Below are 70,287 nucleotides of genomic sequence, written 5' to 3'. Positions count from 1 at the left end.
TTAGATGTTAGCCATTTTTCTTACTGTTCCCTTGTATGTTATGTCTTTTTTCTTTGTCTCTTTCTGAGATTTTCTCTTTACCTTTGGTTTTCAGCAGCTTGACTCTGGTTTGCTTAGGTGTGATTTCCTTTCTGTTTATCCAGTTTGGGTTTCATGAAGTTTTTATTAATCTATGGGTTAATGCTTTTCATCAAAGTTGGAAATTTTGGTTTCACTTCCAGCATGGCCAAGTAAACCCCTAACAAACCCAACCCTCCCACAGATAATAACTGTAAACACTAGATAAATATTTGTAAATAGCATGGAGGCACTGGAGTGTGAAGAGAGGCAGATTCTGAAGGGGAGTTGAAAATTGGAAGAAGGGACTAGCACAGTATGAGTTTCCCATTTTTACAGCTTTTAGCCTGAGGTCAAGACAAAGTCAGGGTCATATAGTAAGTGCTCTGTCCAAACTAAAAGTAATCTTTCTGGCTTGAAGAACCAGAGGGCAGTATTTGGGACAAGTACAGCTGATGGAACTAAAGGGGATTCATGGAAAGAAGAGGGCCAGGGGAGTCCCGGATGCTGGTATAAGTTGCCAAAGTCTCTGGCTGATCCCTACACCATGTATGCAAGGGCAGATTCAAGGCAGCCAAAAGAACCAAATGAAGATTTAAGCTGCTGCCCAAGAGACAGAGCTTGAATTTGAGTCCACCCAATTAATTGCCTTTAAAATATCAACACAGAGTTATATAAAAGAATCTAGAGGGGCTTCCCAGGGCTTCCCTGGTGGCGCAGTGGTTGAGAATCCGCCTGCCAATGCAGGGGACACGGGTTCGAGCCCTGGTCCAGGAAGATCCCACATGCCACGGAGCAACTAAGCCCGTGAGCCACAATTACTGAGCCTGTGCTCTAGAGCCCGCAAGGCACAACTATGGAAGCCCACGCGCCTAGAGCCCGTGCTCCGCAACAAGAGAAGCCACCACAATTAGAAGCCCGTGCATCGCAACGAAGAGTAGCCCCCACTCGCCACAACTAGAGAAAGCCCGCGCCCAGCAACAAAGACCCAACGCAGCCATAAATAAATAAATAAATAAGAATCTAGAATCTCTTCAACATAATATTCACAAGGTTCAGGATAAAATCCAAAATCTTCAATATAAAACCAATAGGAAAATGTGACCAATCTCAACAGAAAAGAAAATCAATCATCCAAGGCCAATCCCAAAATAATCCAAACGTCAACATTAGCACTATGGAATTTTATTTTAAAGTAGCTATTATAATTATGCCAATTAAGTAAAGGAAAATTTTTTCATGATGAATTAGGAAATCTTAGTGGAGAAATGGAAACTATGAAAAAGAAGCAAATTGAAGTTCTAGAACTTAAAAATAAAATGTCTAAAATAAAAAATTGGGGAATTCCCTGGTGATCCAGCAGTTAGGACTCTGCGCTTCCACTGCAGGGAGGCTGGATTCAGTCCCTGGTCAGGGAACAAAGATCCTGCAAGCCATGCGGTGAGACCAAAAAACGGGAAAAAAAAGGAATTGAATTCAGAAGGAGTTGCAGTGTAGCCTTGGTTAGTTTGGCTTCACTTTTATACTTAACTCTAGTAGTGTCCTAGAATCTAAGCACCATGAGACTGTGCCAACTCTCTCTGCTTTGTAGTCTCAATCCCATCACCCCATACCCAGCAAATTCCCCGAGGAAGTAGGGGCTGTAGGCTTGTCAGGTTGTTCAACCTATTTATCTGTTTTTAAGAAATAAATGATAATTAGGACATAACACTTTATAAGGAACAAATCTACCTTACACATATTCTACAAACCAACTTGTTTCCAAATATAAATAGTTACCCACATTTTGTTTAGTTAAAATGTTGTTTCGGGGACTTCCCTGGCGGTCCAGTGGTTAGGACTCTGTGCTTCTGTTGCAGGGGGCACGGGTTCCATCCCTGGTCGGGGAACTAAGATCCCGCATGCTGCGAGGTGCGACCAAAAATTTAAAAAAAAAAAAAAAAAAAAAAAAAAGTTGTTTTGGTTGTAAAACCAATCTTCTGTTTCCAAAAAAAATCAAATACTTAATGTATTTGAGCTGCTTTTACAAATGGACTAATAAACCTTAAGCTAAACAATATTTTATACATGTATTTTTCATTAAGATATAATTCACATAAAATTCATCCTTCTACAGATAATCAAGCATTTTTTTAAGTGAATCATGGTTTTTTTTTAATTCCATCGGTATTTTTATTTGTTTGTTTGTTTATTTATTTTTGGCTGCGTTGGGTCTTCATTGCTGCACGCGGGCTTTCTCTAGTTGCGACAAGTGGGGGCTACTCTTCATTGCAGTGCGCGGGCTTCTCATTGCAGTGGCTTCTCTTGTTGCGGAGCACAGGCTCTAGGCGCACAGGCTTCAGTAGTTGTGGCATGTGGGCTCAGTAGTTGTGGCTCACGGGCTTAGTTGCTCCATGGCATGTGGGATCTTCCCAGACCAGGGCTCGAACCCATGTCCCCTGCATTGGCAGGCGGATTCTTAACCACTGTGCCACCAGGGAAGTCCCTCAAGCGGTTTTTAATGTATTTACAAAGTTATATTTACAACCATCAGCACAATCAAATCACAGAACATTTCATCACCCCTAAAAGAAATCCCATCCACACTAGGAGACACTCCCCATTCCCCCTCTCCACAGCCTCTGAAAACCACGAATCTACTTTCCGTTTCTATGGATTTTCCTATTCTTGACATTCCAGAATCATACAGCATGTGGCCTTTTGTGTCTGGCTTCTTCCATTTAGAATAATGTTTTCAAGGTTCATCCATCTTGTAGCACGATTCATCCATTCCTCTTTAGGGCTGAATAATGTTCCATTGTATTCATGTACTGCATTTTGTTTATCCATTCATGAGCTGATGGACATTTGGATTGTTTCCACCTTTTGACTATTATAATACTGCTTTGGACATCTGTTACCAGTTTTTGTATGAACATGCATTTTCAGTTCTCTTCAGTGTATACCTAAGAGTGGATTGCTGGCAGATATGGCAACTCTATGTTTAACTTTTTGAAGAACTGCCAAACTGTTTTTCAAAGTGCCAAGAGTTTTATAGTTTCAGATCTTACATTTAGACTTATGATTTGAGTTAATTTTTGTATGTGACATGAGGTAGGGGTCCAGCTTCATTCTTTTGCATGTGGATAGTGAGTTGTCCCACTACCATTTGTTGAAGAGACTATTCTTCCCCCGTTGAATGATCTTGGCACTCTTGTCAAAAATCGATTGACCATATTCGTATGGGTTTATTTCTGAACTTTCCATTCTATTCTATTGATTAATGTTTATCTTTATGCCAGTATCAACGGTCTTGATCTCTGTTACTTTGTAGTAACCTTTGGAATCAGGAAATGTGAGCCCTCCAACTTTGTTCTTCTTTTTCAAGATTGTTTTGGCTATTTGGGGTCCATTAAATTTCCATATGAATTTTAGGAACAGCTTGTCCGTTTCTGGGGCAAAAAAAAAAAAACCCAGCTAGGGTTTTTTTGTTTTGGTGTTTTTGTTTGTTTGGGGTTTTTGTTTTTTGTTTTTTGTTTTGGGGTTTTTGTTGTTTTTCGGGGGTTTCCTGTTTGTTTGGTTTTTTTTGGCTGCTTTAGGTCTTCGTTGCTGTGCACGGGCTTTCTCTAGTTGCGGCAAGTGGGGGCTACTCTTGGTCGCAGTGCGCGGGCTTCTCAGTGCAGTGGCTTCTCTTGTTGTGGAGCACGGGCTCTAGGCGCGCGGGCTTCAGTAGTTGCGGCACTTGGGCTCAGTAATTGTGGCTCCTGGGCTCTAGAGCACAGGCTCAGTAGTTGTAGCTCGAGGGCTTAGTTGCTCCATGGCATGTGGGATCTTCCCAGACCAGGGCTTGAACATGTGTCCCCTGCATTGGCAGGTGGATTCTTAACCACTGCGCCACCGGAGAAGTCCCCTAGCTAGAGTTTTTGATAGAGATTGCTTTGAATCTGTAGATCAATTGAGGAGTACTGGAGTACTGATATCTTAACAATATTAACTCTTCTAATCCATGAACATGTCTTTCCATTTATTTGGGTCTTAAATTTCTTTCAATGACGTTTTGAAGTTTTCATTGTATAAATTGTGCACTTCTTTTGTTACATTTATTCCTAAGCACTTTGTTCTTTTAATGAAATTGTTCATTTCTTTTTGGGTTGTTCATTGCTAGTGAATGCAAATACAATTGATTTTTGTATATTAATCTTGTTTCCTTGCTGAACTCTTTTATTAGCTCTACTAATTTTTTGTGGATTTCTCAGGATTTTCTATACACAAGATCATGTCATCTGCAAATAAAGATAGTTTTTATTTTTCCCTTCCAGTCTGAATGCCTTTATCTGCCTTTCTTCCCTAATTGCCCTGCCTAGAACCTCCAGTACAATGTTGAACAGAAGTGGCAAGAGCAGACACCCTTGTCTTGTTCCTGATCTTAGAAAGCTTTCAATCTTTCATCATTACGTATTATGTTAAGCTGTGGGTTTATGCCCTTTATCAGACTGAGGAAGTTTCCTTCTGTTCTTAGTTTGTTGAGTGTTATCATGACAGGGTGTTGAATTTTGTCAAATGCTTCTTCTGCATCTATTGAGATGATCACGTGGGTTTTGTAACCAATATTCTAAGTAGAAAGAACTCTATTTTTCAAATAAGTTAGTATCTTGTTTCTGTGGTTTACATGCATATATTAACTTTCTCTTTTATAAGAAACTTTAAGTTGATCACTTACATTAAGCATTATAAAATAAAGGCAAAGTGGGCTTCCCTGGTGGCACAGTGGATAAGAAGCTGCCTGGCAATGCAGGAGACACAGGTTCGATCCCTGTCCGGGAAGATCCCACATGCTGCGGAGCAACTAAGCCCGTGCACCACAACTACTGAGCCTGCGTGCCATAACTACTGAAGCCCGCGGGCTTAGAGCCCATGCACAGCAATGAAGAGAAGCCCCCGCTCGCCACAACTAGAGAAAGCCTGCGTACAGCAACTAAGACCCAACGCAGCCAAAAATAAATAAATTTATAAATTTATAAATTTTAAAAAAAATTAAAAAAACTTTTAATTAAAAAAAACTATTAAAAAATATAAATAAATAAAGGCAAAGCTAATTGCCTATTAGCAAACTACTCTGTATGCAACAATTGCCAATATCAGAAATACTGTTTAGTGGTTGTCAATTACATGCCCTGAAATAGGAAACAAAATTCACTTACTGTATTGTTTTTCAGATAGCCCCTGGCCTTCAGAATCAGAAATAGGGACTTGCCTGGCAGTCCAGTGGTTAAGACTCTGCACTTCCACTGCAGGGGGGCAGGTTCGATCCCTGATTGGGGAACTAAGATTCCACATGCCACATGGTGCAGCAAAAAAAAAATATATATATATATATATATATATATATACACACACACACACACACACACACATACATACAGAATCAGAAATAAGGATTTCCCATAATTAAGAACCACTGCAGTGCATCTAGTGATTAAGTCAGTTATTTTTCCCCAGCTGTGGCACCACATTATTAAAAGCATTAAGCACCTAGGAATTATGCTGTAGTTGATAAGTCAAATAATGCCTGTCTCCTTTTAAAAAGAATGTTCTGTGTTCACAATTACTTCAAAATGTGATTACTTTCAAATAATCTGATATATCATGCTCTAGCAATTACAGAAGCGTGATTTTTGACACACGGCAATTTTATAAATTAGGCAAATGTAAAATGCTAAAAGATGTGAACAACTGTTCTGTTTAAGCTTAGAGTGCTGCGAAATGTAGGTAATAGATTTCAGTTAACATAATCAGCCTATAATACAGCCTTCTAAATCATAAAGACTTCTGGAAATACAAATATAAACAAGGTAATTACTTTTCCAAATTACAAAATTTTGGCAAATCAATACAGTACTTTGTAATACAATAAAACTGTGTTGTATTTGTTGGAATCATATATCACTTTAACGATAATTCCCACCACAAAAATACTATTTAAGTATGAAATCAAATTACTAAGTCTTTTTATCAGAGTTTATAGCAGAACCAGCTGTTTTATACAGATTAATATGGCTTTTAAAATTATATACTTTCCTTCTTTTAGAGTGCATTCCTTCTTGTAAGCTGCTGAGTTAATACAGCAAAGCAATCACATGTATGTAAAATGGGCTCTGTTTCCTTCTGAGGTTGGCCCAAAACCATTCATGAAAAGGTTTAAAATTCTACTTTAAGAAGCTCAAACATGCCAATAACAAATTAATTTTGCAAATATTGTTAATTCTTCCATAAATAGGAAAACCCTCAATGATAGATGATCACATATATAGTTGTTTTTTTTTTAATTGTGAACCAACATGACCTATTTCAAGCCCAATACCCTTAGATTATTTTTCTGGTTTCGACGTACTGGCTACTACCACCTATACAATGTTGACAGAAGTGGATATTGGGCAAGCTTTTCTTGTTCCTAATTTTAAAAGGATACTTTCAATATTTCTCTTTTGAAAATTATTTTTATTATAGGATTTTGGTAAATACTCTGTATCTAGTTAAAGAAGCTCCCTGCTATTCATTATTTGCTAAGAGGTTATAGCATGAATAGATTTTGAAAATTATGGAAATTTCCTATTCATCTATTGGGGTGCTTATGGTTTTTCTTTGTAAAACTGACAATGTGATAACTTACATTAATTTTTTTAAGATTATTTTATTTTCTTTTATTTTGGCCACACCACGCGGCATGCAGGATCTTAGTTCCCCGACCAGAGATCAAACCCATGCCCCCTGCAGTGGAAGCGCAGAGGCTTAACCACTGGACCACCAGAGAAGTCCCTACATTAATTTTTTTTAATGTTAAAAACCTTGCGTTCTTGGAACAAACCCAATTTTGCTATAATGTGTTCATTTTTGTATATACTGTTGGATTTTATTGGCTAAGATTTTTTTATGATACTTACACCTGTAATTCAGAGGAAGATGGTCCTCTAGGTTTCCATTCCCCTGTTATCCTTGTTTTGTTTTGGCATTGAGCTTATACTAGCTTCATATAATATTTGGGTACTGTTCTTTTTGTTTTTCTTTTTCTATTCTCTAGAAGACTATGTATTACACTCTTGTGAAATTCCTTGAATGTTTGGCAGAAGTCACCTATAAAGCCGCTGTGAATCTTGTCATTTTTAAAAGATTTAACATACCGTTCAATTTCTTTCATTGACTGAGAGAAAAACACACAACGTTAAGAGCTGTGAGTTGAGTTTTATTCAGTGTTTTGCTGAGGACTATAGCCCAGGAGACAGCCTCTCAGATAGCTCTGAGAAACTGCTCTGAAGATGTGGGGGGAGAAGCCAGTATATATATGATTTTGGCTAAGGAGCACATGCAATCAGGCATACATCTCAGTAGGAAGTTACTGCTAGTCACAAGGAACAGATATCCCAGTTAATGATTCTAGTGCTTTTCTAAGTATGGGAAGATGCAAGAATCTGGGTTCATAAAAATGTTTCCCGAAATATAGCTAACTATCTAAGGGCCTGTTTTGCCTGTTTTCCCAAAGCACAAAGTGCCTCATCCTGTTCTTGGTCTTGAATTCCTTTCATGGTGCACTGTAGGTCAGCGACTGCAGTGGCTAATGACTTGATTCTTGTAAAACTGTATGGTATGCAACATTTTTGTTTTACACTTTGATGATTTTCTATGTCATCTTGAGTCAGTTTTGATAACTTGCATTTTTCTAGAAAACTCACCATTTGACTTAAGATTTGAAATTATTGTTAGAAAATGATAAATAGTTTAAATCTCTCTGTCCTCTTTATCATTTCTGAACATGTTAATTTGTGCCTCTTTTCCTGATAATTTTCCCACAGGTTTCTTTTTATAGATCTTCTTTATTTTTTTTTATTTTTTATTTTGTTAGTTATTTCTGAGATATACATTTTAAAGTAATAACTAGAATTATGACTTATAACATTATACCAGAACATATAAGATTTTTAGAAATTTCATGTAGATCTTCTTTATTATTTATTTGTTTGATGGTTCATTAATTTTTGCTCTGGTTTAGGTTCCTTCCTTCCTTCTAATTTCTTTGCATTTGCTCCATTTTTCTTTTTCTACATTTCTGAGATTATTTGCTGTTTCTTATTCTATGTGTAATTTATTTTTAAATACAGGTATTTATGGTTGTACATTGAACTCCTATAGCCACATCCTACAGTTTTTATTTTTTTTAATATTAATTAATTTATTAATTAATTAATTTATTTATTTGGCTGCGCTGGGTCTTAGTTGCGGCACGCGGGATCTTTTAATTGCGGCATGTGGAATCTAGTTCCCTGACCAGGGATCGAAACCAGGCCCCCTGCATTGGGAGTGCGGCATCTTAACCACTGGACCACCAGGGAAGTCCCTACAGATATTTAGTGTTTGTATTAGTTTCCTGTGGCTGCTATAACAAATTGCCACAAACTTGGTGGCTTAAAACAACAGAAATATTTTCTCTCACTGTTTTGGAAATCTGAAAATCAGTGTCCCTGGGCCAAAATCAGGGTGTCAGCAGGTTTCCATATAACATTTACAAGTCCCACAAGTATCTCCAAGCCTGTAAGTGCACAACATTAAATAGCAAATTAAAAAACACCATGAAAAGTCAACATATTTTCATGGAATAAAGAAAAAGTCCTCACATTTTCATTTTGCACTGGGACCCACAAATTACATAGCTGGCCCTGCTGCTGGGACTCCCATTACATGTATGTTGATATACTCGATAGCGTTCCACTCAACAATTTTTCTTTATTCTATTTTCTGCTTAGTCTTCAGACTGGATCATCTGTGTGGACCTATCTTCAAATTTGCTAATGCCTTCTTCTGTCAACTCAAACCTGTTGTTGAGTCTCTCGAGTGAATTTTTTATTTCAGTTACTGTACTTTTCAACTCCAGAATTCCTATTTGGTTCTTTTTAAGCCATTTCCATTTCTTTATTGATGTTCTTTATTTGACGAATAGTTGTCATACTTTCCTTTAATTCAATAAACATCTATTCTTTAGTTCTTTGAACATGTTTGTAACAGCTCATTTAAAGTCTTTGTCTACTAAGTCCAGTGTCTGGGCCCCTTCAGACAGTTTCTTATTACTGCTTTTTCCCCCTGTGTTTGGGCTATACTTTCCTGTTCCTTTGCATGTCAGTCAGACCAAAATTAGTGTGTCAGTGCAGCCATGTCCTAACCGTGTGATTTGGAGCAAGCTACTTTATCACTCTGAGCCTCATTTTCCACAAATGTGAGTTAGAAATAGCTCTGTTGGGAGGATTAAATGAGATCTGCCTCATAATTTTTTACTGAAAATTGAATATTTTAGAGAATATATTGTAACTCTGGATCCTGATCTCCCAGGGACTGTTGTTGTTGATCCTGTCATTGTTGTTGTTGTTTGCTGGTTGGCTGGTTGGTTGACTTAGTGACTTGTCTGGACTAATTCTTTATAGTTTGTCTTCCCCACGATGTGCAGCCACCAAAGTCTCTGTTCAGTTTTATTCTGGTTTGGTGTTTTGTTGTTGTTGTTGTTATTGTTTCATCTTGTTTTTACTTTTAAGCTTAACTTCCTAGGTATCACCCCTGGGTCAGCATAGCTTAGTGGCCAGCCAGTGGTTGGTCAGAAGTTTTTCTTAAACACCTTGAGCCAGTGCCTTCCGCCCTTTGCCAAGTGGGTCTGTGTGTGGACTGGGGCACACAAAGTTCAGGCAGGTTACAAGTCTGCCTTGGTTTTTACTTTCTGCTTGCACAAGGCCTGATGTTCAGCCAGGGATCTGGACTGGGGGTCCTCAACTGTATGCACAACTGTGTGCACACCTCTAGATCCCCAGGAATATGTCAGAGCTTCTCAAAGCCCCCTGTGGCTATCTTGCGCCCTACATCTCCTTTTCAAAATTTTAACTGCTCTCTTGCTTGCCCCAGGCAGCACTGTAGCCTTAGGCAACTGTGACAGTGGCCTTTCCCAATTGTTTGCCACCAATTGATATTATTTTCAACATCACCCCTCACCATGAGCTTTTTTGCAGAGCTGCAAATCAGGTCAGCTCCTCCAGCAGCAGAATTGAGGCTGCCAGTTTTCATGGCTACCATGTCTTGGCATTGGGGGTGGGGGAAGGGAAATGGAAGCAGCCTGGAGATAAAATGCGACAGACCCACTGTTATTACTGAGGTTCAATTTTTCTTGAATAAATGCCTTTCAATTTGTTGTATGCCTTTAGTTACCTTCCAGAGTACTGAAATCGTTGTATTGGATAATTTTGCCAGTTTTATCATTGCTTTTTCTGAGGAGAGGATTTGCCAAGGTCACTTCCCTCTGTCACTTCCCCTCCTCATTCTTCACTGCTTCTTATAATGCTCTAAGTAGAAATTTCTTCTTCCTGAAGTATATCCATTAGGAATTCTTTCAGAAAGGATCTGTGAGAAATAAAATCTTTTTTTTTTTTTTTACCTTTATCTGCTTTTTATTACCATGGAAATCTATTTGGACCTATTTTAAATCATATTTAGTATTCACAGTGTTTCTTAATTCTTGAGAATCGTGTCTCAACAATTCTGGAAAATTCTTAGTCATTTTATCTTCAAATATCTCTACTTCATTCTTTTCATACTCTTTCTGGAATCTCTATTAGACATATGTTGAATATTCTGATTCTATTATCTGTGTCTCCTAAACTTCTTTTTCACCATTTCAGTTCTCTGTGCTTCTTCAACTCTCTTTTCCAGTTCATTAATCCTCTCTTCTACTGTGTTCAATCTGCTGTTAAATCTACCCCTTGAGGGCTTTATTGTGCTGTTTGTTTCAGTGACTACATTTTCTGTTTTTAGAAACTTTGTTTCTTTGTCAAATTCTGGGGGTTTTATTGTTTGTTTTCTTAGAGTTTGGATTTCTAACATTGAATTTTATGTTCTCTTCCATGCTATTGTTGTATAATCTCAAGATCTAGGGGCTCTGATTGTCCTAATTGTAATTTTTAGTCTCATATGTGAAAAACTGTTTCAGGGCTTTGACATTTTTTAACTGTAATAATGGGTACAATTTCCATTGTAGGTGGGTCCAACTGCCATACTTAGCCAAAAAAAAAAAAAAAAAAAAATATATATATATATATATGCTTGTTTATACATATATATTTTATATTTTATATATATATATACACACACACACATAATACAGGATGTCTATATACATGTATATATACACATGTATATAGGCATCCTGTATTGTTCTGTATTTTTTTTCTTGTAACCCTAGTGCAGGGCCTCATCTCCTGACACTCCTGGTTATTGACCCTCACTGACACCTAAGGGAAGACACATTATCAACTCATCAACTGTCATCTGTGCTGTTTAGTCCCCTCTTTGTTTCTGGACTCCTGAGTTTCTCTTTCTTCCGTGGGAACTCAGCTGTGCATCTAAAATCATTTCTAATTTAATCAAGCATTTCAAACAATTTTACTAGTAGAGTTTTCTGGCTATCCTAGCTGACAAATCAGAAACATATGGGGAGGTTTTTCAGAACATGTTTCATAGCCCTTCTTCCCCTGCCAAAATCCTGATACCACCTCCTAGAGAGTCTGCCAAAATCTGGGTGGAGCTGGGACCAGAAATGGGGTGGCGGTGGGGATCATTCCTGTATAATTTGAAAAACAACACAACTCACTTCCTTAGTGTTCTGATTCAGTTCCTGGTGTCTTAGACTTCTGTGCCGAATGCAGTTTCATGGCCCACAGGAGATGCCGGGTAAAGATAGGCTGAATACACGAACGCATAGCTGATTACTGACTGATACTTGTGTTCAGCATAATGCCCATCGTGCAGGTCCAATATGTGATTAAACTAGATAGTAACTGCTCGATAAAGATCATTTTCCCTTCCCCTAAAACAGGAAGGAGGAGCTTACCACCACCCCACGGGCATGGCAGGCTCAGGTCAGACTACTATCAAGGTGGATAACCTGTATTCCAGCCTTGGTACAGGTCTCTGAGGACTGTGATGGAGGTCACGAGGGAAGCATGTGAGTTGGCCTGGATTCCATTCTGTGGATTTTCACCCTCATGGGCTTGATGAATGGGCCAATCAGCCTGGAGGACAGGCCCTAGGGGGTGCCTCAGGGGTCTGTATTAGGCCCTACCTATTTATGTGTTTGGGGTGTGACACAGAGTTGAGAAGGATCACGACACCTTAGGTGACAGTCGGGACCCTGGATCGCCTCTTTCGCCCCTTAAAGCCTCAGCTTTCCTTCTCCATCCCCTCCCCACTCTTCCAATCTGTCCCCAGCCCTTTCCTGACTCTGACTCTCTGCAGAGGACTCCTCCTCCAGCAGGGCTGCCCACACCAGCGCCTCCAGCTCATCTCTCCAGGTCACCAGCCCATTGCAGGAAGACCCAAAGGCTCTTCAAAGGCCAAGTGCACAGACACAGACTCCCCTTTCCCCCAGCATCCTGCCCTCCTTCTGTGATCCCAACTCCAGAGTGTCATCCTTACCCATCCAACCCATGCAGGCACCTGGGAGTCACCCTGGACTCCGCCCTCCTCTTTCCGAATCTGTTTAGACCAAGTCTCCTGGATGGAATCCACTTCTGGTTATGTCTGCAATCAGGCCTCTGCCTGCCACCTTCCCTCTGCACCATGACCTGAGGTCAGTCACCAGCATGGCCCTCTGGATTATCATACCTCCTAACTCACCTGCAGCCTCTAGTCCGGAGTTGGTGGCCCCTGAGCCTGATCAGGGCCTCAGACTTGCTTTGTCTGCCTCCAACTGTGGTTTGCTTTGCTTCTGCTTTTCAATGAGCTAACACTATAACCTAGAAGATTTCACATACAAGGAAAGAATTCTGGCTGCTGTTGAGTAATTTGCGGGGCCCAAATGCATGCTGTCCCCTTGGAGGGGCTATTAGCTGTCCCCAAGTGGCAGCTGTTCCCTGATGATCACAGACCCCTAACCAGTCTGCCTTGCCCCTCAGGGCACTTGAGATTAAGGCTTTTCTCCGGTCTGTAATCATCCTCACTGCTCCCAGCTAAAACTCAAAGTTGACGCTGTCATTCAGCAGTTTGTCCAACCTCCTGCAGAGGAAATCAGCCTCTTTAACCTGGCATTCGAGTCCCTTCCCCACTCCACCCATGCCAACCCTCCAGCCTCACCCCAGTCCTTCTCCCCTGGAGAAGCACAGCTTACCGGTCTCACAATTCCCATACACATCCTGCTTTCCCAAACCTTTCTGCCTATAATTGGGCTTTTGGTCCTACTTAGTTTACATAAGAATGATTGTACTGGACCATATACACAAAAGTGAATACACTGAGTATAAAACACTGTCTCAGTGAATGAGAGCTGTCTTGGAGGAAAGGCTTTTTTTGTTGTTGCAAACTTTTCATTATGATACATTTCAAATGCTAAGAAATAATAAGTTAATGAGTCCCTTATGCCCACTACCTATATTCAACAACTGTTAACATTTGTTGATGTATGTATAGGGTTAGCTGGTTGGTTGGTTGGTTTTGCTGAACTATTTGAAATCAATTTGCAAATATCATTACATTTCACTTCCTGAATATATCAAATACTTAAGCATGCATCTCCTAAAAACACATTTTCTTCAAAACCACGAAACCATTATCAGACTCAAGAAAATTAACAATAATTCCCAGTATTATCTAATATCTAGTCCATAGTCAGTTTCCCCTGTTTTCTCAGCTAAGCGTTTTTCAGCTGTGTTGTCGTTGTTTTGTTGGTCACATCAGGATTCAATTGAGGCTTTAGGGCAACTTTGCCTGTTGTGTCTCTTTGTTCTTGTGCTCCCACCAATCCTCTTGTCCCTGACATTTTTTTGTCCCAGGCCAATCGTCTTGTATAAATCCCACCTTCTGGATTTGTCCTGTTTCCTTGAGGTGTCATTTAACTTGTTCCTCTGTCCCCTTTATTTCTTGTAAATGGGGAGGGAGGTTAAATATAAAGGCTTGACTGGCCTTAGTTAAACATTTTGACAGGAACATCTCATGGGTGACGCGGTGTAAATAGGGGAAAGGAGTCTGATTTAGTCTCCATGGTTTTCTGTTGTTGTTGTTGTTTTTGTGGCAGTGGTGCACGGCATGTGGCACCTTACTTTCCCAACCAGGGACCAAACCCATGCCCCCTTCAGTGGAAACACAGAGTCTTAACCACTGGACTGCCAGGGAAGTCCCAAGTCTCCATGTTTAGACTGATGTCTGGAACTGGTAGATGTTACAGGGAAAAAGGGAGCTGTGTACAGACATCAGAGCTGCTGAATGTGGCATGGGCTGCCTTGTGAGGTGGTGAGCTCCTCATCGCCAGGGGCATCCTAGCAGGCGCTGGTGGACCACCAGGTACATTGGTGAGGAGTCTGCTGCTTTGGTTAGAGCGCCAGACCCCCCTCACCCGCTGGATACTTTAAGGGGCGCTTTTGGTCGTCACAATGACTGCAAATGTTGTTGATAGACAGTGGACGCTGAGAGCCTTGCAACTTGTGGGACGGTCCCATAAAAAGAGCTGTGTACCCAAGATGCTGTTGAGAACCCTGGGCAAGGGCTTGGTTAGAAAAGGGGCTTTCGAACCACTTTTAGCGATGGAGCTGTTTTTCAAACAATAGCATCACGGAACTGAGTATACAGAATAGGATCACGGTGCTTAAAGCTGGGGTGGCTGCGCTGTGGCCCTTCTCCAGAACCCTAAGGCACCAAAGAACACATGTGAAAACCACAGAGCTGGGTAACCTGAGATCCAGATGCTTCTGCAATTCTCTATCACAGGAGCGGGGTGGTCCATTCCAGGCCCCACGGCCACCGTCACTCATGCTGTGGGTACCTGCAGGCAAGTGCTGGCCCTCTCAGGCTCAGGTGAGGGGACAGCAGCGCCCACCTGCCCTTACAAGGACTGCAGGAAGCGTGGCCCAGATAATGCCTGGCTTACGGCGGGGTCTCCATAATGTTTGTTAAAATTTAATCTGAAACTCATTCATTTTCTTGAATAAGAAATACATTCACATGGTAGGAAATTCAGAAGGCACACACAATTATACTGTGGCTTCCCCAGCAGATGGAGGTTACTGCTCTTCCCAGCACACGCTTGTTTTTAATGGGCGTGTACTCCTCTGTGTTTTTCTTTCCATCTCAGAATCTCAGAGATCACTTCATTCCAGTACATGGAAAGGTTTCTCATTCCTTTTCTGTAACTTCTTTTTTTAAGTATAATATACATATGTAAAAGTGAACGTAAGGGAAAAGCTCAATGAATTTTCATACACCCAAGAGACCAACACCCAGATGAAGAGGCAGATTCCAGCCTCCCAATGGCAGCATGTGCTACCCCAAAAGTAACCGCTATCCTGACTTCTAACACTGGAGTTTAATTTTGCCTGCTTTTGGACTTTTATTATATAAATAGACTCAGTATGTTCTCTTTTGTGTCTGGCTTCTTTCATTCAACATTATGTCTGTGAAATTCATCCACACCGTGTGTAGTTGTAGCTGATTCATTCTCACATTTGTGAGCTGCTCCATTGAATGACATGACTATTTATTTATCTATTCTACTGTTGCTGGGCTTCTGGGTGTGTTCCAAGGTTTTGTTATACCTAATAGTGCTGTTTATGGATCAGGCACTGCCCAGGAACAAATCCAGCTCCCACCCTTGGTGCCCTGGGGAAGCTGGTGGGTGCATTTTGCAGTTGCACTGTCATTCATTCTTGTGCCAGGGGTCCATGAGTTTGAGTTTCGGCCCAGACCCCTCATTACAACTCCTTTATATTTCCTCTTAACTATCCCTGTCCTCAGATGGCCGTGGTTTACCCAAGCATCAAACCCTTCCGTAGTTCCCTACGGGAGCCTGCAGAGAACAAGATTATCCTGCCCTCCAGGCACTCTCTGTGAAATCCACATAGCCCTTGAGGAAGGGTGTTCACAGCCTTGAGGCACAGCAGTTGTCTTTGGGAAGGGGAATTGGGTGGCCCGAAGCCCAGAGTGCGGGGGAGACAGACTTCTCACCTTAAAGCCCTGGATGAATTTTGAATCTTGTGTGTCATGCGTATAAAGCTTACTCTTAAAAACAAATGTTATACATGTGTGTACATATACACATAGAATACGTATATTAGAGTGTTTGGGGAATATAGACGTCGGGCTTTCTAGGGGAGGTGACATTTGAGATTTTGGCTTTTAAAGAGAATGAGCCCGTCAGGAAAGCGGGTGGGGGGTGATAGAGAGGACCTGCGAGGAAGGGGGAATGGCTAGCGTGGGCAAAGGCCTTCAGGCTTGGGAAAGCGGGACGAGTTTGGGGAATCCCAAGATGTGTGAGGCTGTACTCGAGGCACCCAGGGGAGCTGGAGCCCCTGGAGGAAGAGCTCTCCAGGGAGAGTCTGGGGTCAGGAAAGGGCTGAGGACAGAATGGAAGAGTGGGGAGGGGATGGAGAAGGAAAGCTGAGGCTTTTAAGGGGCAAAAGAGGTCTTCCAAGGTCCTGTCACCTAAGGTGTCCCTGATCCTTCTCAACTTTATGTCACACCCCCAAATAGATAAATAGATGGGGCCTAATACAGACCCCTGAGGCACCCCCTAGGGCCTGTCCTCCAGACTGACTGGCTCTTTCATCAAGCACATATCGGTCCAAATCCACAGAATGGAATCCAGGCCAATCCACATGCTTCCCATGTGACCTCCATCAGGGTCCTCAGAGACCTGGACCAAGGCTGAAATGCAGGTTGTCCACGTCCTGGGATTAGTCTGACCTGAGCCTGGGGAGGTGGTGAGCTCCTGCTTCCTTTCTAAGGCTGCACTGTCCAATATGGGAGCCACCAGCCACATTTGGCTATTTAAATCTCAATGTCAATTGGTTAAAATTAAATAAAATTTAAAAATCAGTTCCACAGCCACACGAGCTGCCTTTCAAATGCTCAATACCTTCTCAAGGTGTACAGAACAGAAATTATTTCAAATGCTCAGCTGAGGTCCCAGGAAAGAAAGAGAAATCCCAAATGCCAGAAACAAGAGGGGACTGACCCCTACAGATGACAGCTAATGAGCTCACCCTGCTTCTGGGGTGAGCATGGGGTGAGAAGCAGGGGCTTGTGCTTAAGCACATGTGGGGACAGAAGACAGCCTTGGGAGCACACTGAAGGTCACGGCAAGTCCTGAGATCTCTGTATAAAGCTGGACCCTTGAAAAGCCGCACTCTCAGCAAAAGGGCAAACTTGAGAAAAAATGCCATCTACAAGGAGGTGACAAGCACGCCTGTCTGTTTCAGCCTGAGAATCCAAAACTCCCAACTCAGCATTGCATGGTTTGGGATGTCAATTTACTGGACAGGAATGGTCCAGAAACTCCCAACTCTTAAGCAATGACATAAATACTGAACATAGTCTGGTGATACTTCTGGGAGATAAGCAAAAAGGGAAAAGCTCTGAAGCCATGCTCCCAAGATCCAGGCTGCAGCAGGCTCTATTGGAGGAAAAAAATAAAAGAACCCGCCACCCTAAGGGTGAGCTCATAGTAAGAAATGTCAGAATCCCTGGGGGAACAATCCATGAGGATTGAAAGTCAGAAGACACAACAAATAGAAGATAAGAGGCCCAGAGTCTCCAGAATACACAACAACGGTCTGACAGAGAACACAAAATAAGTCTGTTAAAGATGAGTGGTTGCCTTTGGGGGGAAGGAGTGGGCATGAGAGAGGCTTCTGGGGGTACTGAATGTTCTGTGTCCCGACCCAAGTGCTGGTTACATGTGTTTGTTCAGTTTTGAAAATTTTAGTGAGGTACATACCTATGATTTGTGTACTTTTTCGGATGTATGTTATAATTCAATAAAATGACATAATAAATGATTAAAGGAAAAATATTAGGAATCAGAACTCTAAAGAATAAGACATTATGGGGGTGGAAACAGAGGAGGCAGGTTTTAAGAAGAATCAAACAGAACTTTTAAAGATGAAAAATGGGGACTTCCCTGGTGGCGCAGTGGTTAAGAATCCACCTGCCAATGCAGGGGACACGGGTTCAAGCCCTGGTCCGGGAAGATCCCACATGCCGCGGAGCGACTAGGCCCGTGTGCCACAACTACTGAGCCTGTGCTCTAGAGCCCGTGAGCCACAACTACTGAGCCCGCGTGCTGCAACTACTGAAGCCCGTGCACCTAGAGCCTGTGCTCTGCAACAAGAGAAGCCACCACAATGAGAAGCCCGCGCACCACAATGAAGAGTAGCGCCCGCTTGCCGCAACTAGAGAAAGCCCGCACAAAGCAACAAAGACCCAACGCAGCCAAAAAATTAATAAATTAATAAATAAATAAATTTTAAAAAAAAAGAAATAAGCCTTAATACCAAAAATTTAATACCATACATACCATCTTCTCTGATGACACTAAAATGAGGAATCAATAAGAGAAAACATACGCAAGTCCGCGCACATTTGGAATTTTAAAATACACTTCTGAGTATTTTACCGATCAAAGAAATGAAAATACCATGTAACAAAACTGGTAGGATGTGGCTATAAAAATACATAATAATACTTCGGGGAAATTTTTTAGCCTTAAATGTATATGTTAGAAATAAAGACCAAAAGTCAGTGAGCTGGGCATCCAACTCAAGAAGTTAGAGGGAAAAAAACAAAATAGAAAAACCCCAAAGAAAAAATAAAGGAAACAATAAAATTGAGAACAAAGAAACAAGATAGAGAGCCCATAAACCCAAAACTGGTTCTTTTAAAAGTCTAATAAATCCTCTGACGAAAGAAAGAGAGAGAGAGGGAGGAGAAAAACTATTGGAAAGAAAAAGGGCCATATTATAGATACAGCAGAAACTGTACTGTGAACCACTTTATGACATTAAATTTGAAATTTTAGATGGAATAGATAATTTATCTTAAAAATATAACTTACCAAAATGTATTCAAGAAGAAATAGAAACCCCTAATAAACCTATAACCATTTTTTAAATGGGTCATTTAATATCCAACCACCAATTGGTCCTAATAGGAAAATAAATAAATTGAGGTTTAGGCACATAATGGAATACCATAGAGGTGCTAAAAAGAATGAACTAGTTTCACAAACGTCCACACGAATACAAGTAAGGAACAATTTGGAATGGAATCATGTGCAAAAGGAATTGTACAGTCCGATAACATTTCATAAAATGGTAAAATACAAACAATAATCATATCTATTCCTTAGAGATGAAGGGATTGACTGTTAAGTCAATGGCGAGTGGTGAGAGTGTGCAGGCCAGGAGGACTTGGGGGCCCAGCTGGCTTGGTGGGGGTCCATGCTCAGCTCCAGTGCCTGGTACCATGGAGAAATGAAGGCCCAGGGTCACCAGATCTTCCCAGTTTTTGAAAGTGAACAAGAAAGCAAGGCATTTATGTGAATTATGTTCCAATTCTTTGAAAGGCTGAACTTGGGGAGTGGGGCGTGTCTTCCATAGGAGGATCACATTTGGTCTATGGCCCCCCCAGTTTCTGACTTTTGGCCCAGGCCACAAGAAGTTGGGTCTGGGTTTGAACAGGAGCTCTGGGGAGAAGAGGCTGGATCAGACACCCTGGAAGCAGCCTAGATTCTGCCCAATGAAAACTCCTTGGCTTAGGCAACAGGTTCTTAGATATGACATTTAAAGCATAAACAACTAAAGAAAAAAATAGATAAATTGGACATCATTAAAATTTTAATGTTTCAAACAACACCATAATGAAAGTGAGAAAAAAAAAACCCACAAAACTGGAGAACATTTTTGCAAATCATATCTGATAAGGGTCTTGTATCTAGAATAAAGAACACTTACAGCTCAATAATAACAAGACCAATAATTCAATATAAAAACAATGGCTCTGATTACACATTTCTCCAAATAAGATATATAAATGACCAATAAGCACATGAAAAGATGTTCATAGCCATCAGGAAAATGCAAATCAAAACAACGAGATACCACTTCATAACCACAAGATGGTCATAATCAAAAAGATAAGTGTTGGGGAGGAAGGGGAGATGTCAGAACCCTTATATACTGCTGGTAAGAATGTGAAATGGTGCAGCCACTTTGGAAAACAGTCCACAAGTTCCTCAAATAGTTAAACGTAGAGTTAACCATATGATCCACCATTTTCACTTGCAGGCGTATACCCAAGAGAGGGGGAGACACACAAAAACTTGTACACAATATTCATAGCAGCATTATTCATACTGACCCCAAATGGAAACAATACAAATGTCCATCAGCTGATGAATGGCTAAATAAAATACGGCATACCCACACAATGGAATTTTATTTCACAATAAAAAGGAATGAAGTACTGCATGGATGAACCTTGAAAATATTATGCTAAATGAAAGAAGCCAGTCACAAAGGATCACATATTGTATGATTCCATTTACATGGAATGTCCAGAATGGACAACTCTATAGACAGTAGATTAGTTGGTCTCTGACTCTGGGAGAGCATATGGGGGTTGGGGAGTCAGGCTAAGGGGAGCAGAGTTTCTTCTGGGTATTGAAAATGTTCTGAATTGATAGTGTTGATGGTTGCACAATTCTGTGATTATCCTACAAACCAGTGAATTATACACTTTAAATGGGTGAATGGCATGGTATGTGAATTATATCTCAATAAAACTATTAAAAATATTACTAATGAAGCACATGAATGGTGCCATTGTTGAATCACAGGGTCTTTTTGTCCACAGAGCACCAGTGGCTGAGGAAGCTCTTTGCAATGCTACCCAAGTTGAGGGATGGGAGGAAATGGGATGATGAAGAAAGGGTTTTAATCAAACTCCAAATATTTTCATCTGATTCCCAGTTTTCATAGAAGCAACCAGTATTTATTGAACTTCCTCTATGAGACAGGCCCTGCTTTAGGTGCCAAGACTTCATCAGCCGGCAAAACAAATTCCCTGCTCTCAGGGAAGATGGACTTTAAATAAGAAAACAATAAATAGATAAGAAGTCAGGTGAGACAAGTGCTGGGAGAAAGAACCACCAGGGCAGGAAAGAGAAAACTGGAGGCTGTGGCTATTTTGACCAGAGCAGTTAGGAAGGCTCCTTTGAGCAGAAGCCCAAGGGAAGCAAAGGTGCATGCCATGTGGGTATCAGGGGGACAGGCAAAGCAAAGGCTTGAAGTGGTAAAGTGATCAGGGTGCTAGAGGAAGAGGAAAGAAAACAGGGTGGCTGGGCAGACAAGTGACAGGAGAGACAGGGAGGAGGGGCTGGGAGGGGACAGAATAGGGCCTTTAGGCCATAGTAAGGGCACTGGCTCCTACCCAGGAAGATGGGAGGGTTGGAGCAGAGAAAATGACATGCCCTGATTTAGGGTTTAGAAAAAACACTATGACTGCTTTGTGAAAAATGGACCAAGGGGGCAGAGTTGAAGCATCCTTCTTCTCCAAATGGTTTCACTGCTTATTTGATATATTTGAGATCTTTTTAAACAGTTTTTTGAGTTACTTCACAAAGTCTGCACAGTTGTAGTGCTAGTAAGCTATAGTTTTGGTTACAAAGAAAGCATATTCAGTACTCTTTTTCTTCTTTATTTTCATCATGTATAGGTAGAGATTCCATTTTTAACTTTTCTCATATTCACATTCACTTGTTTGGAAAGCCTTTGACCTAGAGTAACACATGCTTGTAACAGAAGCTTTGCAGTAGCTCAATACAGATGCTTACTGAGATTCACGCAGGGCCAGATCTGCATAGATTTGTAGAGTATCAGTATGTCTTTTCACATAAATTGACTAAGTCATTGATCTTAATCTCAACATAAAAGTGATTCATATTTGAGGGTTTTTTTAGATAGGTTAACAGCATTTCACCAACAAAGCATCAACGTTTCGAAACTTAAAAACAGCTGAATACTGAAAACTGTTATCACAAGGACTATCATTCTTTTATAGGCAAAGAATTGACAGATTAAACAATTTGTACGAGGTCACACAGCTAGTAGCTAAGTGGTTGGCCAGGATTTAAACACAGGCAGTTTGAAATGCAACCCACAAGCTTCACTACGCTATGGGTATCTCAAAGAAAGTCGCATCTGAGCTGGGTCCTCTAGCAGGTTGCACCCCCAACTCCCAGGATTAAAGGGAACTGGTAAAGGCTGGGATATCCACTCTTGGGACGGAGTTAGGGAACAAATTAGGATCAAAGCTCATGAGGACAATCTCAGGAGAGGTTGGGCATCTAGCTTTGCCATGGAGGCAGTCAGCACATTTATGGAACTTTCTAGGGTTGGTCTCAATCCTCTGGATCCTGTGTGGGACATAGGTTGTGTGCTAGAGACCAACAGAAGGGGAAAGGGCCTATGGATAGCAAGGCTTAAGAGTGTGGCCTGAGACTGGCCCCGGGTGTTGACCAAGTAGAGAAAAGGCCATTAAGCCTGGTGGGAGGGGATGGCCCATGGATGGTCCTGGTGCTGGGAAAGCCCCAGACATACGCCTTCCTATTAGTCTTCCCTCCTTTTACTTCATTCATGATAAATCACTCTCTTCTCCCTCACGCAGGGCCCTGTGGGAGATGACAGACCTCTCTCAACAAGGGTTCCTATCCTCCAGAATCTCACCTTGAGGTGACTTTGGACTGGGAGACTTTGGAATAAAAAACTTCTCATTTAATCTTTACAATCTGAGGAGCTGGGTGATATCCTCCTCTTATGATAAAATGATGATAAAATTGAGACGTTAAAGAGGTTAAGTAACTTGCTTGAGGTCACACAACTAGTAAGAGGCAGGGCCCAGATTACTTTGGGTCTAGTGGATAGTAAAGTGGTTTTATTATCAATACTTACAAAGATAGAGACAGAAAAGCAAAAACTGAGTTAATAGCTGCCCTGTCAATGCCAGCACTGGGATAAAGTAGCAGAAATGCTTAAATATAACAGTACTGGGCATACGTTGCAAAAATCCTATGAGGTTCTTTTAAATTCTTCCTAGACACGGAAGGGTTTGGAGCATCCAATATTACCACAATCTCAATCACAAACTGGAGGAATTACCAGCGTAATGAATTCTCATTGCATATCCATTCTTTGCTATTGCTAGATGGACTTCACGTCAGGATAGAATTTTCTTCCAAAAGCAAGATGCACCAACTCGCTCGCAGGTTCAACGACAAGCTATACTCCGATCTCAACACCCCTTCCCCACCACCAATACCCAGGCGGCAAGTAGATCCTTGAAGGCAGGATTCAAAAGGTCATCCCCATTGCCTCGCACGCTCAGATCCTGACCCCAATCTAACCCTTCCAGGCCCTTCCGCCCCTGTGCATTCTCAACAAATGCTCAACTCTGCGGGGTCTCCGTCCTGGGGGAGGTAGCCCTTTCTTTGGTGTTAGCAAGCGACCCCCTGGCCGTGTAGGTGTCGAGTGGGACCCGCCCCCCGCCCAAGCGGAGGAGACCTCTGGGGTCCCTGCCAGGTCTGGAGTTCGGAAGCTAGGCGACAGAAAACACCGCGGGCCCGGCGCAGATTCCAAGGCCAGCCCGGAGCGGGGCCTTCGCAGCGCGCGGAGGGAGCCACCGGCAGTTCGGCGGGTAGGGCAAGGCTCAAGGGTGGGGCGCGGCAGGGGCAGAAGGCGGCCGCGGGTGAAGCCTCAGAGCTAGCACACAATGGGCCGGGGCGCCAGGGTAGGAGCCAAACCAACGCGCCGCCGCACCACGCGGGCCGCAAAACGCGCCGGGCTGCCAGAAGCCAGCCAGCCCAGACCGGGCGCGGCGGGCGCGGCGCGGCGTACGTGCGCGCACGCGAGCGTGCGTGCGTGCGATTTGCAATCAGGCGGCGCGGCGGACAGCCCCGGCGGCGGGGCGGGGGGGAGTTATATTGCGGGGTCCTTCCGTGCTCACCCTGGTTCCTCTCGGAGCGGAGACGGCAAATGGCGGACTTCGATACCTACGACGATCGGGCCTACAGCAGCTTCGGCGGCGGCAGAGGGTGAGGCGGGCGTGCGCGGGCCCCGGCCGGGCGCGGGAGGCGGGCGGAGTCAGGGGCCCCTGGGCCGCGACCTTCCCGCGCGCACAGCTGGGGCGGCGAGCGGTAGGGGCCCTGCTGGGCCGACTGAGGCCTCATAGAGGCGCCGGGAGGACTGGGGTCTGGAAATGGCGCGCTCGGGGAGGGTGCGGCACCGGTTAGGCTCCCCGGGTCTTGCTCGCGGGACAGATCCCTCTCTGTGCCACCCCACTCCGCCGCCTACGACGTGTCTTTCCTCTGCCTCGGCCGTAGGGCCAGGCCGCAGCGGCGCCGAGTGGCCGGCAGGACGAGCTCCCGCTTCCAGCCCCATCCCCCAGTACGGCGGGGCCAGCGCGGGGCTGTGCTGTAGCGCGGGGGTGGGGGCCGCGGCCTGCCCCGCTCCAGTCCCGGTCCCGGCCGCGGCTTCCTGTTGTCAGCCTGCGCTGCAGGCCCCCTGGCCCCTTTCGCCAGGAGACCAGCGGGCTTGGTATGGTCGGAAGGTCGAGAGAGGGGCGATTCCCATCCCTTTACGGGTGTGAGGCTGGGACTTGGCAGCTGGAGCCCTGGAATAGTTCGATTCACCCCGGGGTCGGGGGAGACCAACCAGAACATACACATCATAGCATTGTATTTATCCTTTCTTAGATCAGAGTGCCTTGTTGACAAGTGCTACGTGCCTACTGGCAGAAAATGTTATTCTCCCTGGTTTCTCCAGACCTGGAGAAGGAATTGCATTTAACTTCGTTCTGATTCTGGTCATACACAGACTATATGTAATTGAGACACCTTGTTTAAAAGAAAGATCCCTGACTAGTGAAGAAAAAGCTTATGGTGTTTAATTCCAGGAACCCGCCCTAGATTATTTCTTTGTAGACACAAGTTATCTCATACAGAATTTAGAAGATAGGCTATAAACATCTTGCCGTTTGTCAAGGGCACACTTGGCCTTTGTGTGATTTACAGAAAGGATTACTTTCCCAGGATAACACCACAGTAGTACCTACTGAGGTGTCCAGTCTCCTGGGTTTCAATCCTAAAAGTATCTTTGTTTGGTGAAGAATGATCTTTTAATACCTTGGTTTGGGAATGGCTCAAATAAAAGCTTGTTTGGGTGCGGAGTGTACCCAGCATCATTCATGAAAGTTGGGGACATGGAAGTTGGGGGAGGTGGAGCCACCTGTTACTTCAAAGAATACTTTATTTACTAATAAAAAAGAAATGGATGTTGGATTACATGTAAAGTTATTGCCTTTGGGGTAGGTTTCTAGCATCAAATTTGTACTTCAGTCATCTCAAAATTTAATCACTAGGATTTTTTTTTTTTTCCCCTAGTTTCAAAAAGCATTTGGAAGTACCCAGGAAGACTCTTAAACAGAGTAGTTCAGATTAAGGCAGCTCCAAGGAATTTTAGTTGGTTTGGAACTACAGTGTTAGTCCAATTATACAGAGCCTGGGGATTTTTTATTATTATTTTTTAATTCTGCCTTTTGACAAATTTACCAGCTGTTCTGGTGACTAGAGGTGTTCAAGTTAGACTTTAGGTGGATATCAAATTTTGACAGTTGGAGTGCCTTGAACAATAGAAGTTGATCAAAAGTAAAATTCTGTTTTAAGATGCCATTTATTTATCAGAATATCAAAAGACGAGGACACTGTTAGCCATTTGCCCAGATGTACTCCAAAAAGTTGTATAAGATGAGAGTAGCTGGCGTGATACATCTCCTAAGCTTCCTAATAAAAAGTCCCTTTACTATTAAGCACCTTCTGCATCTTACCTTCTCAGAATTTTCCACTTCATCTTCATGGAAAAGTACATAGGAAATACTGCTCAGATTGCCAAAAAGTAGTTTTAAAAACCTGTTGGTGAATTTGTGTGTTCTTTTAGGCGGTGTCACAGGTGAGTCAGGAAACTTCACAGAGGACTAGACATGTAGTGGTGCGATCTGTGCCAAAGCTTTCCTATTCCAGATGGTTAATGTTATTTTAACTTCATCAGGTCGGAAGTTATCAGTTATTGGAATCTTTGAAATTTAGCAAGGTGATAGGATAGTTGACCAGGTACTCTTCAATGATAATTTTGAGTTTTGAATTATGTTCACATCAGTACACATCTCAGTGCTGTTTGTTTATGTTCAGATAGAAGCTTAAGCATTATAGACGATTACCACCTATGGAAAGCTGGTCTTGTATTGCTTTGTTTGGTACTTTTTTTTTAAATTTATTTTATTTAATTTATTTATTTTTGGCTGCGTTGGGTCTTCGTTGCTGCGCGCGGGCTTTCTCTGGTTGCGGCGAGCGGGAGCTACTCTTCGTTGGCGGTGCGTGGGCTTCTCACAGCGGTGGCTTCCCTTGTTGCGGAGCATGGGCTCTAGGCGCGCGGACTTCAGTAGTTGTGGCGTGTGGGCTCAGTATTTGTGGCTCGTGGGCTCCGGAGCACAGGCTCAGTAGTTGTGGTGCACAGGCTTAGTTGCTCTGTGGCATGTGGGATCTTCCCGGCCCAGGGCTCGAACCCGTGTCCCCTGCATTGGCAGGCAGATTCTTAACCACTGCGCCACAAGGGAAGTCCAGTTTATAATTTTTTAATTCTTAAAATAATTTCTTTGGAGCTAGAGTGGGAAAATTTCTGTTGAGGGTTAGATGGAGTGAGTTTTTATTTTCCTGGCTATATTTCTAAAGCCAATAAAGGGAAAGCTGTTCATTTTATAGGCATAAAGCATTTATAATGTAATACCATAAGTATGGTAAATTAGTACCAAGTAATTCATTTTTTAAATTTATTTATTTATTGGCTGCTTTGGGTCTTAGTTGCTGCGCACAGGCTTTCTCTTTCATTGCGGCGCGCGGGCTTCTTATTGTGGTAGCTTGTTGCGGAGCATGGGCTCTAGGCGCACGGGCTTTAGTAGTTGTGGCACTCCGGCTCAGTAGTTGTGGCTCGTGGGCTCTAGAGTGCAGGCGCATGGGCTTAGTTGCTCCATGGCATGTGGGATCTTCCCGGACCAGGGCTCGAACGCGTGTCTCCTACATTGGCAGGCGGATTCTTAACCACTGCGCCACCAGGGAAGTCCCACCAAGTGATTCATTCTTGTACATTATTGGTTTGTAACAAAATTCATGCTTGGAATATTTATTTATTTATTTATTTTTATTTATTTTATTTATTTTTGGCTGCGTTGGGTCTTCCTTGCTGCGTGCGTGCTTTCTCTAGTTGTGGCGAGCGGGGGCTACTCTTCGTTGCGGTGCGTGGGCTTCTCATTGCGGCGGCTTCTCTTGTTGCGGAGCACGGGCTCTAGGCACGCGGGCGTCCCGTAGTTGTGGCTCACAGGCTCTAGAGTGCAGGCTCAGTAGTTGTGGCGCACGGGCTTCGTTGCTCCGTGGCATGTGGGATCTTCCTGGACCAGGGCTTGAACCCGTGTCCCCTGCATTGGCAGGCGGATTCTTAACCACTGAGCCACCAGGGAAGCCCCATGCTTGGAATGTTTAAATGCTTCTGAGATTTCTAAAAAAAAATTTTTTTCGCATACTTTTAAAATTTATATTTCTGTTTGAAATTAACCTTAGTGTTCTGGAAAGACTTTACACAAATTCAAGAAGTCTTCCCAGAAACTTGGAACATAGCAGAATGTTTGGCTGGGGGGGTGGGGGGGCATGGGGGGAGTCAGTCCTAGATCAGATCCACCTTCCAGTTTCCAGCTTCCGCTAGAAACTAAAGAGTGTTGGGCAGAAGACCATGGCATGCGTCTTTGCCTTTTCATCATTTGTGCAGCTGGTTAGACCTGCACACTCAGGGCACGAAGTAAGTGACCACTTGATTTTGACTGCACTTAACAGCTCTAATGTCTAAGTTGTCTTTTTAAATAATTGAACATCCTTGTTTTTTTTAAGTTTGCCAACCATATGATGGTTTTTAAAATGTTTTTCTTGATAGGACCCTCTGGATGTGCTTCAGTATGTTGATACACTATTGAAAACATAGTACCTTCATTGCACTCCAGTATAGGGTAGATGTAGCTGGTGATCTCCCTCGCTCTGCACACTGTTCTCTAATTGAAATAATCAGTTGCATTTTTGGAGCCCCCCCCACCACTTTTATTATTTTTTTGGCCGCACCGCGCGGCTTCTGGGATCTTAGTTCCCCTGACTAGGAACTGAACCTGGGCCCTCGGCAGTGAAAGCAAGGAGTCCTAACAACTGGACTGCCAGGGAATTCCCTGGAGCCTTTTGCATATCTGGCTGAGTAGAAGACAGCTCGTTTCTCATAGCTGCTTCTGTATTCACTCTTGAGGTAGGTTGTTTGGTTGACATATATGAAGAAAATCCAGCCGCACATAGGTAAGTAGTTGAAAGTGGGAGGACTATTTTAATAGCCTTTTCAGATAATTGTAGATACTCTTATTTGTGACTGTACCAAAACTTGACAGGTGGTAATTTCCATAAAGGTTAGTTGTAACAATAAACTTTCCACACTCTTACATTAAAATCCATAGATCTATCTTATATTTTGAGTGGATCTTTTGCTGTGCCTTTTTTTTTTTTTTTTTTGCTGTATTGGGTCTTTGTTGCTGTGCGCAAGCTTTCTCTAGTTGCGGTGAGCAGGGGCTACTCTTCGTTGTGGTGCGCGGGCTTCTCATTGTCGTGGCTTCTCTTGTTGCGGAGCACGGGCTCTAGGCGTGCAGGCTTCAGTAGTTGTGGCACGTGGGCTTCAGTAGTTGTGGCTCACGGGCTGTAGAGCACAGGCTCAGTAGTTGTGGCATACGGGCTTAGTTGCTCCGCAGCATGTGGGATCTTCCCCGGCCAGGGCTCAAACCTGTTTCCCTTGCTTTGGCAGGCAGATTCTTAACCACTGCGCCACCAGGAAAGCCCAGGTGTACATTTTTTTTTTTTGTAACATGATACTTTGGTCATTTGGAAAATACCAGTTCACTGAGTTATGCAGATCTTCCAAATGTTGAAGCATTTCACTATACAGTGTCAAAAATCATGTTCATTAATGTCGCCATCAGTTTCATCAGAAAAATTTCAGGTATTGGGAGACTGTCAAGCTTATATTGATAGATAAAAGTTTTCTAAAATTCTGGTTTTTGCTTGAAAGCCTGTGTTTTGTCATTCGCAGCAGATAGTACTGTTAGTTTTCCTTGAAGTGGCAGACTCATTTCATTTACAAGAAAATGTCTACGTAGCATCCGAGTCTGAACCATAGTTTGTCAGTTCTTTCAGGTAAAAATGGTGTTCCATGAAAAGAATAGCTAGTTCAGCTTGTAACTCACTTGCAGGAGTGCTTTTCCTGGAGATAACCATGTACTTCTGTAAGCAGCAGAAGTGCTTCATTCCCATTTCGTAATGGAATATTTTAAAAGTGGGTCAGTATTTAATAAAATTAATCATTTTTACCACTTTATTAAAAACATTCTTTGCCAAAGGTGGCTTTTTTTTTTTTTTTTTTTTTTTTTTTTTTGGCTGTGCCACGAGGCTTGTAGGATCTTAGTTCCCCCACCAGGGATCGAACCTGGGTGAAAGCGTGGACTGCTAACCACTGGACCACCAGGGAATCCACCCCCCCCCCCTTTTTTTTTAATACTGCAAATGCATGAGTAATAGTGCAGTTTGGTGCCCCGGCCTGATTCATGCGAAGGCCAATGGCATGATCGGTGTAGGTGTTTGCTCTCATTGACTTAACAGGGATACTACAGCCAGAAAGGTTTGGCTCTGGGGGGGGCAGAGCCAGAACCAAAGGAAGTACATTTTGGTGCTCTTTTAGAGGCCATCTGAAAATGCAAAGAATTGTTACTTTAACTGATTTTCTGTTAATGGAGGAACCTCAGTATGGTCTAGATTGAGCTGGAATTTACCACTTGCTCATTTTACCTAATACTTAAAGAGTTTTTTAATAAATGTATTTATCATTTTTTATATTTTTATTTTTGGTTGCATTGGGTCTTCGTTGCTGCGCACAGGCTTTCTCTAGTTGCGGTGAGCGGGGGCAACTCTTCGTTGCGGTGCACGGGCTTCTCACTGCAGTGGCTTCTCTTGATGCGGAGGACGGGCTCTAGATGCACGGGCTTCGGTAGTTGCGGCTCGTGGGCTCTAGAGCGCAGGCTGAGTAGTTGTGGCGCACGAGCTTAGTTGCTCCGCAGCATGTGGGGTCTTCCCGGACCAGGGCTCGAACCCGTGTCTCCTGCATTGGCAGGCGGATTCTTAACCACTGCGCCACCAGGGAAGTCCCATACTTAAAGATTAATCTGAATATTTTCATGCATAAGCAGTCAAGACTAATATATCAGACCCCCATGTAGCCATTACTCAGTTTTTTTTTCTTATTGTGGTAAAATATACATAACATAAAGTTTACCATTTTATAGGACTTCCCTGGTGGTCTAGTGGTTAAGACCCTGGGCTTCCACTGCAGAGGGCACGGATTCTGTCCCTGGTCGGGGAACTAAGATGATCCTGCATGCCACGCGGCATGGCCACAATTTACCATTTTAACCATTTCTAAGTGTACAATTCAGTGGTACTAAAGTTCACAGTGATTACAATTCAGTAATCACTATTTCCAGAACTTTTTCATCGCTCCAAACAGAAACTCTACCCATTAAGCAAGGCTCCATTTATTTCACCGTTTTAATTTTATAAACATTTTTGCTTTTTCTGTTTCATCTATCTTCCCCATTATGGGGAGGGAAATGAATATTTTACAGCAGAGTCTAGTGTAACGACCTGCCCCATGTACCTATTACCCACTGTTTTTTTAAGTGACCACTCCTATTTCATCTATACCTCCTTGCTTTACTCTCCTGCCACACACTTCTGGATTATTTTAAAACAAGTCTTAGATGTGACTGTCATTTCATCTGGAAGTACTTCAGTAAGAGTTTCAAAAGTAAAAACTTAAAAAAAAAAATATGACCACAATATCATCACATCTGAAAACTTAATATAACAGTAGCCCAGTAAATATTTTGATTTCTCATAATTATCTCATAAATTCTGATGTACAACTGGTTCACTTAAATCAGGGCCAGACAACGTTTGCACATTTATTTGGTTGTTGTGTCTACTAAATCTGTTAATTGATAGGGTCCTCCTCTTTTTGTCTCTTGACTGTTTGTTTTTAAAGGATGTGTGGCTTTTTTGAAGGTACTTTTAATACACAATTCTGATACCTATCATGTGAGGTAGCAGCAAGTTAAAATTTGATATCGTTAAACAATTATTAAGTATTATTTTAATGCATGTATGTGTTTTAGTACAGGTTACTTGGGTTCTTATGACTTTTCAAATATTAAATGAAGAGAACTGTTAGCTCTGACTGAATGGTTTTGAATTCTAGGTTTTAAATGGTGGTCTATCTACGGCAATTTGTAGGTACCTAAAATAATTTACGTTTTAAAATAAATTGTATAGTTGTAAGTTACTTGTGGATCATATCAAATTCAACATTGCCTGAAAATGTGGTTTCATGTAGAATGAAATGGAGCTGGTAGTATGTGGAATGTCAAATCTCAAATAGTAAGTCTTCTATTTTGGAAGAAAAGAACCTGTAAAGTTCAAAACTAATCCATAGAAATAGTTTACGCCATACCTTTAAGACAGATTTTTTTTGTGGCAGTATTTCTGAGGACCAATAAGTAGCTTGAGATTTAAGATTTCATTTCCTCTGAAAAATCTGGTACTTTTTTTGGCTGCATTGGGTCTGTGTTACTGTGGCAGGCTTTCTCTAGTTGCAGCAAGTGGGGGCTACTCTTCATTGCGGTGCGTGGGCTTCTCATTGCGGTGGCTTCTCTTGTTGTGGCTCACGGGCTCAATAGTTGTGGCTTGCGGGCTTAGTTGCTCTGTGGCATGTGGGATCTTCCTGGACCAGGGCTCGAGCCCATGTCCCCTGCATTGGCAGGCAGATTCTTAGCCATTGCGCCACCAGGGAAGTCCCAAATCTGGAACTTTTGGATTGAGTAACCTTTTTCACCCATATGAAGTTATTAAATTACTAAGCCCATTTCTTTCCTTTCATGTGTGGGAGTCCAAAATTTTAGTTCATTATGATAAATACTTTTTCCCAGTAAGAAAAGGTCCCTAAAAGACTATGTAAACCAGAAGTCCCTTTCATGTTCACTATTCATCTAAAACAAGGCTTTCAAACTGCCTGTTGTGTCCTGTTGGGAGATGATGAAATCAACTTAGTGTGGGTCCTGGTAAGCATCTTTTAAGGTGAAATAGAATAGAGAATAGTGTGCATTATACTATGAGTTAGTACTGTTGGCAAGCTTTTTAAAAATTAATTTGTGTAGTTAACATGCAGGAATGTATGCATGTATTAAGTTGTGATGTAAAATGTATTCCTTGTTGTTGTACACAGCCTGAAAATTTTTTTGAAAAATACTTAAGTATGTAATTGGGGATGTCATCTGAATACATGTAACCCTCTTTTATAATCTAAATTTTTTTCCAAATAAGAGTACCCACATTGGTGAAGAAGTTACTGGCAACCCTAAAGTAGTTGGTAGGCCTGTGGCTTCATTCCTTCCACCCTAAGTCTCAGATACTGTAATAGTTCTGGAGATAAAGCAGTGAACAAGACAAGAGTTCCTGCCTCAGAACAACTTTGCATTTCCCTGCATTGCATTTTATATCTTACAGATGTGATTAAATTATTAAGATCCCATTCACAGCAGAAAAGAGCTCCTTGAAATAAGGCTCATTGAAGAATTCACCATAGACACTGCTCCCTCCTCACCCCCAGTGTTTACCAGAAACTTTCAGAGGCTTTCATGCACATCCTGTAGTAATGACAGTTGTCAAGATAAAGGGGTTTAATTTTGAGTGCTAATTGAAGGCCTTGGAAAATACATACACTTAGAGGAAGATCTACTTGGAAGTGAAGGGTCTTTAATCCAAGTTCCATTGGGCTAGTTTTTTAAAACCTAAGTTACAACTAAAATGTAATGTGACATCTTGGATGGCATTCTGTGACAGGAAAAGGACATTAGGTGAAAGCTAAGAAAATCTGAATAAACTGAACTAGTTAGTAATGAATTAGTTAGTAATGTATTGATATTGGTTCTGTGATTGTAACCAGTGTATCTTACTAATGTAAGATGTTAATAGGTAGTGTAAAATGGTGTTTATGAAATAAGGGCTTGGCTTTTGAGAGCCTAACCTTTTTTGATTATTGTCTAGAAACCAAGTAGGTTACACATTTTGATCTTTCTGCATGCTCAGAGGGTTTTGTCTTTGTTGCTTACTTGCATTTTATTCTCATAAAGGCAGTCTTACTGTGATTTTATGTAGGATCTAGGATAGTGCCTCAGGCCACGTGATATATGCTAATAAGCGTTTCTGGGTGGCACATGAAAGACCAAAGTTCTGGGTGGCACATGAAAGACCTAATGAAACTAACTCAGTTATCACCTAGAAGTAATAGAGGGAGAGCACCTAATGTTCCAAATACCAGAGAGAGGTTAATACTCTATAGTCATGGTATCTTGGCACTGGTCTTAAAGTTTTAAGAATGACAGCAACAGTACTTAAATTCTGTAAAGTTTCTAATGCACCTAGAAATCTTCGTAAAATTCTTGTCCAGAAATAATAGCATGTGGCCTTCATTTTTTATTATCTTTCACACTTTGGAAGCAAGTCTTGAGCACTTAATTTTGTTTCATTCACTTACTGACTAATCCCAGCCCTAAGAATCTCTTCTCTTCTTTTTTCTTATAGTTGCCCTTCCTCCAGTCTCCTCTCACTCCTATATATCTTTGCTTATTCACACATTATCATCTTAAGAGTTCAGTGTTTTGTCTTCTGCCTGGAAAATAGAGTCCAAGTGCCTTTTGCTCCACCCTGCAGAGACAGTGTTCGTCACTGTCTCGTGAATTTTCTGCAGTCTTTTACTTGGGATGTGATTTCTCCTTTCTAGATGCCTGGACCCCCTTAGCTGAATTATCAGCTCCTTGAGGGTAGGAACAAGTCTTAGGTTTGTGCCCTCAGTATGGTGCTCTGTATTTAATAGACATTCAGATACTTTGTTGGTTTGAGTGAAGAAACGTGATTTGTCTGTAACTCCAGGTGTGATTTTGGTCACACCTGGAGTTAAAAGTTGGATTTCCTAAATGACTGAGGATGTAATTATTACTTTAAAACTTTCGTATTTTTTTTTTAAATCAATAGACTGCCCCTATGTGCAGCAGTAATGAGCGGGCAAGCCTATTGCTCGGTGGGAGCGATATGGCCTGGGAGTTTGCAGCACAGCCCTTCAGGTCTCTTTTCTGAATTGCAGGGTGGTGGGGAGGGGGAGGTGTGTGCCCAGGCCTGCAGCTTTGCCTCATCTGTTGCCTGCTTTACATCCATGGCTTGTTAGTCAACCTCCTTCTGTATGAGCAGTGTATCCTGTAGCGTGTTTAATTTATCCATAACACTTTAGAATTGTTATTAAACTTTTATAAAGCAATCAGTCTCTGAAGTGTTTTTATGGTCAATTTCAAACTCCTTTATAACATAGAAATTTGAAATATTTATAAAGTAACAGATGAGAAAACTGAGGTACAGAGGTGATTTGGAAGGGGTCCTACACCAAGCTAAGTAAGGTGCCAGGTGGGTCTTCTGTGTTTTTAACCTGTTTTAGAAAGTGCTTTCATGTAACATAGCTTATTTAGATAATAGTCCCCTCTAAACTTACATTAGTGTCAGAAGTATCTCATAAGAATTTTAGCTCAAAGAATTTCTGATATTTGACTTTTTTATTTGGTTGATGACCGAATGTATCGTTTTATTATGTCCATATGCATTCTCTGGGATTTGTCTTCTTCAGCCTTGTCTCTCAAGTTGCTGGCACACTGTAGACTCTTCATAGAGTGAATAAATTGAAATCTACCCGGCTGGCCCCAATCCCACTGCATTGTAATGTCTTCAGTGAACTACTCAACGAAAAGCTAAAAACCACTCAAGTCCTGTAGAACTGACCACATCAGGTAGGGCAGTATTTAGGACTGCATCTGTTAGTCTTGAAAAAATCTGGAGTGTTAAGCCACTGGCAGTTTTGTGAGGCTAGGGTGAAATGAGCAAGTTGATGGGCTTGGGTTAGCTCTTTCCACATCTCCAGCTCTTCAAGTACTGCTTGCCTGAAGCAGGATTCTTGTATCTTTGCAAAGCCAGAGCTGGCTTCTCATCCTGCTGCATTCTTGCTAGTGCCCCCCCCCCCCCAGTAGCATTAACCTGGGCAGCGGTCCTTATCAAGGCTTGCTTACGTGGCTTTCTGTATTCAGTCAGAGGTCGGTTGACCCTATCTTTTCAGTCCTCTGTCCAGCACCCCACAGAAGTTCTCATGTGCCCTTTTAGCAAGCCTGCCTACCTCCATTTTCTTGATTCATCAAACAGACACCTGCCAAATTTATCATTTCTTCATCCTCACCTTCATGTTGAATTTTTAAAAAATCATTGTAGTCCTTTGCTTTTTTACATATCTATGTAAATATATACACAAACATGCATGTATGCATTTACAGTTATTTATGTTTTATATGTGCTACTCAGATGTAAGCTACTCCAGGACAAGGGGCTGTTTTCCACCAGATGTTTAATAAATGTTGAGTAGATGAATTTAAAGTTTTTAATTATAGTTGGTCCCCAGTTTTGACAGTTTTCCAAGTGTTTAAACTGTATTTTATATGTTCAGTACCCAGTCCCAAAGAGTATCTTACTGAAAATATTTTAGGTTTTATGGGGGTTTTTTTGTTGGTGGTGGTTTTTATGGTTTTTTGTTTTTGTTTTTTTTTTTGGCTGCATTGGGTCTTCATTGCTGCGCGCGGGCTTTCTCTAGTTGCGGCGAGCGGGGGCTACTCTTCATTGCAGTAGTTCCTCTTGTTGCAGAGCATGGGCTCTAGGCATGCGGGCTTCAGTAGTTGTGGCACGCAGGCTCAGTAGTTGTGGCGCACGGCTTAGTTGCTCCGCAGCATGTGGGATCTTCCCTGGCCAGGGCTCGAACCCTAGTCCCCTGCACTGGCAGGCGGATTCTTAACCACTGCGCCACCAGGGAAGTCCCAGTTTTATGGTTATTGAAATGCAAAATAAGTCACATTCACTTGTAAGCCTATTTTTCTGGTATTAGGACAGAATGCAGGATTTTTCTATTGGAAAGCAGCAGGCAGTTCTGAGTTAATTAAACTTAAAATTTTTAGCCATCTAAGAATTACTTCATAGCCTGGTTCTTCTAAAAAAAAAAAAAAGCGTTGTCTTAAAGATCGATATTTATTATCAGATATTTGAGATATCTGGAATTTGTGTCAGGCAAGATGTGGAATTTCTTTCATGATATTTCTAGCAATATATGAATTTTAAAAATCAAGTTACTTTCGAAGACCTGGTATTAATATATATTCTGCCAAAAGAAAGGAAGGTTGACTTTAAGCATATTTTTGACTGATGTGAGGAGACTCTTTTGCTTTAAATGTCTCTTAAAGAAAAACAACACCTCCCCCTTTTAAATTTTTTTCCTCCTGTGTTCTGCAAACATTTTATTTTGAAGTTTTTCAAGTCTTCAGTAAAGTTGAAAGAGTGCAATACAGTGGACACTGGTAGATGTCACAAGTTTCACACTTGCTTTATCTTTATATATTCGTGCATGCACACATGTCCTTTATGCTGAACCCTTTGAAAATAAATGGCTGTCCTGACACTTCACTCCTAAATACTTTGTCTCTCCTGAGAACAGAGGCATCCTACTAACTTCAGTACCAATTAATCACTCCTAAGAAATTTAATGCTAACAATAATATTTATACTCACCAGATTCAGATTTCTCCATCTGCTTTTTCTTTTATGGCTGTGTGTTCCAGGATCCAAAGATCACATGTAGCATTGGTTATCATTTCGTTAGTTCCCCTGCCTTTTTTGTCTTTCATGACTTTTACATATTTGAAGAATCTGTGCCAAAATAGAAGGCACATTTAAATTTCTCCCATTATTAGTGGTACTAAGTTCAGTTACCTGGTTACAGTAGTGACTGGCAGATTCATTTTACCAGTGTTTTGGCATCCTTTGAGCCTTGCCTGAATCAGTCACTACTACATTGGTGGTTTCAGAGTAGTGGTTTTCTAATTACATGGTTTTCTAATTTCCTCCTACATTTTTTAGCTGACAGCCTTATTGATGTAAAGAAGAGCTCCCCTTCCCATTCATTAATTTAGTAGACTATCTATTAGAGCAATGTAGGTTCAGAGCAAAATTGATGAGAAAGTATAGAGTTCCCATACGCCCCCTGCCCTCACAAATGCACGGGGGGCACAGCTTCCCCTGCTGTCAACATCTGCACCAGAGTAGTACATTTGTTCCAATCAATGAATCTACATTGACAATGTCATTATCACCCAGTGTCCATAGTTAACATTAGGGTTCACTCTTGGTGTTGTCCATTCTGTTCTATGGGTTTTGACAAATGTATAATGGCCCCATTTATTTTTTTGTTTGTTTTTAAAATATTTATTTATTTGGCTGCAGTGGGTCTTAGTTGCGGCACACGGGATCTTCAGTTGCGTCATGCAGGCTCTTAGTTGCATTATGCGGGATCTAGTTCCCTGACCAGGGATCAAACCTGGGCCCCCTGCGTTGGGAGCGCAAAGTCTTAACCACTGGACCACCAGGGGGAAGTCCCGTGGCCCTGTTTGTTTGTTTATTTTGGCTGAGTTGGGTCTTCGTTGCTGCTCATGGGCCTTCTCTAGTTGCGGCAAGCGGGGGCTACTCTTTACTGCGGTGCGCAGTCTTCTCATTTGGGTGGCTTCTCTTGTTGTGGAGCATGGGCTCTAGGCGTGCGGGCTTCAGTAGTTGCGGCACATGGGCTCAATAGTTGTGACTCGCAGGCTCTAGAGCACAGGCTCAGTAGTTGTGCCACACGGGCTTAGTTGTTCCGCGGCATGTGGGATCTTCCCAGACCAGGGCTCGAACCCATGTCCCCTGAATTGGCAGACGGATTCCCAACCGCTGCACCACCAGGGAAGCCGGTCCCATTTATTTTTAAATTATCTATAAAACATTGTAAACCTCAGGTCTTAGATGGCAGTTATTGTGGTCATTGTTACTCTACACATGTGTACTATGTGACAGGCAGTGTATGACACACCATATGTTATTTCTCAATAATTCAAGGTCTATCTTAGTATTAACCCAGTTTTCCAAATCAAGCTTAGAGAAATTGAGTAACTCCTCAAGGTTATATGGTGGAGTAAGTATGTGGTAGAGCTCGCATTTCAACCAGGGCCTATGCAGATGAGCCATGATATGGTGGAGTCAGGGTCCTGCCACTTTTAAGCTCAGTAACCGCGGACAAGCTAAACATCTCTTGACTTAGCTGAGGAGATGGCATTGACGTTTAAATGAATTAGTAATATGCACCTTGTATGTGAGGACCCAATGAGGTACTGCACGGGGGAGTGGAGAGTAGTATGTACAGTGCATAGTACTTGCTGCACAAAATCTAAAATTTTTATTAGCGCTTATTATCTGTACTCAGCAAGAAACAATTGTATTGTGAATGAGTTAAACTTCAGCTTCAGGGTAGTAAGTGGACACTCCATTTCAGTGTGTGTTAGTATTATCGGGTATGAAGGAGGGCATTGGCTTAGGTTCTTTTCTCCTATTCTTAGTGAATAGGAGAGAACCACTTGTCTGTAGGAGGATGTTATATTTGGATTCGATTCTCCAGGGAAAGGTACGTTCACATAGATTCTGTGTTTCTGTGGACATTTCTGTCATCCAGAAATAGGCATGTTTTTCATAAATATTTTGGAATACTGTATTATTTCAAGGAGCTGTTACTGTATACATTATATAGAATTATTTCGCCTGGGTGGTGTGGCTTAGTGGGAGACATTTTCCTTGGCCCTCTGGGGCAAGAACACATGGGCAGAGTTGAATCCTGTCTGTTTCCCCTCCTAGGTCCCGTGGCAGTGCTGGTGGCCATGGTTCCCGTGGCCAGAAGGAGCTGCCCACAGAGCCCCCCTACACAGCATATGTAGGAAATCTACCTTTTAATACGGTGCAGGGCGACATAGACGCTATCTTTAAGGATCTCAGCATAAGGAGTGTACGGCTAGTCAGAGACAAAGACACAGACAAATTTAAAGGTGAGTTTGGGGGATTTTTACTGTGCATTATTGTAAGGGGAGGAGGGTCTAAACCAGAGGGCTCTAATTATGAAAGTCTTTCAATGAAAGTGTTCCGAACCTTTGCCTAGTCCAAGTAGTTGAAATAAACATTTATTAGCGCTTTAACGCATAGGCCTTCAGTTCTATTTGGGGGGGAAGATGTTTTATACATAATCGAGTTTGTAGAAATATGTGGCATATGCCCAAGTAAATCTGGCGTTTGCCTGACCTATATAGCAATCCTGTCTCTGCCAGAAAGGGAGTTACCAGGAAAGAAATGAACAGATAAAACTTAGGACTTTTCAGGTGCATATCACCTTGGCCAACTCATGCATTTTTAGGGAGTAGTTTTCCTGTAATCTAGTTTATTATGAAGTCCCAAAGGTAACCTAGTACTCGTCACTGTACATTTATGACTTCAGAGCATGTGTTTAGGGAAATGATTGGCTCAAATTTCAGGTAAAGTTAGTGTCTGTAGGTTAGTCTTTCGGGTTCTTGAGCAGAGGAGTAAGGATGAGGAACCAAATGGGCATTATCGTCCGACTTCCACGGCTTCCTGAAGGCAGATGTGCCCTGTATCGAAGTGCATGATGCCAGATACAAGGGCATTTGGTTTGCTTTATTTACCCAGAAGTACATCCATGAAAGGCACACAGAGGCTGTGGGGCTGTAGAAGAAGCAGGGGTGCTGCTCAGCAGAGCGGTTCCGTAGTTTTGTCATTCTGAAAGCTTTCTGACTTAAGAGCCTGGAGCCTTGTTATAGTAAGTGATCAAACAGTGGAAAAAAATGTATCAGTTAAGCTTGGAGCAGTAAGTCCCGCTGCTAGGAAGCGTTAGGAATTCAAATGTAAGGGGAAAATGTGTGGGTGAAGCCAGCCTTTGGGCTGAGTCAGTAGCAGCAGAGTTCGTCTCATAGAAGGGCATCTTTGGTTTCGGCAGCTGGAGTGTGAGATGAGTGGGAGCTCTGGAGTGACTAGGCTCTTGTTGCCTCTTTGAACTTGCAAGTGGTTTTCTCAGTTCTTCTAAACATTGAATCCACTTAGGGCAAAAGGCATGGATGGGGAGGTGGAGTATGGGTTTGGGGGTGGAGGACGGGGAACTCTACAGCCAAGCAGTACATTCTTTGTGTAAGCAAATGGTGAACAGGGAAAGTTTGGACCCAGGCTTTAGAAGCACTTGCAGTCTAGTGGGCTTTGAAGGTGAAGTGTAATCGTCATACAGAATGGGGATGGGGAGGGTGGTAATACAGGGTGTGGTGTGAGCATACGGGGTAGGGGAGTGTTTAACCCAGATTTAAACGAGACGGCAAGGAAAGGGCTTGGACAAGAGTGTTGCAGGTAGAAGGAAAAGCTTATTCAGAGGTTGGAGGTGAGAGAGAGGGTGTGGTTTCTTCTGCCTGGAGTGTCCTCTGCTTACAGGCCTGTGTCAGAATCTAGCGCTAGAGACTCAAGTTGTCAATAAAGCATGCTGCACCTAGGCCAGCTGTCTTTAATTAATTAGCATCCTGAGGAGGACGCGCTTGTGGCCGAGGGTATGTTTTGTTTTGTTTTGTTTTGTTTTGTTTTTTTCCGAGTGTATGTTTTTTCACTTTGTAAAACAAATTTTATACCACCTACCTGAGTAGTAAGTAATGGCACCCTCAGCCTGTTCCATCAAAGCGTGTTTGGTATCGAATTTGAAGTCTGTGTCTTAAAGCCCCTGTTAGGTTATATTAAAGTCATTCAGAAGTCAGAACTAAAAGCTCTTCAGTGACCCAAGGAAGGTTTTAATATTATGGTTAAAACATAAAGCTTTATAAAAACACAGCTACTGTTTCAGTACCTATTTGATTAGCACTTTCTGATAGAATATAATTAAGAGGGGAAAAAATATAATTAAGAGGGAGGAATACCAGTCAAGTTCTATTTATTAGAAAGTAAAATATGCTCTTTCAGATTCTGCAAGTCTCCTGCCATCTAGATGCAACAGAAGTGGTAGTTATGATGTAGGGAAATGGTACAGACAGGGATCCCACCTTATCTTTAACCCGGAATTCCTTGAGGAAATGGGGGTTTGTTATCTCTTACAGGATTCTGCTATGTAGAATTTGATGAAGTGGATTCCCTTAAGGAAGCCTTGACATACGATGGTGCAGTAAGTATATTCAGGTTTTCTCTGTGCTGTTAGTAGTTGAGATTTTTTTCTTGCCAGTACTTACACAGTGTTTTCCACTTATTAGCTCTTGGGTGACCGGTCACTTCGTGTGGACATTGCAGAAGGCAGAAAACAAGATAAAGGCGGCTTTGGATTCAGGAAAGGTGGACCAGATGACAGAGGTGATTGGTTCTTCTACAACTGAACATAAAACTTACGATATGCCCACTGATTACAGCTCTTAAAGGTTACCAGAAGAACTCTATCTCATAGGTCTGATAGGTGTTTATGAGCTTTTAAAAACGTGTAAAATCTTAGAAAGAATGGATGATGCTTCTGCAAGCCTGGGTTTTTTTCCTTCCTGTTGGCAGCAAAAACTCTTATAATTTCATTGAACTTCCCATCACATGAGTTGTACGTCTTCCCAATGAATTTTTCCATGTTTGTGCAGCAAGGTAATGATACGACCTCAACTTTATCTTTTTTGTGTATCCTCAGGAATGGGTGGCTCTCAAGAATCTAGAGGTGGATGGGATTCCCGGGATGACTTCAATTCCGGTATCAGTATTTAAAGTATCACCACTTACCCTTTTCAGTGGCCTTGCTGCTGTTGTACATTTCTTGTGAGTAGCCCGCCTGGCCGGACTACTTTAGTTCCTTTCACAAATGAAACTTTCCTAAAAGGTACCCAGGCATGCAATAAGCCTCTGTTAGAACCTCAATGTTTGGGGTAGGACTTGAAAGCTTCCACATCGTGGGCAAGTTGGACTGATCCGCCTTATTTTGTTACCTTTTCTTAGTCTACTGTTCTTATATGTGCCTGTGTCTCATGCTGAGTCTTTCTCAGGGTTTAGCCCAGGGGAGCCCCTTGATGGTGCTTGTGTGTATGGCATGAATAGAAGTACTATTATTTCTAGAAGTCTGAAGGTTCTAGAAGCTTACAGAAAGCCTCATACTAATGGTTCCTGGTGGCTCCCTCTTAGATGGTAATAGGTAGTCCTGATGACCTCTTTGTTTCTTAAAGGGCGTGGAGCCCCTATCCCTTAAGTGGACATAATCCACTTTATCATTGCTTTTCTTAACTCATCAAAGCATACCAGTGGGTGCCTCCTTGTGTCAACTCAAGAGGTCACTTTGCATGCCAGGTTTTGAAGGGTTGATCTCCTAATCATTTCTTCATCTCTTTACTTGTTTTTTTTTAAATTATGAAGGTAATTCATACATGGTAAAAATGTCCATTGTAACCATAAGGTAGAGAATGAAAAACAGGTCTGTTTCCTTTCCTATAAACTTGAGATTATCTCTGCACTTGCCACCACATAAGATGAGATCATTAGTGCCCGCCCCCCCCATCACCCCCCCCCCCCCCCAGTCAAAACAAAAATCAGTAGAAAGTAACTGGTAAGTATGGGAGGAACTGGTCTTGTGAGTCGACATTTTTTAAAAGTTCATTCCAGTACTGCGTTAGCTAAACAGATTACTGCTTATATCTGTTGAATAATTTAATTCCTAAAAGTCCTATAGCCAATCAGAAATGAGCTTATTCATAAAAGTACAGTATAATCCAGTAAACCTGTAATTTTATGTATAAGCTAGTCTCTGATTGAAAAATGCAACAAATGTCATCTCAAAGCCACCTCGGGTGTAGTAGTTAGTGACTTGACGAGTGGTGCTCTCCAGTCTGCCAGTTTTGCATCTCCTAGAACCGGAGAAGTAGCACAGTGAACTCACAGCTTTGGAGGTTACCAGAGAAACTGATGTCTTTCTACTACTGGCTTAGCTTGGGCTTTTTTTACTCTGAAACAAGACATACAGTGAACATAGAGAAACTACCTTGCCACCAACCAGTGTAAACTACAGTGTTTTGGTGATAATCTAAAACCAGCAGTGCCCACATGGTGGGGTACGGCCTATATACATGATTTGTATAGGTAGACCTTTTTTACTCTTTAGAATAATGCCTTTTTTTAAATGACACACTCTCATTGTAAAAAAAAAATTTTTTTTCAAGCAATACAAAAAAAAATACAAAGAAGAAAACAGATAAGACAGTCCCTGTCAACCAGAAATAGGCAGTGTGTTTTTATTTATTTTTTACCTTTTTTTTTTTGGCCGTGCCATGCAGCATGCAGGATCTTAGTTACCCACTAGGGATCAAACCTGCGCCCCCCTGCAGTGGAAGCGCAAAGTCTTAACCACTGGACCACCAGGGAAGTCCCTAGGCAGTGTGTTAAACTAAACTTCGTAAAGAAAACTCAGAAGATTTTCATGAATAGTGTGCCTCCTAGAAATCTGTCATCAAACTTGATGAAAAGATCATTGTTAATGTCAAACCTTGCTTTTTTTTCCCCCCTCATAATCTTCTCATCGCTCATATCATAAGAGTTTTGAAATGAGGTGGTCACTTGATGTTAATGTACACTGGGTTTTGGGGGGGTTTTTTTCCCCACTATACTTTGTCTCATGAACCTGGACAAAGTAGCAGTAGTGTTTATGTGCCTTGTCAGTGTGGGTGTGAGCTGATTTGTTTTATGCTAAACACTGGTAGCAAAAATTAATCTCATTAAAAGGGAAGTAACTTTACTTTCATAATCAACGTGGAAAGGTACACACAGTTTAGTTTGGAGGAAATGTCAGGTTAAATGTTTGAATACTAATTAAGCCTGTTTAGTGAATGGTGTATCCTCTCTGGTTGATAGAAAAGATTTTGTAAAGAAACTTATACTTGATTATATGCTTCCAAAATGGGTTTTCCCCCAAAGCAGTGCTCCTGTTGGTCTAAACCTTCTTAGAATTGTTGTCATTACTTGTTTTGTTAAAATTGAAATTGTTCGATTTAGTCTCTGAACTGAGTTTCAGATAACTTGATCAATTTACAAATTCCTTGCTACCCTTACAGAACAAAAAAACCCCACCATTGCAGATAGTTGATTCTCCATATTCACAGTAGTTAGGTTCTTTAAAGCCATTGCAAACACCAAATTGGCGGATACTGAGCCATCGCTCATAGAGGAAATACACAGGCTCCTGTGAGCCTCTGGTCATATTTCTGTCAGCCATTCAATACATAACCTTGCTTTATGTGTTTGTGTTTAAAGACGCCTTGTTTAATATATATCGTTGATTGATTGACAATGAACTCACGGCCAACAGCACTGTAACTCATGCCTGCATGAGGCTTCTCTAACAAGGCACGCCCCAGCCTTGCACTTAGCAGTACTAGACAGCGCTTCAGCATGATGTTTGGGTGCTGTTTTATTTTAACCGCAAAATCACTAACAAAAAGCACAAAAGAGCAGAAAGCCTGGCACTAAATAGATTGTGAAAAGGACGCTTGTTTACTGTTTGAGCTGAGACAAGGCAGAGTGTTGGCTCGTTCAACCTCAGCTGAGAATGTATGTGTCAGGTGACAGATGTTTCACTGCTCTGTGCATGTCTGAATGACAGCAAAAGGCCCCAAGTATTGATTTCGGGGTTACAAATAAATTTTGGTGAGTAGACGAATTTGCAAACGTGAAATCTGTGAATAATGGGGATCAGCTATTTAGTAGAAGAATATTTCTCAAGCTCAGGATCCTTCTTCAAGGATAAGTTCCTACAAAGCTTTGAGCAATGGCACTATCCTTGGAGTGAGTAAAAATAGTCACCTTCAGGAGCTTGAACAGAGGGGGCAAGCTCATTTGTTTAATTACAGTCTTATTTCTTAAATTTTTACTGAAAGTTAAATAGGTTATACTGTTAAAAGGTTAATTATCTTAACCTCCCCCCATGACTTTCAGTTAAATACAAAACTAAGGCTTACGGTTCTTAAAATATTCTTCACACTGATGAGAATTGCAACTTACTTTTTTTAATATAAATTTATTTATTTATTTATTTATTTATGGCTGCATTGGGTCTTTGTTGCTGCACATGGGTTTTCTCTAGTTGTGGTGATCAGGGGCTACTCTTCGTTGCGGTGCATGGGCTTCTCATTGCGGTGGCTTCTCTTGTTGTGGAGCACGGGCTCTAGGCACGCGGGCTTCAGTAGTTGTGGCTCGTGGGCTCTAGAGCGCAGGCTCTGTAGTTGTGGCGCACGGGCTTAGTTGCTCCGCGGCATGTGGGATCTTCCTGGACCAGGGCTCGAACCCATGTCCCCTGCATTGGCAGGTGGATTCTTAACCACTGCGCCACCAGGGAAGTCCAAATTGCAACTTACTTTTAATTCTAAATCAGATGCAGTTTACTTCTGTTGGTAATTATTTTAGCGGATGCACAAACGAATGGGGGAAAAAAACCCTTTGCAGCCAGAGGAGGTGTGGGTTGGGTCTGCGGTTCCTGCTCTCTGGCGCCCTCTCTGGGAAGGGAGTGGGCCTGATCACAGCTTTTTTTACACACAGGTGCTTTGCTTTTAGAATGATCCACACCCGAATCGCAGCAGAAACAGAAAAATGGGGAATGTCACCCAGAGGTGACTTTGTATTTTTATTTTGCCTTCATATCTAGCTTTTTTCTTTTGATTTTGTGTTCTAAATTGTAACTTCTAAATTTCAGGTTTATCTTTTTTAATAACTGTATAGATTGTATTAGAAAACAATAAAATGTGCTTTGAGCATTTTTGTTTTAAGCCATATTAGAATATTATGGACTTTTCCTGCAAGCTAAGAATTTACAGCTCGTTTTATTTTTCTCTCCTAAGATTCTTTTTTTATTTTAGAAGTCTGTTAGCATTGAAATTACCCAACAGATTCACGTTTGGACTCATTTTGTATGCACTTTTGATGCTGGACAAACTAAAGAATTTAAAATTAAACTTAATTCACACAAGCTATGTTATCAGCTTTGAGACAGTAGTTCAAAAGATAATTCAGTGTCATCTTCCTCCTTCAGGCTTCAGGGATGACTTCTTAGGAGGCAGGGGAGGGAGTCGCCCAGGTGACCGGCGAACAGGCCCCCCAATGGGAAGTCGTTTCAGAGATGGCCCTCCCCTTCGAGGGTCCAATATGGATTTCAGAGAACCAACAGAAGGTATGACGATAATGTGAACGTGTAAGTGGAGCTCTGGAGGGTGTCTTCTTGGCACATTTGTAAGCCATGTTGTGTTTCCCTCCCCCAGAGGAAAGAGCACAGAGACCACGGCTCCAGCTTAAACCTCGAACAGTTGCAACGCCCCTCAATCAAGTAGCCAACCCCAACTCTGCTATCTTCGGGGGAGCCAGGCCCAGAGAGGAAGTCGTTCACAAGGAGCAAGAATGAGCTTGCGGTTGGGAGGGAATGGGATGTGGGGGGAGTTCGAGCGAGACCACAGCCTGGCTGGCCCCCCAGACCGGCAGTCCTGCAGTTACCATTCCTGCGCCTGACCTTTGTCCTCCTTTCTTACAATGGAAACACAGAGCTTGTGAGTGCATGTCAGCAGTTAACAAGTGGTTTTTAGTACATTCTTGGCTTTGCCGTATCTACCTAGTGCCTGTTTTGTGCTTTTTTTTTTTTTTTCCTCCTGCCACTCCTTTCCTATTTTCCTTCTGTCCTTTTTCCTTCCAGCACGTGAGTTTCTCTAGAGGGACAAAGGCAGCTGCCATGCGGGAGTTCTTTATATTGAAGTGCTGCTTCATTTCTCTCCTTTGCTTTTCTGTTTTTCCTTTAGCCACACTGGGCGTTTCCTTTGATTTTTCTCAGCGACCTGCATGTTGAGTTCTGTATTGCTGTGGCTTCCAAGAAAAAAAACAAGTGACAAATTGGATAGCATCTTGTTTTTATTCAGCTGTGATCAACATACAGAATTTGGGACACCTTGCTTTCAAAACAAGGATAAAATATCTGTTGATCTTTGCAAATTCCTTCCTGTAACTATTTATAGATCGTCCTGACTCCATTACTCCCTCCCCAGATGGGAGAATAGGCTCACATTTCAAACAGCAAAACCTAAAAGGATAATGTGAACTGCTGGTGGGTGTGCACATAGGAGATAAATTGAATACACTGCTGTGTTCACATGCTTTATTATTGCTCTTTCAACACCGTGTCCAAACCGGTTCCCTTCTTTCACCGGCCGTTTTAGAGGCTCCTCTGTGGCTGGATATAGCGAACTGCTCTCTAGTTTCCTTTCTGCTGGCTGCAGAGGTGCTTCGGGCACTGCAGGTGGTAGCGCGGTGCTGGGCTCACTTCGTAGTGCGGACGCTGCTTCCTCTCAAACCCCTGTTGTCGTGTGTTCTGCATCACTCCCTGTGTTTATCTGTTCCCTGATACAAGTAATAATGAGATACTGCGCTTCCCACCATCCCTTAATTTTAGAGTGAAAGAATGGGCCTAGAATCTGGCACTTTACTCTTGTTCACTTGATGAATTGAGAATTTGACTATGCAGAGCTGTCAGATAACTGGTAGGTGGCTTGAGGTCACTAGTTCTCAGCTTTAGGACGTTCACTCCCACATACAGTGTTCAGCACTCACCCAGGCTAGGCAGCAGCTTTTGAGCTTGAACACCTCTGTGTGAACAAATTCTTTAGCACCCGAGTCCCACTTCATCCAGTTGGGAGCAGTTCGGGGTCAGCTAGAGCCCCGGAAAAGAGAGACCCTCACCAGCATGACTGGAGGGCCGGGGGCAGGCTGGCCCACGCAGTGTGCTTGGAAGGTAGCTCCTCGCCAGCTGCCATCCTCGGCTTCTCTTACTTTATCACCAGGTCTCAGCAATTTACAGAACTCTCCCTCCTTTCTTTCCTTCCACCTGTCATCTTTGCTTCTGAAATAAGAACCATTTGTGTAACACCAATACTTACCTTAAGAAAGACATGCATTATGTGGTTGTAATCAAACCTGATGCTTTCAGATGACCTACTTACATCTTCAGTGTGGAAAAGATTAAGAACAAAACAAATTCATCTAAACTTCTGGGCAATCCAGTTGACTTTTAAATGTAAGAATGGAATTCCAAACACTTAACACATTCAGCTATATGACAGAAAGTAAATCTATGGATATGGTATTTTGTGAATGATCTTTTAAATAAAAGAAAACCTTACGTAATATTTAATGCTTGTCTTTATTTTTGAGTTGTTTTTTAGCTGCTTGAGAAGTTAACAATTTTAAATTTGGAAAGTGGTGTCCAAATTTAGTGGAATGTACTGCGGAGTGAGCGAAGCGTCTTGCTTTTGGAAGTTACAAGATTTGTGAAATTATTTTAAAAGCTAGTGGTGATCAGAGATGGGATGCCAACTTTTTTCCTGTTTTGTTTTTTTCCCCCAAAACTAATTTTTCTAACAAATGTTACATGATGTGGTCATAGTTTTTGGTTGGGTAAAGGAACTTTTAAGAATAACTGCTTGTTTGAGAAGAAATCCTAGGTGCTCCTCATGTTCATGATGGGTGCTACTTCATGGCAAGCAGATCGTGTGTTTGAGCAGGCGCTGCTGTGTAGTTGGGTGATTTTATGACCCAGTGGGCAAGGGGCAGGGCTTTGAGCTACGTGCGGGAGAGGCCAGGCTGGTGGGGAGGGTGCAGAAGTTGCTTACCTTGCGGTCAGAGCCTGACTGCAACTTAATCTGGAGAAACAAGGCGGGGAGGATGGGTGCTGTTCCAGCCAAGTGCGTGAGGGACTGTTTACTGCAGCTGCTCCTCAGCCGAGAGGGCTTGGAGGAGAGGACTTGATGCCGACTGGTGTTCCTTAAAAGGAGAGTGGGAGCATTCCTGAGGCTGGAAACCCTCTGCCCAAAGTTAAGGAGTTGGAACTTGGTCTCCTGGAGGGATTTCCTGGGGCTGGTGGCCAGAGGCTTGAAATCCAACTCTGAGCCTTTTTTCCAAAGGTTCTTTGGATACCACCTTTAAGGGCCTGTGGAATGTTCAGACCCTTGGAAGGATCATCTAGGTCTCCCAGTAATTCAGAGGTTTCTTATGATTGAAATGAGACTGCAGCTGTCTTTCTGCCTCCCCCAGATGTTGCTGCAACTGTGCAGTGGTTGCTTCTCACAAGCACCTCTTCCCTTGGCCTGTAATACTTTTGTAATATTAAGACATCACAGAAAGTGTTTTAGTACCTGTGTCTCATCCATAAGTAACTGAACTGAGACGGGAAGGTATGTCTTTCTCCAAATAAGCACCTAAATAAATAGGGTCATTTTCATAAAAGTTTGTACCACCTATGTGAGTGTTCCAGAGATAGGTTTAGACAGATAGTTGACATCTGGTTTCTCTCTGCTATTCTTGAACTGGCTTCAGAGAAACATTTTAGTGGAGTGCCAAGTGAGGCCCTTTTAATAAGGGGTTCAGGTTTCTAAGAATGTTCTTTCCTCAGAGTCCATTTTGTCCAAAGCCAGATTGTTTCTCCAGGTCCTGGGAGAGGACAAGTTTCCACAGCAGGCTTCCAGAAGCCCGCATTTCCCATCATGACTCAAATGTCTTGTTTCTTCAGGGAGGTCTTAGTGAGCTCGAGGCAGAAAGGGGGAAGTAGTCAGGATGGGCGTACGTTCCGGTGAGGAAAGAAGGTGTTGAAATTGTTACCTAGCATCCCCTTTCAATTCGTGATTGCTTAGGAGTAGCCTGGTTTTCTCAGTGAAGGAAGGTACTTGGTAGAGATCAAGTCTAGAAGAAGAAAAACTGATTCACTTGAGTTTGTTAAAGCCACTCTGGTTTGAGATGCGTTAGAAACAGCATTTCTTTGCTATGTCATGAGATGGTGCAATGCAGCCTCTAGAGATTCTTGTGCCTGATTTTTTAAACAACCTTATTATAATCTCTCTTCACGAGTTATACTTCAGATACACTTTTGCTTCCTCTCAGTCCTCTTCTCAAATTCCAGATGGCTGTTGAGGTCATGCGGGGTCACTAGTACCCTGACAGGGTTCACTCTTTGGAATGACAACCTCAGTAGGACCTGAGGGGGCCCAGTGCTGTCTGTGGGGCTACTTGGTCCCGTGGAGGATGGGGTCAGTGGCCTGTTTTCAGTTCAGCTGCTCCTTGATGTCTGCACAGTGGGATTTCTCACCACTGTTCTTGTAGGGAAATTGGGAAGGGAGATGGGTCACATCCTGAACTTTCTGAAGGATCATCTGTACCGGAAGTCTGTGGCGCATGTCACAGATGGCTGTCTCCTGGTTCTCCCCACCCTCCCCAAACAGTTTGCCTGGCATGTAGGGTAGTCAATCATCCTAAAAGGTCCCCCTGAAGGGAGGCCGTGTGGACGGCAGGCTGGGCCCCTTGTGCTTCTTTCCAGGAACAGCTGGCCTGGGCCTGGCCACATCTGCCCTTATTGGTGAGGAGCTTTGCTCTGTCTTTTGCCTTTTCTTGGCCAGTCTTTAACAACATTGAGATGTTCGAGTTACTTTCTCGCTTGGGAGAGGTTCACAGGCTTATAAACACATCTAGTATCTGAGAGTTTTCCTTTTGCAGTTTTTTGTCATGAAAATAAGCCAAAATAATGAAAGCTATGTACTTAATTATAGCCTACTACTAATCTCTTCCCCCATCTGTAACCACACTCTAACTGTAAAATATTAAATATACAAACAGAAACGCACTCCTTTGCAGTGGCAGGCTCTTTGGTTTTCAGTTCAGGCACTTAGAAAAAATCTGTTTCCTGTACCTGTTCTTTCGTTCACCGTGGGAGACGAGGTAAATGGTAATAAAATTACTGGCCCAGAAGCTTATCTTTCCAAACGGGATTGGGAGGGAGGGAGATCAGAGAAGCTTTCCAGGTAGCCCAGAGGTTCTGTAAATAGCACCAAGACTCCTTGGAATTGGTAGAAGTCTCTCACATGCATTATATTGAAATTAAGAATATGCTCACTAGATTTTTTTTTAAAGTAATGTATCAAAATATAAATAAAACGAAGGTATTACAGACTAAAAATACATGAAGGGTATATGATGATTTCCTGCAGATCTGTAAGAGAAAAACTCAGTAGAAAACTAAGCAACACATGAACAGGCAGTTCACAGGAGAGGAAATATGGCCCCAAAATGGTCAGCCTCATTAGCAATCAAGGAGTTGTAAATCAAGACTACAAAGAAAATACTATTTTACACCCCTGCAAACGGCAAGAAGCCTGACAAACCAGTTGCTGGCAAGTTTGTGGGTCTCTCGACAGGTTACAAATGAGACTGTGAGTACAGCCACTGTGGGAATTAATTTGAAATTAGCATTAACCTGAAAATTGAATGTTCCCACACGCTAGCCCAGCGGTTCCCCTCCCAGATATGTACCCAAGAGAAATAACAGCCACACAGCATGATAATTTTATACATAAAGGACACTTTAGAAATACACATAGATGACAAAAAAGTCACGTAGGTGGGGGGAGGCAGAACAATGGGGGGATATTCTAGGTTCCGTTGGGTAGTGAGGTCATGACCAAAGATAAATGTCATAAATAGCTGGAGATAAGGGACAGGAATGATGCTTGTCTGTACCTTGAGAGTTGAGGGTGGCAGACAGCTTTATAGACGGGCTCCAGGGGCTTCCAGAATGTTGTGTACGCTTCTCAAGGTGCATTTTTCTGAAGAAAATCCCTCACTTCCCACTAGCCTTTAAGGGATGTATGACCCCAGAAGATTCTCAGCCTTGGAGTTGTTGAGTTCTTAGAACTGCTGCATCACTACCTACATATCTTGCTTCTGTAACAAATGTGTACACAACTGACACTCAGCTGGGAGCTGAAAAGCCAATTAGGCCTGTTTGGAGTGATGAAAACTTTGAAAATAGACTGGTGATGGTTGTACAATGTGAATAATTAATGCCACTGAATTGCACACAAAAGTGGCTAAAGTGGGTAACTTTTGTGTTATATATATTTTGTCACAACTTTTTAAAATGTAATATACCAGCAACCATTGAATTGAAAACAAAAAAACAAAAAAACAAAAAAAACCCCCGGGACTTCCCTTGTGGTCCAGTGGTTAAGACTCCACCCTTCCAAGGCAGGGGGCGCAGGTTTGATCCCTGGTCAGGGAACCAGGATTCCACATGCCGCGAGCACAAAACAAAACCCAAGTGCACTAGCATTTACACAACCGGACACGAAATAACCTAATTTGGGTTTTTGGTTTTGTTTTGTTTTTGAAAAATAACTGGTCTATAAATGAAATAGAACTTGGAGGAATTTGAGAATTGCCCAAAAGGGGACAGGATCCTCCTTCCACTCAAGTCCAAAAAGGGTCTTTAGGTTGACAGGCCCCTGTTTTTATAGATGGAAAATGGGCTCAGAGAGGGTGCAAGAGGGCTCCTAGGTGCCACTGTAGCTGGGCCCTGAGACTTCGCCGGTGGTTGGCGGTCACTGCTCCAGCATCTGCCGTCGCTAAGGCCGCGACAGAAGCCAGCATGTAGAACAGATTTCCATTCCCACTGGACATGTTGGAGCTTCTGTCCGTGTCTGCGGGCAGGAAACCCTGGGCAGGTACGTAGTCCAGGGATGGATGGAAACCAACACAGGCTTGTTTGTCCCAGTGGGTGAGGAGGAGCCGGGCAGGCGCTCAAGGGTGGAGAAAAGACAACAGGCTTTGGAGGCTTTGGAGTCTGGGTTCAAATCCAGCTTAGCCTCTGAGCCTCAGTCAACTCACCTGTATAGGAAAAAGTAAGGTCTCCCTCCAAGAGTTGCCGTGGGACTTAAACGTAGCACTGCCCCACGTGGGATGAGGGAGGCAGCAATGATTCTCAGGTTTGGGAGTCAGGTGGCTTTAGTCCTGGTGCCACCACCTGCGGGGATGAGGATTACTCCTGATGCTCAGGGCCCACGGGATCTCCCATAAGCTCCCGTCCCTGCGCCACCCTTCCCCACAGGGTGGCAGCAGCAGGTGTCCAGCCCTTGCATTTCTCTTTTGGTTCCATCTGGGCCTCCTGGCGGCACTTCCACTGTCGCCTGGCTGGGTCTGGGAAGCCTGTGGACCCTGGACTGGGGCTGAAAGAAAAACCTTGTCCCAGCAGAGAGGGGCCCAGAGCTGGGGAGCCCAGGCTCTGAGATGCCAGACAGATGGGGGTTGGGGTGACTCCTGTGGGCTTCCTGGTCTCTAGCAGGTGGGGCGCCACTAAGAGTTCAGCGGCCTTGGGCAAGTTATTTAATGACCAGTAACGGGAGGCACTGGGGAACACTCGCTGCGTGCGTGCGGGGCACCCGTCTCTCTAGCGCCATCCTCACCTCTGAGGGAAGGACCCAGGCACCAGGGCTGGCTCCACACCTCTGTGAGCCTCATCTGGAAAATGGGTGTGAGGAGGCTCCAAGGCCTGGCAGAGGAATCATGATTGTCCTTCCTTCTGTCCTTCAGCTTGGTCCCTTCCTCTGATGCCAGGGACTGTCCACTCCTCTGTCCATCTGTCTTTGTCTCTGCCCGTTCGTTTGTGATGTCTGCCCTGGCGCATGTCTCTCTGTGCCCATCCACCCACGTCCCATGTTTGTGTGTGTGTGTGTGTGTGTGTGTGTGTGTATCTGTGTTTCTCATGCTCTCCCTGCACATATATCTGTGTGTGTGTGTGTTTTCAGTGTGGACGTGTATTTCTATGTGCGTGTGTGTGTGTGTTTTCAGTGTGTCTCTCCGTGTCTTCCTACTCTCTCTCTGCCCGTGCGTGTCTATGCAAGCTCCCCCATTTCGTTCCCTTCGTCCCTGTCCCGCGGTGTGTGTCTCTTCCTCTTTGTGAGACATGTGTTTGTGTGTGTGTATTTAGTGTGAATTTTGTGTGTGTTTGTGTGTCCATGTCTTTCTGTTCTCTCTGTGCCTGTTTGTGTGTCTCTCTCTGTCTCTCTGTCTCTGTCTCTGTTTGTCTCTCTCTCTGCCTCTGTCTGTTAAGAGCAGAGCCTGTCCGGCAGAGCAGCGGATGTATGAGGGATGATTCAGTGGCTGACAGGAAGCCCGCCGCCTTGCATCCTGCCTGCCAGTGTCTGTGGCATTGGCATCGGATCAGGCAGGTGTGTGGGCTCAGGATGAGGTGGCCGCAGTGAGGAGCCCCCCGCTCTCAGGTAAGCCTTTTCCAGGGGTGCCTGGAGCCTGGCCCCCAAGGCAGGGATCCTGAGGCTGTCCCCCCGACACCCCACGGGGTTGGGAGTGGCCCTGCTGGCCCAGCAGGAGCGCTTGGCTGCCCGCCGGGTGGGCTGGGAAGAAGCCGGGATGCCCGGCACCCCCTCCCTTGGCCCCAGCCCTGTCCTGGCGCCCCCAGCAAAGAAGCCCTCGCCCCAGACCCTGTGGCAGTAGAGGGGCAGCTGTTTCTGGGGCTCTGGCCCCTCTCCCACCCCGCCTTCCCCGGCCCAGCCTGCACAGCCCTGGGAAGCCCCCCCAGGGCGAGTCCCATCACTTCCAGAGTCCGGTGAGGGTCGAGGACAGCAGCTCCCCAGGCCCAGACCCGTGAGCCTTGGTTTCTTCACCTGTAGAATGGGGCTGTAACAACCCTGCCCCAGGGCTGTGGGAGGATGGGAGAGATGCTACAGACAAGCAGACCCAGGTCCTGCCCCTGGCCTGGAGGAAGAAGCTGTCCCGGCCACCCCACCCAGCCCCCAGGCTGGCCACCAGCTCTCCCAGCTCTCTGCTGGGGGGTCTGAAAAGCCGGAGGCCCTGGGGTGCTCTTTTTTTGTTTGTTTTTGACTTTTATTTATTTTTTATACAGCAGGTTCTTATTAGTCATCCATTTTATACACATCAGTGTATACACGTCAATCCCAATCTCCCAATTCATCCCACCACCACCACCCCCCCCTACTTTCCCCCCTTGGTGTCCATACGTTTGTTCTCTACATGTGTGTCTCTATTTCTGCCCTGCAAACCGGTTCATCTGTACCATTTTTCTAGGTTCCGCATATATGCGTTAATATACGATATTTGTTTTTCTCTTTCTGACTTACTTCCCTCTGTATGACAGTCTCTAGATGCATCCACGTCTCTACAAATGACCTGGGGTGTTCTTGGTGCCCTGCTCTGCCTACGGGTGGCCCTGACCTTCACCATCCCCCACCCGTGCCCGGAACAAGGGCTGCCCGGGTCCCTACCCCAGCCGCCTGAGCTTTAAGAGCCTCCATTAGAGACCTCTCGGTCAGCCTCATCTGAAGGCCAAGGTTATTTGGGAAAACGGAGCAGAGCCCAGCGGATAAGCCTTCCCAGGAGTCGGACGGGGACCTCTGGGACCACCCCTACCCCCGCAGCCTGACCTTCGGCCCTGGTGGGCCTGTTTCCCCATGTACAACATGAGGAGGGCTGGGAGGCTGGGCAGGAGGGTTGCCAAGGGCCTTTCAGGGTGAGAGGCTGGGTGCAGAGGCTTGCTCAGCCCAGCCCTGAGAGCTTTTCCGCCATCGGCTTGTTGCAAAACTTGTTCATATGAAAACTGCCCACTTCCCTTTCTGCTATTTTGGCCTGCAGGCCACAGGCTGTGGCGGCCTCCCCTCCCCTCCCCACCAGACTCAGCCCTGCCTGGCCCCTTGGGGCCCTCCTGGAGCTGCCGGGCCTGCCTCTGCCAGGGGCCCAGCTCCTCTCCCTCCCCCCTCCCCTGCCCTGCTTGTTCTCAGGCCTGGTTGGGAAAGCAAGGAGAAAGGACAGATTGATTCAGTCTGGGGGGCAGCCCCAGAGTTTTCCTCAAATGAGCCTCTCTTTTAAAAAATATTGTGTGATTCTTAAAAACGTAATATAAGAAAGGATTTACGTAAAGGAGCGTAGGCCTTGGAGTCAGCCTGCCCTGGGTGTAGATCTTGGTTCTGTGACTGGGCAGCTGTGTGACCTTGGGCAGAATACTCACCTCTCTGGGCCTCCCTCTCCTCCCTTGGAAGAAAGGAGCTGGCCTCTCCAAGGTGATGCTACCCGCGTCCGTGACAACCGAAGGGCTGGGGCAACAGCGCTGCTCTCCTTCAGATCCCAGCCCCTCCCAGGGTCCCACCACGACGCCCTGCATGGCGCAGTAGAGGGGCGTGCTCAGGCCTGCATGTCTGGGGGACCCGGCAGGGAGGGCTTCAGGTAGGGTTGACCCACACTGCTCGGTGCAGGCCGTCCAGCCAGCTCTGGCCCCGACAGGATGCGGCTGTCTCTTCCCATCCCACAGGGACCGTGATGATGGCAAGTCACAGTGGTCACAGCCAACCGTGCCCCACCAGCCGGCACTAGCACCTTACAGGCGTCCTCTCAGTGCTGGGCCTCGGATGACAAACCTCAGTGTGGAGTGTCATTCTCTCCCTCGTTTAACAGAGGGGTGACCGAAGGCCGGTGACACTGGGCTTCAACAGCTGGGGCGGAATTTGTGTTCTCCTGCTTCCCTCCCTTCCCTCGCCCAGTGCCAGGTGGGTGGAGATGGACCAGGGCTGGGGGCATCCCGAGCGTGCTGTGCTGCTCGTCCCAAACAGCAGGGCCAGGAAGCAAGAGGGCTTTCTGATGGGCGGGGCCTCTGGGAGGGAGGGCAGCAGAGGTCAGCAGCCCAGGTCCCAGGGCCGTGAATGCCAAGCTGAGAGTGTGGACTTGCTCCTGGGGTCTTAAGCAGACCCCGGCGGTGGCCAGTGCTGGACCCTTGTCCCATGGGTGCAACCCTCCCATGTGTCTGTGCCTGAACCTCCTTTGGGGCAGAAAGAGTCTCTGTCTTGACCAAAGGACAAAGATGTCAAGGGTGGGTGCTCAAGGGAACTGTCCAAACCAGCCAGCTGGAAATAAGATACTCAGCAAGTTTCTCTTCCAGAAGCCCCAACCGTGATCCAGGCTGGACGTGTTTGTCCTCCCAACGACTCTTTGAGGAAGGCCCTGGATTGATCCCAGTCTTTTTTTTAAATTTATTTATTTATTTATTTATTTTTGGCTGTGTTGGGTCTTCGTTTCTGTGCGAGGGCTTTCTCTAGTTGCGGCAAGCGGGGGCCACTCTTCATCGCGGTGCACGGGCCTCTCGCTATCGCGGCCTTTCTTGTTTTGGAGCACAGGCTCCAGACGCGCAGGCTCAGTAGTTGTGGCTCACGGGCCCAGTTGCTCTGCGGCATGTGGGATCTTCCCAGACCAGGGCTCGAACCCATGTCCCCTGCATTGGCAGGCGGATTCTCAACCACTGCGCCACCAGGGAAGCCCTGATCCCAGTCTTATAGATGAGAAAACTGAGGCCAAGAGACCCTGAGGCACAGGCAGGCTTCCCCCCTTCAAGGCCAGGTGCTCCCAACCTCACCAGCCTGAGATGGACTTGGGCCTTGGCTGGAGGCCCCGGGAGGGAGGCAGCCCCGGGGCAGAACGAGGTCGGGGGGAGGGAGGAGGGTATGCGGCCTGGGAGGGCAGTGCCCAGGCTCATAGATCCCCTCAGACAACCTCCTGGGGTGCCCAGGTCATCCTCTCTCCTCGTGTGGAGGCCGCCGGGTCATGAGGTTTGGGAATGGTCATGTTTCCGCTGACTCACTTGGCGTTTGGGGGAAGGAGAGGTGACTTCTTCATGACGGACCCCTGACCGGGGCTCGGCCCTGCACGGAGATTCCTTGTCATCTTTGCCACAGGGATTCAGGAAGCTCAGAGTGGTGAGGGGGACGGCTGGGTGCAGTGCAGGCCTCTGGGGAGCCCGGAGCAGGAGGCGGGCAGCACAAAGCTCAGGTCTCCCCAAGCCTTGACTTCCCGAGCTGGGAAGCGGGGAGAAGCCTCCTCCCAGGTGGCCGAGGCCAGAGGAACAGGTGTTCGCCAAGGGGACACTCAGTAGCGTGGGCTCCACGTGCCCACCACGGGGCACTGCCCCCTCAGGACCCCCGGCTGCCCTCAGCTCTGTCACTGGCATTTGCAAGGGGGCTGAGTCTCTTTATAGTTGTAACGATTCTCCTTGGAGGGCCCCTCAAGAGGGCTGTACTCACCAGGCCCTCCTGTGTGGGTGCCTGTGGCTTTGCTGAGGCCTGGCAGTCACAGTGGGGCCCCAAGGCTGGGACCAGCCACTGACCAAGAAGCAGCCTTTTAGCCCCACCTCCCAGCACATCCCACCACCAGCCACCAAGGTCCATCTGCCCAGGCGCCCTTCTTCCCCTCCTGGTCTCAGGCCCACCTCCTCCAAGAAGCCTTCCTGACCTCCCTCCTTCCGGCGCCCAGGGCAGGAGGAATCTGGGCAGATGGGTGTTTTAGGAATGGAAATCCCACCCCCAGCTTCCCCAGAGGCCATGGGTGGGAGCGGAGAACCACACTAGGGTCGATGGGGGCTGCCAGGGGCTCCCGGGCAGAAGGGGCCATGGCCTCTGAGGTTGGGGAATAAAGCTGGGTTGGCAGGAGGCAACAGGATGCAGTGGGCGGAGCCAGCATTAGCGTCTGGAGGCTGGAGTTCAAATCCTGTTTTTCCCCTTAGCAGCTGTGGGATCTCTGGCTTCCGTTTTTCTGTTTGTGAAATGGCTCGAGCCTCTCCCTCAAAGGGCAGTTGGGGGGACTAAGCGAAGACGTGTGTGGGAGTGTGCACATACATGTGGTGCTGTCTGGCGGGTCTCCAGAACCTTCCAGCACTTACCAAGAGTTGATGATGGCCCTGGGAGCCCAGGGTGCAGGTTGGGGGTCAGATGGGGGAACAGGGCTGGTTCTGTCCCCGCCTGGTCCCAGAGCAGGGAGGGAAGGTGATGCTGGACTCAGCTGTGGGGTTGGCAGGGGACAGTGGGGGCCAGAAACCTGGTGTTCCTGGAGGGCGTGGCCCTGCAGCCTCCACCCCGGCTCACAGTGCCCCCACGTTGCAGCCCTGCAGGAAGAGTGGCCAGGAATGGACATGAGCGTGGACACGGAGCTGCTGTGGCCGGGGGCGGCCCTGCTTCTGCTGCTGCTGGGGGCGGCGGCCGGCCTGTGTGTGCGCTGCTCCCGCCCAGGTAAAGGCTGGGGTCGCGGGTGCGAGGGAGGAGCGGGCGGTGTACCCAGCGAGCCACTCAGGCCCAGACCTGGCTGCAGTCGCAAGGGGCAGTCAGATAAGCCTCAGGAGGCAGAAGTGAACCCCGGGGGCCTGGGTTTCTCCTCTGAAGACAATGGGTCTGGCTCACTGGGGGCTTCTGTTCTGCTGGGTCAAGGGCATGTGTCTGGGGCCGATGGACTGCACTGGACAAGCGTGGGGAGGGGGGCTGGGCTGCCTGCGTCCGCCTTCTCCACGCTCCGCGTTCCTAAATAAATGGTGAGCAAACCCTGCTGGTGTCAGGTGGCCCCCAGTGATTGATGGTTTAGCCCGCACGTCCGGTCTGAGGCCTGCACAGGGCACAGGGGAGACAAGATGGTTGGGCCTCGGATCTCAGTTCCCACCAGGCCCCGGGACGCTTGCTAATCTGGTCCTGTTCTTGCAGGTGCAAAGAGGTCCGAGAAAATCTATGAGCAGAGGAGCCGGTGAGTGTCTCGGTGTCCCCAGCCCGGCGACGCTGTGTGCCCTGGGCATGGGTATCCATGTGGGCACCCCCTCGGGCACCGCCACGCCCCACCCCCACGCTTCATTCACACCTCCTCCGTGCCGGGCTCTAGTGGGTTCTAAGCAGTTAGGGGCGGGCGAAGGGATGCCCAGGGGCTGTCCAGACCCGGCCCCAGCCTGGTCGGGAAGGGCTCTGGGAGGAGGGGATGTCACGCTCCAGCTAGCCCAGGAGCGTCTCCAGAAATCCCCGTGGTGACCCCAGCCCTGGGGAGCGCACTGTGCCGGTGCTGGAGGTCGACAGAGGAATCCCACCCTCCCGGGACAGTGGGGGGGGACAGAGACCGGGCGCTGTGTCCGAGTCTCCCCTGAAAAACACTAAAGGACCTCAGGGGAGGATATGGGTGTGAAACTTGGGGGACCAGGGAAGGCCTCCTGGCGGAGGCGGGAGGGATTTTAAGAGAGAAAGAAGGCGAAAGGGGACATCCAGAGAGAGAGGGAATGGTGTGGGCATTTGCCGATGTAGGGCCGGGTGGACGCTGTCTTGGGGATGAGGTGGTCACTTGAGCATGTCTTGAGAGAGATCAGCTGAATGCGGAGGAAGAAGAGTCTTGACTGTGGAGAGAGGCCTTGGCCTTTGTCCTAAGGGCCAAAGGGAGCCACGGGAGAGCTGGAAGCAGGGAAGTGGTGGTGAGATGAAACGGGGCCACTGACCCCAGGCAGAGTGGCAGGACCTGGGCAGGAGAGAGTTCCAGGCACCTTGGGGACAGGCTGGCCGTTCTGTGAGCCCTGGGAGGGTCAGCAGTGCTGGGCGCTGCAGATCGGGGGGCGACACAAGAACAACTCGGGGCAGGAGGGCAGCAGCCCGTGGTGTCCTTACAATGCCTGGTGGAGGGCTCTGAGACCTGTGTGCACACACGTGCACAGGCCTGCACGCCCACTCGCACCCACAGGCTCCCCCAGCACTCACTCATGCGTGCACTTCTCACACGCACGGCACTTGCTTGCACGCCTGGGCAGGCACTCACATACAAACTCACACACACACACCCTCTCTCATTTCCTTTTGCAACTGAAAAACCACAGTGAGATTTGAAAATAGAATATTCCCATCCATGCCCACTCCTGGGGCCGGGGCTGGACCTTCCCAGCTTTTGGGGCCTTTTGGTCCTCTGGCTCGCCAGCCCATAACCTCCACCAGGGCTGGGCTGGGCTCCCCTAGTGCCCACCCACACCCCAGCCCCAGGGCAAGTTCCTCAGTATCTTCCCTCTCCCCTCCTCCCTTAGTCCCTGCCCACTCCAGGCCCCTGATTAATCTTAGAACTGAAGATAGTCAGAGGCACAAGTTAAACCTCCTCGCATGGGAGGTGGGAAAACTAGGCCTAAGTGGGAGGAGGTGGGAGGGGAGACTTGGGCTCTCCCCACCTCACTTGGGTTCAGTCCTATCAGCCTGTGTGTGCCAGGCCCGGCTCCTGCATCATTTCCTCTGGGAAGCCATGCCTGACTCTATTCTGTGGATTTAGGGCATCATTCCTAAATCAGATCACTCTGACCCCCAGCCCCCCAGGCTGGAAGGCTGGGGCAGGTCACCATTCTGGTCCAGGGGAGGAACCCAAAATGGTTTAATGATTAGCTAATCTGATCCACTATCTTTAGCAGTGGCTTTCATTCCCAAGGGCATTTCATGGTCCAAAATGGCAGCTAGAGCTCCAGCCCTCATCTCTGCCTTCCAGGCAGTAGTAAGAATGAAGGAGAAGGACAGAAATGGGGCATCCCAGTTAGCAGTGCCTCCTTAAAGGAGTTTTCCTGAAAGCCCAACAACCTTGGCTTTGCATTTCATTAACCAGAATTATATGGTCACACATAAATGCAAGGGAGGCTGGGAAATATAGCCTTTTTTTAAAAATTGAGGTAACACTGGTTTATAACATTATGTAGGTTTCCTGTGTACAACATTATATTTCTACTTCTGTATACCCTACATCAAGCTCACCAACAAAAATTTAGTTTCCATCTATCATCATGCAGTTGATCCCCTTTACCCATTTTGCTCTCCCCCACCCATGGTAACCACAGGTAACCACTATTCTGTTCTCTGTATCTATGTGTTTGTTTTTGTTTGATTTGTTCATTTATTTTGGGTTTTTTTTTTTAATTTTGGGTTTTTTTGTTTGTTTGTTTTTTATATTCCACATATGAATGAAATCATACAGAATTTTTCTTTCTCTGTTTGACTTATTTTACTTAGCATAATTCCCTCAAGGTCCATCCATGTTGTCACAAATGGCAAGGTTTCATCTTTTTATGGCTGAATAGTATTCCAGTGTGTATATATACCACATCCTCTTTATCCATTCATCTGTTGATGGGCACTTAGGTTGTTTCCATGTCTTGGCTATTGTAAATAGTGCTGCAATGAACATACAGGTGCATATATCTTTTCAAATTAGTTATTTTGTATTCTAGTGGGATTGCTGGCTCATATGGTAGCTCTAAGTTTTTTGAGGAATCTCTATACTGTGTTTATAGTGGCTGTACCAATTTACATTCCCCTCAACAGTGCCCAAGGGTTCCCTTTTCTCCACATCCTCGCCAACCCTTGTTATTTCTTGTCTTTTTGATAATAGTCATTCTAACAGGTGTGAGGTGTTACTTCATCATGGTTTTGATTTGCATTTATTTCCCTCATAATTAGCGATGTTGAACAGCTTTTCATGTGTCTGTTGGCCATCTGTATGTCTTCTTTGGAAAGGTGTCTATTCAGTTCCTCTGCCCATTTTTTAATCAGGTTGTTTTTTTGTTGTTGAGTTGAGTTAATTATATATTATATTATAAGGGATATTAACCCCGTATTGGATATATCATTTGCAAATACCTTCTCCCAATCGGTAGGTTGTCTTTTTGTTTTGTCGATGATTTCCTTTGTTGAGCAGAAGGTTTTTAGTTTGATGTAGCCCCATTTATTGGGAAATACAGTCCTTTGGATGGGCATGTGGCTGTCTAAATAAAAATCAGCGTTCTGGGGCTTCCCTGGTGGCGCAGTGGTGGAGAATCTGCCTGCCAATGCAGGGGACACGGGTTTGAGCCCTGGTCTGGGAAGATCCCACATGCCGCGGAGCAACTGGGCCCGTGAGCCACAATTACTGTCAGGCCTGTGCGTCTGGAGCCTGTGCTCCGCAACAAGGGAGGCCGCAATAGTGAGAGGCCCACGCACCGCGATGAAGAGTGGCCCCCGCTTGCCGCAACGAGAGAAAGCCCTCGCACAGAAACGAAGACCCAACACAGCCATAAATAAATAAATAAATAAATTTAAAAATGGTCCACATCAAAAAAATCTTAAAAAAAAAAAAACAGTAGTAATTTAAAATCAGGTTTATCTTTAAAAAAAAAAAAAAATCAGCGTTCTGTTTCAAAGGAAGAAGGTGATGGTTAGATACCTGGCTGTGTCTGCTAAGCGTTGAAGTTGCCTCATCAGTTACTGGGGAGCAAATGGCGTGTGTGAACGGCTCAAGTGGACCGTGCTCTCTCAGGAATGTTGAACACTCCTGGGATGGCAGGTGGTGGGAGCAGCCTCTTTGTTGCTCCTGGCTGAAGTCACTGCCAGGTCCCTAAGCAGCTGCCCCAGCCCTGCCCACAGACTCTCCTGGGCATCTCCGGGGGTCCTGGGGAGGCTCTGTGGGGGCATATGTCTGGCCGGCAGCTGGCTCCAGCCCAGGGCCATGTGAGAAGTGTGGGCACGTGGTGGGCAGGCAGGGAAGCACTCTAGAGAAGGGGTGCATCAGGAAGCCCTGGATCAGAGAGTCCTGGGGGGCTGGCAGCCCCTCCTCACTCTCGCCCTGGTCTGTCCCTCCCTGTCCGTCTGTCCTGTCCCTCTGTCCCTGGGGCTGTGGGAGGCCAGGCCCTGGCTCATCACAGCTCCATGTGTTTCCAGGGAAGAGAATCAGCAGAACTTCGCCATGGCCCGGACCTACACGTGTGAGTCCCCAGACAGAAGGGTCCAGGGCTGGGCTCGGGACTGGGAGTGTCCACATCAAAGTCCCTTTCGTCCCCATTGTTCTGAGGCTGTGGCCAGGCCTGATCTAGTGGGGTGATGGGGTGAGGGGGCTGTGCTGGGCAGCTGGCCTGGGGGCCCAGCCAACACCCCGTCAACCTTTGCAGTGGTCAGGGAGGCCTGGCCAGGGCCCCTGGTGGACACGGCCTCCAACACGGCATCAGCAAGGTAGGAAGGAGCCCCTATCCCAGCCCCGCGGGAGGTGATGAGGTGGGCCCCGGGGTCCCCACCTGGCTGAGCCCAGGCCGAGATCTTGCTCCTTCCTCGGACCTCAGAGCCCCAGTTCTGATTCTGAGGGCCCTACTGGGGGGCTGTGGGACTGTGGCCTCCAGACCCCCAGGAACCCCAGGGCCTTCTCCCAGCCCCTCCTCAGCCCCTGCCCCACTCCCGTGCAGGAAGGACAAGCTGCTGCAGTTCTCCCCCAGCCTCGAGGGTGAGTGCCCTGGGACACAGGGTTGGGGGCAGGGGCGAGGTGGGACCGAGACAGGTGAATACCTGGTGGGACAGGTACTGAGCAGGAGGCCTTCCCAGAGGAGAGACGCTGTGAGCTGGGCTGGGAGGCCTGACGGGGCCCAGCAGGGGGAGGGGACGGAGAGCAGGTGTGAGGGCATGAAGATTGGAAACACCTGGGCTTCTTCCAGTGGTCACAGCTGGGAGAGGGCGGGGGTGGGGGCTGGGCAACCAGCATTGAGCCAACGGGCCTGGCCTTTCTTCCAGATTCTTCATCCTCCAGGTACCAGAACTTCAGCAAAGGTAGGTGGGCTCCGCGGAGGAGGGGGCCACAGTGGGGCATACAGCCCGCGCTCAGGCCTGATTCTCGCCTCCTCCTGCAGGAAGTAGACGCAGATCAGATGCAGCCTACATGTGAGCGGGCTTCTCCGGGCCCTGGCCACCCCCTCGCCCCCCTGCCCGCAGCCTCCTTATGTGAGAAAGGCCTCCTGCCCTGGAACCCGCTGGCCCAGGGTTTCCCTCAGATGACCGTAGCTTTGAGGGGGGCCTGAGGACAGGAGCCCTGCTCTGTTTGGGGGTGGGGGAGGCCGTCGGGGGGCCCTCATCCTGCACCACCTGGTCAGAGATGAGTTCCACCGACCCTCAGAGAGGAAGGGCCCCCAGGACGTCTCCTCGTCTCACAGTTGGGCAAACTGAGGCCCAGGGCAGGAGGTAACTTGCATAAGGCCACACGGTGAGGTGGCTGGAGCCAGGGCAGCTCAGGGGTGCAGGGAAGCAGGGTGGGAGGATCGGGGGAGACCCTGGCAGGGCCCCCGCGGGCTCCAGGGGCAATGACGGCCGGAGCAGCCCTGGCCTCGCTGCCCGCTCACGAAGCTCCCGGCCCGACCATGGGCCTGCCCAGCAGTTGGTGCTGTGTCTGTTTTCTTGCCAGACACCCCTTCGCCACAGACTATTTCGATTGTGGGCGGTTCCAGAAGCCCCCCGAAGGTGAGGCAAAGGTCGATGAAGGGGAGAGGGAGGAGGTGGCCTGCGAGCGCAGCTTCGGAAGTCACACCCCCGGGGCGGGGCCAGAGGTGGAGGGAGGATGTAACAGAGGAGGCTAGGCCTAGGTTTAGATGGATGGAGGAGGTTGGGTGGGGGGACCTGGGGGAGGCTGGCACTGTGGGCAGGAGCCAAGGTGCAGAGGAGGGAAAGGATGGGCGGGAAGAAGGGGTAGGGGGCCCAGAAGAGGAGCTGAGGGCAGGGGCAGGGGGCAGGCTGGTCCCCTGGTCATCCAGGCCCCTCTCAAGGCTGGGCACACAGGGAACCTTGAAGGAAGGCCCTGGACCGGTCAGCCTTGTTGACAAACGCTGAGCCCTGCAGGCTCCGAGGATGCTGGCACCCTTTGTTAAGAGCAAAGGTGCTCCTAACACCTTTGCTCTACAGAAACTGAGAACTGAGGGTGGGCAGTGCCTGCTGAGAGGCGCACAGGGCTGGGCTTCTGCCCTGGCCGGGCTGGGGTGAGGGGGGGGAGTCCTTTTCTCCCCGCTGCGTTTCTAAATTGGGGAGAAGCCCTCACTTCTCAGAGCCTCTTCGACACAGATGGACGCAGGGTGGGCTGGTGTTTAGAGCTCAGCCTCCCCGTTGGGGGGTGGGGGGGAATGCCAGGGTACCAGGCTCTGATATGCCACAACCAGCCTAGGCCCCCGGACAAAGGATCCTCGGCCCACCCCACTGCCTGAAGGGTTAGGCGGGTTCCTGTCTCCTGGGCCCCCAGCGGCTCTCCCTGCCCCTCTTTGCCCCACAGAGATGGGCCTCCCTTCTCCGACTGTCCCTCGTGGGCCTGATTGCAGCCCCACCCCCTAATCTCCCCTCCCCAGGGCATTCAGGGGAAGACAGAGAAGGAGCCCAGGGGGGAGGCTGCTGGAGCCAGGCTAGCGCCCATTAAGAAGCTTGTCCGGGAGAATGTTCGAGGCCCTGGGGGACCCAGAGGGCTGGGGGCTTGATGAGACAGAGGCAGAGAGGAAGGGCTAGGCCTGTCGGGCAGGGCCCAGCAGCATCCTGTGCCCTCTCCTCTCTCCCTGGCAGACGATGACGACACCAATTCCTACGAGAACGTGCTCATCTGTGAGCCAAAGAAAACCGAATCAGGTGAGGCTGCCCTCCCCGGAGCAGGGCAGGGAGGCAGGCCTCCTAGGCCAGCCCCGCCTGCCCCGCTGAGCTCTGAAGGCCCCGCTGCACGGTTCACCAGTATCAGACCCTGTGTCCCAGGAGGAGTCCCCATCAGTCCTGGGCTCTCCCTCCCTCCCTCGAGGGGGCTGCCCAGCACGAGGAGGCAGGCGGCCCCTCTGGAGGGGTGGCCGTGGCACCTCTCTGGCCTAAGGACTGGCCCTGCTGGCTGCCCCTCTGCCAGCCCCTCTGCCGGTGTTCTCCCTGCAGGGGACGACGGGTCTGAGGATTACCAGAACTCGGCATACATCCGGCAGTGGCGGGAGTCCAGGAGAGTCGTGGGTATGTGGCCGGAGCCCCGGTGCTCCCAAATGGTCACCTCCAGCGGGCTCAGAGGGGCCAGGCCTGGGACAGACAGTCGAGGGGAGGGGGAGAGAGGGGAGCTTAGGGGATCTGGCCTGGGAGGGCAAGGCCGGACGGGCTCCCCTACGGCCAGTCCAGCTGATTCCACAGCAAAGCTTCCGGCACATCAGCGGCTGCAGAGGCTCGAGCTGTGCCAGGACCCCCCCGGCAGCACCATGGCCTCCTGAGGTTGGGTCCTCCTGGCCGGCTGCCCATCCAGCTGCATGGACGGCCTCGCACTCGCCCTGCTCCCAGGCAGGACACACCTCCGGCAAATCCCAGAGAGGACGGGACAGACACACCATCCAGTGTAGCCTTTCCTGCGGGCTGTGTGGTGGCGGGAACAGGGCTGGGCATGTGCGTGTGAACCCTCTGACCATCTGCCTGCGGTCGCAGAGCCCGTCCCGAGGGAAGCACCTCCCTCCCCAGTAGGAAGCCCAGACGAGGACGGCGGGGAGCCTGATTATGTGAACGGGGACGTGGCAGCCACCAAAGCCTAGAGAAGCCCTGAAGGAAGGTACGGTCCAGGGTGGGGGGCCGCACAGGCCTAAGGGGCTGCACTGCAAGGGAGAAGCAGAGAGCTGGGGCTGGAGGAGCCACAGCAGGGACCGTGGGGCAGCACCCATGGATGCTGAAGCAGGGTGGCTCCCCGGGGCGCTGGGACGCCGCCCTGGGTGCTGGGCCTCCCGGGCAGTCCCTACCCACCCCGCCCCCACTCCTGTGGCTGGTGTGGGGAGGTGACAGATCCCCGGTGGACGCCAAGTCTCAGGCCCAGGGGGTGTCAGGCAGGGCAGGCTGGTGAGTCATGGGGTGAGAGGGGGGCTCTGGGTGGGCCTCTGCAACCTTGGGCGAGAGACTTAACCTCCCTCGACCCATTTCCTCGCTTGCAACATGGAGCTACTGGGACCCGTGTCTTAGACAACACACACAAGGCACCACACGGAAAGCAGGACCAGCTGGACTCAGGGACGGGGCGGGATCGGGAGGAGATGGTGCCAAGCGCTCACACACACCATCTCTTGGCGCCCCCCAAGGCTCAGACTGGGCAAGCCACCTGCCCGAGGTCCCACTTAGAGTGAGTGGAAGCGGGAACGGTCCCCCAAGCGCTCAGATGTCGGAGCCCAGGCCCTGCCTCACGGGGCGCAGGTCGACCCGAGGGCCCCAGAAGGCTGCCCAAAGTCCCGAGCTGGGGGACATGGGCAGCCCTCTCTGTGGGCGGCCGCTCTGGGTGTTTGAGAACCAGCAGCAGGGTCAGCGGCAGCAGTTGAAGCCCAACGGGCAGAGCCCGCGGTTCATTCACTCACCCAGTACCCAGAGGGCACCTGCCAGGGGCGAGTCCTGCCCTAGGGGCTGGGGACACAGGGATGAACAGAAGACACACAATCCCTGCCCACTTAGAATTTCCGTTCTGGTGGGAGAGAGAAAACAGATAACCAGCGGGAAGAGAAGAGGAGAGAAATGCAGCACGTTAGCACGTTAGGGGTGGGAAGGGGCAGGGAGCAACGTGGGGCGGGGAGAGACGGTGCCATGATTTAAGCCGGGAGGCAGCGCAATCTTTCCGAGCTCCCCTCGTCGCCCCTCTGGGGACAGGAAGGACACCCAGGCAGAGGGACTGGCAAAGACCCCCAGCAGGAATCTGCGTCTGATGATGTGTGTGGGCAGACGGAGTGATGGGGGAGCGTCGGCAGAGGTGGAGGGCGGCGGCGCGAGACGTGCAGGGCCAGCACCTGGGTTTTTCTGAGATGGGGCAGGGGAAGGTCTGGAACAGAATGACTGGTTTCTAAATGATCGCTGGCGGTAGAGACATGAATACAGGGGACGCGGTGGAGGCGGGGAGACCAGCTCGCTCAGGCAGGAATCCAGCGAGTGTTTGCGGAGCGATGGGGCTCACTGCTGCGCGGCGTGTCGGCTGCCCAGTGCAGCGAGGACTTGAGGAGGCCTGCAGGGTTTTGCCTGAGTAATGAGAGGGCATCGCTGCCAGCAACTGAGATCAGGGAGGCTACAGGCGGAGCGGGTTTTGTGGGCAAGGCCGGTTTATTTCTGGGCCTGTTAAGTTGGAGATGCCGTGCAGGAGGATGTATGAAATGGGCAGTTAGAGGTCTGTGCCTGGATTCAGGGAGAGGCAGGAGTGGAGAGGTTGTGCAGGTTCTTCAGACGAAAGAGACTAAGAGTATGTTGTACGCTGACAAACGATACAAGAGGTTCGAGTCTGGGTCGGCTACGGCTGGCTGGAATTTACACCCGGGACCCCGCACACAGGACGGATTGAACTCCACAGGCTGGGGCCCACAGCAGCCCAACAAGACTGCAGAGGCCCAATCCCTATATTCTAGCAGGTGGAAGGGCCGCCAGGCAAGGGGGAAGGCGGAGTGGCGTTAGGGCCCGGTACCCCTGTCAGGTCCCTTCTGGGTTCGAGGGGAGAGGACGCAGCTTAATGGTACTGGTCCCAGGACACGTGCGGGGGAAGGCCGCCAGCTGCTGTGCAGAGGGTGTTCCTGCACCCAAGGCACGTCAGAATAACTCGGGCCTCGGCCAGAACCGAGCAGTCAGGATTTCAAACAAAACGCAGATGCTCCTAGAATAAGAAACATGCTTAAGTCTGCTTGACGGCGGGTTCTGTGCTCACTGGACACTGACCATCCTCCCCGACCCGTGCCGGCTGCTCCGGGGCTGAGGGGACAAAGCGTCAGGCCAGGCAAACCTTTTCCTCTTTAACAAATACTTTTCCTTTTCATTGAAGGAGCCAGGGAACCATATACTGCCTCCCCAGGGTCCCTTCTCCAGAGCTGCTCAACTTCTAGACCCCCTATGGCTACCCCTGGGAGGCGCACCAATGCATCCTGAGCACCAGCCAGCCGGCCACGGGGTACCCAGCCCGGGAAAGGACAGTTACGCGTGGAGCCGCCCTCTGACTGGCTCCCACGGGCAAGGCCGGAGCCTGGGGCCGAGGGCAGCTCCCGCTGTGGTCAGATGCCCAGGACTCAGGGCAGTCACATCCCCTTAACCACATTTAAAACATCATACTACACGGGTGTTCGTGTCCTTTTTTGCTTTGGATTTTGATCCCAAATTGCTTACTAATGTTGGTTGCTGGGATTTTTGTGCATGATGGATAAGCTTGTACAGTTAATTTATATAGGTGGAGTTGTATTTAATATTCTGCGTTTCAGAGTAGAGGTTGTGTCTATCTTGTCTCCTGTAAGCATTACATGTACTTAACTTCAGCAGAGTTAGGGAGAGCCCTGGCGCTCCTTTCTTTGGGCCTCCGTTGACTGAATCAGAGATGAGGCCACGGCCACCTTTGTGACCCTTCAGCAGGAGCGTCTGCTGTGGACAGAGCACGTCACGGCTCTGGGGAAGGGGCAGGCGGAGTGGGAGTGGCCTGGAGCCTCAGCTGATTGGGCAGAAACAGGACCGTCTCATGGGAAGGATGGGGCCCAAGGGACCTTCTGAGTCAGAGAAGCCAGAGTCAGGGAAACAAAATGCCTCCTCCAACCGAAACATCTCAATAAACCGTTCCAGTTTAAGGGCAGTGATTCTCCTGTCTGCTTTCCCTGCTTCACGTAGAACCTTCTAAGGCAATGAAAGTCAGCCTTCTTGTTTCACAGAAAGGGACCCTGAGGCCTAGAGAGAGAGAAGGCTGGGGACAAGAACTTGGTCCCTGAGTCCAACCCTCTTTACAGATGCTGCACCGATTCTATGAGACAAAGTTAATGCTGCAAGTTAGGAAATTAGAAGAAAAAAACATCTAGAACACAG

The 70,287-nt window shown here is 46.5% G+C and overlaps 2 protein-coding genes across 4 annotated transcripts; both read left to right on the top strand.

Moving 5' to 3' along the window:
* The first annotated feature begins 23,791 nt into the window (after positions 1–23,791).
* EIF4H (eukaryotic translation initiation factor 4H) lies at positions 23,792–48,246 on the top strand. 2 transcript variants are annotated; one of them, XM_082432438.1, is made up of 7 exons: positions 23,792–23,971; positions 38,903–39,090; positions 41,179–41,243; positions 41,329–41,425; positions 41,742–41,801; positions 46,113–46,250; positions 46,339–48,246. In XM_082432438.1, the coding sequence occupies exons 1-7, from the start codon at positions 23,913–23,915 to the stop codon at positions 46,476–46,478; spliced, it is 747 nt and encodes a 248-aa protein (XP_082288564.1). In that variant the 5' UTR covers positions 23,792–23,912; the 3' UTR covers positions 46,479–48,246. The 2 variants fall into 2 exon arrangements, with proteins under 2 accessions (XP_082288564.1, XP_082288565.1); XM_082432439.1 differs by lacking the exon at positions 41,742–41,801 and having other exon boundaries at positions 23,813–23,971.
* A 5,125-nt stretch (positions 48,247–53,371) lies between these two features.
* Positions 53,372–70,060, top strand: LAT2 (linker for activation of T cells family member 2). Of its 2 annotated transcripts, none has more exons than XM_082432437.1 (13): positions 53,372–54,159; positions 58,834–58,959; positions 59,422–59,461; positions 63,409–63,452; positions 63,636–63,696; positions 63,891–63,961; positions 64,246–64,281; positions 64,362–64,392; positions 64,910–64,965; positions 66,046–66,108; positions 66,397–66,468; positions 66,925–67,045; positions 69,269–70,060. In XM_082432437.1, exons 2-12 carry the CDS (start codon positions 58,857–58,859, stop codon positions 67,026–67,028), a joined length of 681 nt encoding a protein of 226 aa, XP_082288563.1. In that variant the 5' UTR covers positions 53,372–54,159; positions 58,834–58,856; the 3' UTR covers positions 67,029–67,045; positions 69,269–70,060. The 2 variants fall into 2 exon arrangements, with proteins under 2 accessions (XP_082288563.1, XP_082288562.1); XM_082432436.1 differs by lacking the exon at positions 53,372–54,159 and adding an exon at positions 54,218–57,561 and having other exon boundaries at positions 63,924–63,961.
* The last annotated feature ends 227 nt before the right edge of the window (positions 70,061–70,287 follow it).

Source organism: Balaenoptera physalus (genome assembly GCF_965194825.1).
Source record: "Balaenoptera physalus genome assembly, chromosome: 16".
NCBI lineage: Eukaryota > Metazoa > Chordata > Mammalia > Artiodactyla > Balaenopteridae > Balaenoptera > Balaenoptera physalus.
This window is presented reverse-complemented; position numbering and strand designations above follow the sequence as displayed.

What these genes read in the sequence shown, in the direction of transcription:
- EIF4H (XM_082432438.1), top strand. Translation starts at nt 23,913, where the DNA reads ATGGCGGACTTCGATACCTACGACGATCGGGCCTACAGCAGCTTCGGC. An exon ending in AGACACAGACAAATTTAAAG is followed by an intron (nt 39,091 to 41,178) that starts GTGAGTTTGGGG and finishes TATCTCTTACAG; the next exon opens with GATTCTGCTATGTAGAATTT. An exon ending in TTTCAGAGAACCAACAGAAG is followed by an intron (nt 46,251 to 46,338) that starts GTATGACGATAA and finishes TCCCTCCCCCAG; the next exon opens with AGGAAAGAGCACAGAGACCA.
- LAT2 (XM_082432436.1), top strand. Translation starts at nt 57,516, where the DNA reads ATGGTCATGTTTCCGCTGACTCACTTGGCGTTTGGGGGAAGGAGAG. An exon ending in GGCGTTTGGGGGAAGGAGAG is followed by an intron (nt 57,562 to 58,833) that starts GTGACTTCTTCA and finishes CCCACGTTGCAG; the next exon opens with CCCTGCAGGAAGAGTGGCCA. An exon ending in TGTGCGCTGCTCCCGCCCAG is followed by an intron (nt 58,960 to 59,421) that starts GTAAAGGCTGGG and finishes CTGTTCTTGCAG; the next exon opens with GTGCAAAGAGGTCCGAGAAA.